This window comes from Pinus tabuliformis, chromosome X (genome assembly GCF_031772625.1).
Source record: "Pinus tabuliformis cultivar Carrire ecotype Pingquan chromosome X, CPIR1, whole genome shotgun sequence".
Classification (NCBI taxonomy): Eukaryota; Viridiplantae; Streptophyta; class Pinopsida; order Pinales; family Pinaceae; genus Pinus; species Pinus tabuliformis.
The window spans coordinates 1,090,419,495-1,090,491,583 of record NC_142308.1 but is presented as its reverse complement, the minus strand read 5'-3'; the positions used below and the strand labels follow the sequence as shown (position 1 = coordinate 1,090,491,583).

Sequence of the window (72,089 nt, the reverse complement as noted above, 5' to 3'; positions counted from 1 at the left end):
AAAAAAATCACATGATACAACTTGTAGCACGTCCACTGCAACCTCCTCTTCTCTCTCCCACAATCTCCTCCCTCTCAATTACAATGTTTTCTCAATAATGCAGAGCCACAATACATTTCCCTCATAAAAGAGGGTTTCATTCTAGAGAGAAAAAAAAAAAACCCTAACATAAATTCTATGGTCATATCTATGACCTAGTGATGAATGGTCCATATTTACTATGAAATTACAATATTTTACAGGGAAATTTTTTCAAAAATTTCTCTTTGGGGGTGCTGCCCTTGAACTTCAAGGGGGGGTGGATTCAAATAATTATTGTCACTCCCTTGGAGCCCTTGGAAACAATAGCATGGGGGATTCCCCCCTACACCCCCATAAAATACCACAGTCCAAACATGGCTAAAAACAATACCTTTGAATCAAGAAGCTAATCAGGCTCCACAACCAACATTGTGAAAAATTGTTTTGGTGGTATATCCATGGTAGCTTATATATAATATTAGTATTATAGTAGGCTTATTTGGGGAATTCATATGGGATAAAAGAATTAGTTTAAGAATAAATTCACAAAATCTTATCCATGACCAACAAGTCTATTTAGAATACTCCTCAAGACCTAGTAGAAGAATATTTGCAAGGTTGGAAGCACAAGTCACTAACATCAATCGTAATATGAACCTCCTCATGATAGCTCTAGAAATAAATATTCGACCAATAAGAGAGAATGGAGGCTCTAAATCATAGGTCATATTAGAAGGGAAATTGATAGGGCATGGAAACCCATAAAATGAGTCAAGGAAATAGACCAAGAAAGAGCAATTGATTTTGAGTGTTGTTAATAATTCAAAGTCCATAATCAAGATAGAAGTAAAAGTGGAAATAAATGCATACCAAGATGAGATCGATGCATTAAAACTAAATCATTGGTTGTAGGAATTACAATTTTTCTCAAAATTCACCATATAGATGACAAACAAAATATATAATTTGCTAGAATGAAGTTAGAGGGCCATGTTTTGACTTGGTGAGAAATCCATACAAACCAATTATGATGGAAGGTGATACACTAGTAATTAGGTCAGAGTAATTCAAAACCCTCATTTCATATCAATTTCACCGTATTGGGTATGCATAGGACCAATGGATTTGGTGGCACTACTTTAGGAAATGGTTGGGGTAGGGTGTACAAGAGCACACCACTAAGTTTATAAACATGGTTATTATGTTAGGTATCTCTCCCAAGAAACCAAATGTATTCTTCAAATATTTGGGGGCTTACATATCCTCTAAAATAGTAAGTGATGCTTTTCAAGCCAAGAATATCAGATGAGGTATGTGTATAGACATAGCATTTGGAAAGCATAGGTAAAAAAAAAGGGCATCCAACTAGTTCATATTATAAATAACATTAGGAAGCTTCCAAGGAGGAGAAGAATTACTGGAAACACGTAAATGATAAGAATATAAAAACTCTACACATCATTGCAAGGATCCTATCAATTGTTGTAAACATTGTAACATTGATGGTCACATTGAAGAAAAGTTCTCAAAACTACATCTATATCTAAACCCAAAGAAATGAAAGAAGGATGCAAAGAAAAATAAACTTCTAGTCACAAATTCAAGTAATCAAGTTGAAAATAGCTATGATGTGGATTAGAATATTTTGCAGCACATCAACACATAAGGAGATGAATTTGAGTATTCTTCATTACTAGGAACAAAAGGAGATGATCAAACTCTTCCACATTAAGATCCAAATCAAGAAGACTATGATAAATGTTCTATTGAACTTCACATGATAATATCATAACAATGGATTTGGTTAGTAAGATTGGATAGGAGGTATGTGGTCATCCTAGTCCATATCCATTAGTATGAGTAAACAATAATGTAGAAATCAAGGTAAAAAAATAGTGCAAAATATTTTTTTCTATAAGTTATAATTATATTAATTAAGTGGAATTAGACATCATACTACTTGTTTTATGCGTAGTTGGGTTTGAAATTCCCTACATGTATGTGAGGGATGCAATATTCATGTAGAGAACTAATTAGTGCCACCTCATCAAGGATAGGAAATCCTTCATCATCAATGTGCAAAAAAGAAAGTCAAATATTGTATTAGTAAGTGCCAATCAAACCAAGAAGTTGAATGGTTCGAGTAAGAAATGTGTTTTACTTTGATAAAATTAGTTTAATGATGATTCAATAAGAGTCCCTAGACAAGTGTATTGAAGAGAATAAACATCATCTATAAGAGTTTCTAAAGGCACACAAAGGAGTTGTCCAAGAGCCTAAAGGGATGCCACCTAAGTGGGAAGTGAAGCATGAAATTAAATTATTTCCAAACCCTCCATTGCAAAATATTGGCCTATATGGATAGTCTATCTTGGAATAAAATGAAGTGAAGAAGAAATTGTGGAAGTTTCTAGAGTATAGTATGATTCAACCAATAACCTCACCTTGTGGGTTGCCCATCACAATTGTACCAAATAAGGATGGTACTAGGTGAATTTCCATCGATTACAAAGAATTGAACAAGATTACACTTAATAACTAGTACTCTTTGATTGGGATCGATGATCTAGTAGATCAATTGTAGCACACAAATTACATCACCAATGTATATTTAAAATATTCCTACCCCAAGGTTTGAGTCAAAGAAGAATACACCGTGAATATTGCCTTCAAAACCAATAAGCGTTTATATGAATGGTTGATCATGCCATTTGGTTTATGCAATTCACTTGTTATATTGATGAGATTGTTGAATGATATATTATGTGTATATCTATATTCATTTGTTACAATTTATTTGGATGATATATTTGTTTTAGTGCTACATGGGAAGAGAGTATATATCATTTAATGTGGGTGATAGATACTTTGAAGAAGAACCAACTACCAAGAAACCTCATGAAATGTGAGTCTTCCTAGAAATATTTGGTTATTTTGGACATGGGATTGGTAGTGGTAAGCTTAATATAGATTCCTCGAAATTGGAGGCCATCATGAAGTGGCCAATTCCAAAAAATGTCTCTAAATATAGGAGTTTTGTTGGGGAAACATAGTACCTACAAAATTTCATAGCTTCGTTTTCAACAATAGTTGCACCGCTTCACGCCATGATAGTGAGAAAAAAAGAGTTTTTAGTGGGGGAGGAATCCACCAAAATATTTTTATGAGTTGAAAATAAAAAGTACTCAAGCACTAGTTTTTGTGTTACCCAACTTGTAAAATCCCTTCAAAGTGGGGATAGATGTAAGCGTGTATGGCATGGGAGTAGTCTTGATGTAAGGAGGAAGGTATGTATGCTACGATTATGAAGTATTTCATGGGGAAGTTCTCAACTACCCTACTTTTGAAAATGAGCTCTATGCCCTGGTATAAGATGTCAAAAAGTGGAAACACAATTTGATAGGAAAAGGGGGCATCATCCACATAGATCACTATTTTCTATAGTATATAGAGGCCCAATGTAAGATACATCAAACCATAAACTATAAGTGGATTGGGTTCTTATTAAAATTCATCTAATCATCAAATAAAACATGGGTAGCACAAATAGGTTAGAAAACATGTTTTCAAGGCCATCCACATGCAAAATTACATCATTTGGAACTTTGATCTACATGGATCTTTTCACCCATGATGCATATAGAGAGGTATTCGTAGAAGATGATGACTTCAAGGAGGTGTTTCAACAATGATAGGGCCAGATTCATGTATAATATGATGAAGAAACAATTCAATATCATCTCTACAAGCTTTGTGTTCCTAAAGGTGAGTGATAATAGTTTATTAGAAAGGCTCACACCTCTAAGGTTGTAGGACATTTTGGTGCTAAGAAGATAGTTTCCAATTTGCATAAGTATGTGTATTATCCTAGAGTGTAAGAATATATAGCGTGATATAATAAGGGATGTATATTTTGTTGTACTCACGAACCTAGTAATAGGAAACAGGGTCTATAACATCCCTTATCTATACCCAATCATATTTGTGAAAAAAATTGCAAACATTTTATGGGGGTTTTAACAACAATAAGGAAGGGACATGACTACATATATGTGGTTTTTTACAGGTTCAAAAAATTGTGAATTCTTGTGCCTTATAAAAATATCATAAATGGGAAAGAAGCAACAAACTTGTTCTTTTAGCAGGTCTGGGTGCACCTTGGGATACTAGGAAGCATCATTTTAGAAAGGGACACGAATTTTTTCAATGAATTTTATATTATGTTGTAGGATAATATGGGCATGAAGTTGAAAAAGTCTACAAAATTCCACCAATAGATAGATGTAAATACATAAGTATTCAACAAGACTTTGGTATAACATTTGAGGGACTATACAAAAAATATTTGAAGACCTGGGATGAAAAATATAATCAATATACAACACTCTTATAAAAGAGTAGTCCACACTTCTATTAGTAAGTTACCTTTTCAAACTTGCTTTATATATTTGACACCTTCACCCTTGGATACAATTGTATATGTACATCAAGGAGGAATGAGAGGGGCCACCATAACAAATGTATTAAGAGAAAAAAAAAATGTTGTTGAGAAGATTAGGTAGATCCATTTGTAAGTACAAGAGAAGCTTAAGAAGCCAAAGGAAAAAAATGATACCATGGATGATTAACATAGAACATCGAAGTCATGCAAAGTGGGAGGTGTAGTATGGTTACAATTGAACAAGGAATGGCTACAATGTCTTACTAAGAAGATCAAAGATCTATATGGTCCTTTTAATACATTGGAAAATGTAGGAGATAATTCCCATATACTTATTCTACACCATACATGCACATTTACTTAGTAGTGAAAGGGGAGAATCTCAAACTCTATGAGCCTTCCATGTTGGATCGAGAAGAGGGGAAAGTCCTACCTTCCATAGAGGACTTAACACCATATGCACAAGAAGTGTTGGTAAAGGATGTCCTTTTTTTGAAGAGGTATAAAAAAACAAGATAAGGGAAACATGACATTTGGTAGATTGGGTTGATATGATTCATATTGGATCAGTATCATTTTTCACCAATCTCAACTCTTTTTAGAGTGAAAAAAATGGAGAAATCAACTCGCAAGGTCGTTTTAACAGTGGGTCTTAATTTGCATGAATTTGGGTCTTAAACAATTTATAGCCATTTTGAGGCACTAAATGAAATTTTTTGGTTTCAAAAGCTATTTCTTAAACTAGAACATTTGATATTTTACACTTAGATACCTTTCCAATAGTGCAAGAATCACATATATCATACTTTCCATTCAAATGTTATTCCTCCCAAAAGTTGACATACCATGTTGAGTGCCATGTTATGAGAGGATACCACATTAACCCCCATTACCAATGAAAATTGGGATAGCAATGCATGGAATTTCAAGAAGACTCTATAAGGTCCATAACCATAACTCTAGATAAGGGTTGAGAAAGTCAAATCTTACCCCTAGATGGCCATTGGTCTATGCTAAATAATGTTTTGATAGGAGAATGAGTAAAAAAATTGGGAATGGAAAGTTAGAGAGAAAAATAGAGGGGGATAAGGATTTGTATTATTCTTATAGGTTACAAGTTTTAGGTAAATCCATAGAAAGTAAATCTTCCTTTTAATTTGCATATTTTCGTGCTAGAGAAAAGAGGGTAGAGAAATCTCACATTTTAGCTAGTCTTCTCCCATAAGGGTTTCCTATGACAAAATTTATATCTATCCTACGATAAAATTAGTCTAATGATGAGTCAATAGGAGTCCCTGGATGGGTGTACTAAAGAGCATAAACATCATCTAGAATAATTTCTAAATTCATAGAAAGGATTGTTCCGAGAGGCTAAAGGGATACCACCTATGAGGGAATTGGAGCATGAAATCAAATTGTTTCTAGATTCTCCATTGTAAAATATTGGATTTTACTGAAGAATAAATTATAGGAGATGATAGAGAAGGGTGTAGTTCAACCAAGAACCTCACCTTATGGGTTTTCCATCACAATTGTACCAAATAAGGATTAGATTTGGTGAATGTGTATCGATTACAAAACATTAAAAAAGATTATACTTAAGAACTAGTACCCTTTGATTGGGATTGTTGATTTGTTAGATAAAATAAAACACACAAAGTAATTCACCAAGGTAAATTTAAACTTAGGCTACCAAAAGGTTTGAGTCAAATAAAAAGATACTAGGAAGACTGCCTTCAAAACCAAGAAAGTTTTGTATGAATGGATGGTTGTGCCATTTGATTTATGTAATGCATCCATTGCACTGATAAGACTGATGAATGATATAATATGATCATATCTAGATTCATGTGTTATTGTTCATTTGGATGATATATTGGTTTATAGTGCTACATGGGAGGAGAATATCTCTAATTTAATGCAATTGATTGATACTTTGAAGAATCACCAACTACTAGAAAACGTCAAGAAATGTGAGTTTTACTAGAAATATTTGGTATATTTGAGGTATGGTATTGGTGAAGGGGAGCTTGTTGGGTCCCTATAATACTAGTGATTACCCCATTACTATTGTAGTTATACCCCCTATTTATATTTTTGTGCCCCTATTACCCCCATATTGTTATTTCTGTGCCCCATAGAATCCCTCTATTGTTATTTTTGTGGCTTTATATTATTATTGTTAGGTCGGCTGGATTATATTGTGACTCCTTAGACTCCTATATATAGAAAGGAGGTTTTGTCATTTGTATCATCGAAGAATTGTTAATTTATGTAATTTAAAGGAGGTTTCCCCCTCGAAGAGGCTGAATTCTAAGGCGTTGATCTATCTTTTCTATCTTTTCTTGAGCTGGTTTCATAACATTTGGTATCAGAGCTTTGGATTCTAGGGTTTTGCTGCTCCAAACAGGTCATCGTGGAATTTTCGCTATAACCTTTTTTCTGTGACGTTTAAGAAGTCGCAAAAAAAACCCATTTGAGAATAATGGGCGTTGAACCGTGGGTCTGAATTTCAGAGCTTTTCGAGCAATATTTTCGGAGATATGATCTGAGGAAGTTGGTATTTTTGTAGACTCCTGAATTACATTCAAAACAGGTGACCTGGGAAAAATCATCATAACTTTCTCTTTGAGGATCGGATTGAAATTTCGTAAGAAGGTACAGAAAGAGGACGGACTGCAGTTTCTTGTATATGTGTTTCAGATTCAAAGGTTGAAACAGGGACTCGTGGCACGTCGTACAAGTTCGCTCTACTGAACCAGTCTAAAAGAAAGTCACTGTGGGAGATTTCACATAACTCTTCCTTGGAGAATTCAATTTGGCTCAGACTTGTGGCATTCGAAAGAAGACGTAGAAGGCTACTGCAGGTAGAAATTTCAGAATTGGATGATTTGAAATTACAGAGATATATCAGATTCAATATCAGGCTTCTATAAAGTGAAAAAAGGTGTGTAATTTTTTTTTTAAATTTTTGTGTAAGCTTGGTTTAACGGAATTCAAAGGGCATAGTAGAGCATTATTATCGGTAACTGATGCCCCGAGGAAAGAAAATGCAAACACCTAGTAAGGAACCTGAAATCTCTAGCATGACTCATGAAGAAGAGGAAGAAATGCTACATGATATATCAAAATTACAAGAACAAGTGCAACAAATGTCACGCTAACAAAAGTTAACAAATGATAAGATAAATGGCGTGGAAGCTAAGATGAATGGCATGGAAGCTAAGATGGACAATTTGAAGATAGATTTGAGGACAGACATGGAAGAATTGAAGAATTTGCTACAAGAAAGGGTCACTAATGGTGAAAAGGTAGTAAAGGAAACTCATGATGAGAACAAAAGAAATGTTAATCATGATTCCATAGACTCTAATGTTGGATCGAAGACTCACCATGTTCCAAAAATCGATATGAGGAAGTTTGATGGCAAGGATCCCGCCACATGGATATTACAGATGGAGCAATTCTTCGATCTCAATAATGTGCAAAACACACAAAAGGTACGTATGGCAACTTTATATTTGGAACCAAATCAGTTTGTATGGTATCAATGGCTTTGTTCTCGTAAACAATTTATCACTTGGGCAATTTTTACGGAAGAATTGATAGCACATTATGAGGATACAAAAAGCAACACTTTTTTTAGCCAATTGATAAGTCTCAAACAAAAGGGTTCAATAATGGAGCACATTGAGGAGTTCCAAAAATTGAACATAAGGGTAAAAGATATTCCAGAGGAGCATAGGATTGATGTGTTCATAGGGTCTTTAAAGGATAATATCCAACATGATGTGCGCCTTTGGGAACCTGATTCATTAGAGAAGGCATTCAGGTTAGCAAGAAAAATGGAAAGCAAAATTATGGCAACTAGGAAGCATACCATTCACAACTATAAAGACAGAAGTGTTGTTGCCCATAGTCTTCCACAACCTACAAGGTTGACACCACAACAATTGGAAGAAAAAAGAGCAAAAGGGCTTTGTTACAATTGTGATAGCAAATACACAAAAGGTCATAAGTGTGCTGAGAAGAAATTATTCTACATAGATTGTGAAGAGGAAGAAGAAAAGGAGCAAGAAAGGTCAAAAGAAGAGGATATATTCCAGGAACAAAGCCTAGATGAAGAACAAATAAATCCGACCATATCTTGTAATGCATTGGCGGGAATTACCACTCCTCAAACCATCAAGATAGAAGGACAAATCAAGAAGAAAAAGGTAATAGTGTTGATTGATTCAGGAAGCACCCACAATTTTATTCATTGTAGGGTAGCAAAAGAATTGAATTGCTTCCTATATCCAGCACCAGAGTGTCAAGTGATGATTGCAAATGGAGGAACAATAAATTGTTCTGGAAAGTGCCATAATATCAAGCTATCCATGGGAGAATATGTATTGACTAGCCCAATGCTTTCCATTCCAATGGGAGGTGTTGATGTTGTACTAGGAGTCCAATGGCTACAATCCTTGGGTACAATAGCTTTTAATTTTCAAGAACTTTTCATGAAATTTTCTGTGGAAGGAAAGGAAGTTGAATTAAGGGGTATTGCAGGGAAACCAGGAAAGATAATCAGCTCTAATGGCATGACAAAGCTTCTAAAAAAGGAGCAAAGAGGTGTAATTGCACAATTATGTTCGCTAGATGTTTCCACATTGGAATCATCTATTTCTCCAGATCTCCAAAAAGTCTTGGACAATCATTCCAAGGTATTTGAGACTCCCAAAGGTCTCCCACCTATGCGTGATCATGATCATGCTATTCATCTGATTCCAGGAAGTGTTCCTCCAAACATCAGGCCGTACAGATATCCATATGTCCAAAAAAGTGAAATTGAACGTATGGTTGCAGAAATGCTAGAGGCTGGTATAATTCAACCGAGTCAAAGTTCTTTCTCAGCTCCAGTAGTATTGGTGCACAAGAAGGATGGATCATGGCGCATGTGTCCAGATTATAGGGAGCTCAACAAGCTCACTATTAAAGATAAGTTCCCCATTCCTGTTATTGATGAATTACTGGATGAATTGCATGGATCAATTTACTTCACCAAGTTGGATCTTCGTTCGGGATATCATCAAATCAGAATGAAGATTGAAGACATTCCGAAAACGGCATTTAGAACTCATGAGGGTCATTATGAATTTTTGGTCATGCCTTTTGGCCTTACCAATGCACCTTCAACATTTCAAGGTTTGATGAATTCAATTTTCAAACCATTCCTTAGAAAATTTGTGTTAGTATTTTTTGATGATATACTAATCTACAGCAAGTCTTGGAAGGATCATGTTGAACATGTTGACAGGGTGCTACAACTATTGGAGGAGAAACAATTATATGCAAAAAGATCCAAATGTTTCTTTGGAGTCCAGGAGGTGGAATATTTGGGTCATATTGTATCTCATGAAGGAGTTAAGGTAGACCCTAGCAAAATTAAAGCCATTAAGGAATGGAAAATCCCCACATCCATAAAGCATCTGCGAGGATTTCTTGGGTTGACAGGGTATTATCGCAAGTTTGTTAAGAATTATGGGAGAATAGCAGCACCTCTAACAACATTATTGAAGAAAGATTCATTTTCATGGACTTCGGAAGCAACAAAGGCCTTTGAACATCTTAAAGAGGCAATGTGCCAAGCACCGGTCTTAGCTACACCGGACTTCACAAAAACCTTTATTGTGGAATGTGATGCTTCAGGAAATGGAATTGGTGTTGTTCTAATGCAAGATGAAAGACCCATTGCTTTTGAAAGTCGTCCAATCAAGGGAAAGTTTTTAAGCAAAGCTATTTATGAGAAGGAAATGTTGGCAATACTCCATGCACTTAAGAAATGGCGACCCTACCTAATGGGAAGACACTTCAAGGTAAAAACGGATCATGATAGCCTTAAATACTTTTTAGAACAAAGATTATCCTCTGAAGAGCAACAAAAGTGGGTCACAAAGATGTTGGGTTATGACTTTGAAATCATCTACAAAAAAGGGAAGCAAAATGTGGTGGCAGATGCACTCTCAAGAAAGGATGAGGATGTGGAAGCATTGTTGTGTGCCATTTCTATTATCCAACCAGATTGGATAAACGAAGCAAGGAGGAATGGAAGAATGACGAAGAAGTGTGGGCACTTATTCAAAAGCTACAACAAGATTCCAGTACTTCTGATACATTTAGCTGGAAAAATGATTCGTTATGGTACAAAGATCGCTTATACCTCTGTAAGAATTCCCAGCTAAAACAAAAGATTCTTATGGAATTGCACACTTCTCCCTTAGGAGGGCACTCAGGATTTTTAAAAACTTACCACAGGGTTAAGAAGGAATTTTTTTGGGATGGCCTTAAATCAGATATTCAAAAGTTTGTGGCGGAATGTTTGGTTTGCCAGCAAAATAAAGTTGAAACAATTAAGACACCAGGTCTATTACAACCTTTATCCATTCCAAGCCAACGTTGGGAGGAGGTTTCAATGGATTTTATCACAGGTTTACCCAAGTCTGAGGGAAAGAGTGTCATCATGGTGGTAGTTGACAGACTTACCAAGTATGCACACTTTTGTGCATTATCACATCCATTTAAAGCCAGTACAGTTTCTACTGCATTTATGGAAACAGTTCAAAAGCTACATGGAAACCCAAAGATTATTGTAAGTGACAGAGATCCCATTTTCACTGGAAATTTTTGGACAGAATTATTTTCTTGTCTTGGTACTCAGTTAGCTCATAGCTCATCTTATCATCCTCAATCTGATGGGCAAACTGAGATAGTAAACAAATGTTTGGAAGGATATCTTCGTTGCTTTGTATCTGATAAACAGACACAATGGGTCAAATGGTTGCCTCTGGCTGAATGGTGGTATAACACTTCCTTCCATACAGCAACAAAAATGACCCCATTTATGGCACTTTATGGGTATCAACCACCATCCATCACATCATATTTAAGAGAAAATTCTAAGGTTCAGGCAGTGGAACATCACATCGAACATCAACAACAAGTCCTCCAACTCTTAAAGGATAACCTCGTGTTGGCACAAAATAGAATGAAACAACAGGCAGATCAACATCGCAGTGAAAGAAGTTTTGATGTAGGTGATTGGGTATTCCTACGGCTACAACCATATAAGCAAATGTCCCTAAAGCAAGCTAAGAAGGATAATAAATTATCACCAAAGTATTATGGTCCGTACAAGGTGTTGGAAAAGATTGGTACTATGGCATACAAATTGGAGCTTCCTGCAGCTTCTCGATTGCACCCAGTTTTCCATGTTTCATGTTTAAAGAAGGTTATAGGTGACAAGCTCCCAATTCAAACAATATTGCCAGAACTTGACGAGGAAGGAAAAATTATATTGGAACCGGAAGCAATCACAGAAACAAGAACTCGACAGCTACGAAATCGATCAATTTCAGAGTATCTTATCAAGTGGAAGAACTTATCCGCTGAAGATTCCACATGGGAGGATGAGAATTTTATGCAGAAGTATCCAGAACTGCTCAAGCGTTGAGGACAACACTTTTTTGAAGGAGAGGGGCATGTTGGGTCCCTATAATACTAGTGATTACCCCATTACTATTGTAGTTATACCCCCTATTTATATTGTTGTGCCCCTATTACCCCCATATTGTTATTTATGTGCCCCATAGAATCCCTCTATTGTTATTTTTGTGGCTTTATATTATTATTGTTAGGTCAGCTGGATTATATTATGACTCCTTAGACTCCTATATATAGAAAGGAGGTTTTGTCATTTGTATCATCGAAGAATTGTTCATTTATGTAATGTAAAGGAGGTTTCCCCCTCGAAGAGGCTGAATTCTAAGGCGTTGATCTATCTTTTCTATCTTTTCTTGAGCTGGTTTCATAACAGAGCTTAACATATATTCCTTGAAGATAGAGGCCATCATGAAGTGGTTGGTTCCAACAAATGACTCTAAAGGTAGGATTTTTGTTGGGGAAACATAATACTCACTAAAGTTCATAGCTTCATTTTCAACAACAATTGCACCACTTCACTTCATCATATTGAGAAAAAATAGCTTCTATGGGGGGTAGAATCAACAAAAGGATTTTGATGAGTTGAAAAGAAAAATTATTCAAGCACTAGTTATTTTGTTACCAAACTTGTAGAATCCCTTCACGGTGTAGATATATGCAAGTGGATATGGCATGGGAGGAGTCTTGATGCAAGGAAGAAGAAATTTATGTTATTATTAGGAAGTATTTCATGGGGAAGTTCTCAACTTCCATACATATGACAAGGATCTCTATTACCTAATACAAGATGTCAAAAATTGGAAACACTATCTGATTGGAAAGGGGGCCATTATCTACATAGATCACTATTCATTATAATTTGGAGGTCAAATATAACCAAAAACACGCTAAAAACTATAAATGGATGGGGTTCTTACAACATATCCATCTAATCATCAAGTACAAGACAGGCAACTCATACAGGTTGGAAGACATGCTTTCAAGGTCACCCACATCCGAAATTACAATTTTTGTAACTCTAATCCACATGGACCCTTTCACCCGTGATGCATATAGAGAGGCATATATAGAAGATGCAGAATTCAAGTAGGTGTTTCAATAACTATAAGGCCATATTCATGTAGAATATTGTGAAAACACATGTAAATATCATCTCTACAAGCTTTGTGTTCTTAAAGGTGAGTAACTATAGTTTATTAGAAAGGCTCACACCTCCAAGGTTGTAGGACATTTTGGTGTTAAGAATACAGTTTCTAACTTGCATAGGTATGTGTATTGACCTAAAGTATAAGAAGATATAGCATGATACAATAAAATATATATATGTTGTTGTACTCACAAGCCTAGTAACAAGAAATAAGGTCTATGCCATCCCTGATCTATACCCACTCATCTTTGGGAAATAATTTCAACATATTTAATGGTAGGTTTACCAAAAACAGGGAAGGGAAATGACTACATATTTGGGGTTATTAACAGGTTCAACAAGATGTGTATTCTTGTGCCCTATAAAAATACCATAAAAGGAAAATAATCAATGAAATTTTCCTTTGAATTAGTCTACTTACCCTTTTGGATACCAAGGAACACCATTTCAGAATGGGACACAAAATTTCTCAATGCATTTTAGATTATGTTGTGGGATAATATGGACATGAAAATGAAAATATCTACAAAATTCCACCCATAAATAGATGGAAATATATAAGTATTCAATAGGAATTTAGTTGATCCGAACTTAAACAGGAACGCAACAAATAACATATATAACCATAAATACAGAGATGCAGCAAAAATAACACTTCATTTCATTAATATCAGAATATTGAAATATGTTTACAAAGATAATGGAAATAAACTAGCTCGGGTGATGGTAGCTTATCTATAAGAAGAGATGTGGTGGCTACATGCCTCTGAACTATGTTACAATGAGGCTTAAGGGCCTATTTATTATTGAACAATAAGGGGAAACCCTAAACAACAAAAACCCTAACCCCAAGTGATGGAATGCCAAGAGTTTATGGACCCCGTTGGGGTTAGTTAGGTAGCCAACTTCCCGGGGTCGTAAATTGGTCATATTATCTCCGTTTGGCCCATACGATACCTTGTTGGAAAGGTCTCTCTGAGTACTGCGATATTTTCCACAAGCACTTATCTATTGCTATGGGCCTACTACGAACCTCAAAAAGATGTCGTTTAGAGAGTCAAACCTACTTCGGAAGTTCACAACCCGAAAAACTACTAAAAGTAGTAAACGCTGAAATAAACAAGAAAGAAGATGAAACTGACTAAAGGTCTAGGTGGAATAGGCAGGTGGCCACCAACATCCACCTGGATCATTCCTCCCTCCTCAAGAAGAAATGGTCCCCATTGCGTGCAAAGCCTCCATGAGGTGAGGAAATTTCTGTTGAATGTGGTCCTTGGTGAACCACTTGCCCTGGTGAAGGAATTGGCTTGCTTTGACAACTCGATATAGATGGATCCTCTATTGGCGAGTGTTCTTGATCTGTGTATATATGATCTGATCAGTTGTGGCATGTTCCATGCAGTTTAGGTTCAACTCTGTTGGTGTGAGTTATTCTGCAATGTCGGATGTGTCCAACAATGGTGGAAAGTATCGCCGAAGGCGGTCTACATTGAATATTGGGTGAAGACCAAGGAATGGTGGAATATTGAGCTCTAAGGCATTGTCCCCCACAACCTTGGTTATGGTTTATGTCCCATATCGAAGCGGGCAAAGCTTGCGGCGAGGTCCAACGAGGCGCTCCTTCTACAAATGTAGCCAAACTTTGTCGCCCACCTGGAACTTGTGTGAAACCTGATGTTCATCCGGGTGCTTCTTGTACATAGAATTAGCTTTGTCCAATATATCATGGACCTGCTAGTAGATGTGTTGAATTTACTCGATGAAGTTGTTAGCCATGTTGGCTTTGGACTGGACGTGAGATGAATCTTCTTGAGTCGCTGCAAATGGTATGGCCACATCAATGGGACATAATGGTTGAAATCCCAGCCCTACCTGAAAGGGGCTATGGCACGTTGATTTGTGGAGAGCTCTGTTATAGTTGTTTCAGGAATAGCGAAGGCTTTCATCCCATGTGCGTGGATGCTTCGATTTGTACATGCACAAAATGTGTATGATCATCATGTTGATGACCTCTATTTGGCCATCAATTTTGGGATGGAAAGTCGTGGAATTAGTAAGTTTGGTATCCAATATTTGTTAGGATATCCTGACACATTGGAAATAGTTAAGAATAACTTGGTCTAGTATAGAGTTAGGTAAAGTGTGTTTCTTTACTTTGTACTTTTGTAACTTACAATCTAACAGTCATGATATGTTCTAGACATGAAGTGATCTGACGGTTCATTCTCTCCTAGGTATTACCAACACTTGATATGTGGCTTAACACCCGATTGGTCCATGATCTCTATTTAAATAGCATGGAGGGTCATTTGTAAGGTGACCATTCATGAGAGAAGTTTATGTAAATTTTCTTTCTTTTACTAATAAATTGCCTGAAGTGGCCGCATTGGCTTAGGGCGTGGATTGTTTCCCTCTTTGAGGTTTTAACCACATCAAGAATACTGGTGTATTGATCTGTGATTTGTTTGTGAGAGGTATCCTCTAGTGTTCTATCTAAAGAACTTACCCTGTAAATTCCTACATGGTATCAAAGCTATTTGAGGGCTGCATTTGTTGGTGATCCAGATCCAAATACGGTAGAACTACATTTGACTATCGTATCCTAGATATATTGTTTCTAACTGCTTTCGGGCCGAGAGGACTGCTCTATTGTGTTAGGAGCATCTGTTCCAGTGATGAACCCCTTTCATTTCACACGAAAAGGTTTCTGGTAGCCCTAGCTACGTCATTTTTAAGATCTTGAGGTATATAGTCTTTATTTGCAGTTTCAGTTATTCATCTCTCTATTTATTTCAGTTTATTTAGCTCTTTGTTTTTTTATTACGAGATCGATACCTTTTATTTATGTGTATTCTCTTTACCTTGCGACTCCGTGCAATCTGGGCAAATCAGAAATAGAAAGGAAGGATTTTTCTCATGCATATGATCTTTTCCGCAACGCCTTAGTGTGATCTCGGAAAATCAAAAACATTGAGGAAAATATATAGGTTCTGCCAAAAGCTAACTTCAAGCCATAAGGATTGGTTTTTTTTGTATGTTCGTGTTGGGTTGTGTGGTGTTTTGTTTTATAGACAAAAAGAGATTTTTCAAGTAAGCACGCACCCCAAAGCTTCAGTGTCTAAAAAAAAAAAAACTTCCTCTTTTCCAAAAATTACTTACCTTTTAAACTAGCTCACATGGTCCAAAGTTACTTTATGAGAATATAGGTCTTGAGTTCAAGTCTTTCTTTTTGTTCAGCTACTTTTTCAAAAAACACATGTAACTTATGTTTTAAAGCTACTTTATGTAAAAGTGTTCTCACCCATTATAAAAGTGAGTCACTTATAATTCTAAAGTCTCTTTATATTTTATTTAAGTTACAATTTAGTGAGTAGCTCATAAAGTACCATTGTAAAAGTGACTTTCACTTATTTATAAAAATGGATCACATTAATTTTTTTTTTAAATTAGCTAATTAGATTAAGTTTGAAAAGGGGGGATTTAAAAAAAAAAAAAATTATATATATATATATATATATATATATATAACATTATCATTCACGCACTTTGTCAGCGTTTTAAACAAATTTTCTTCAAAAAGCCATAACTTCTTCATTCGGAAGCCGTTTTCAGAGCCCTTTTTTTTTTAATCAGCCTAATTTTTTGAGATCTTTCCATTGGAACACTTAGTTTTAGCATATACAACTTCAGTTTCTATTAAAATGGAAATTCCATGCCAAGTTACTCTTGATAGCACCAACTACTTCCAATGGTGGTCCTACATTGTGAATTTACTTAGAAGTAAAGGTCTTAACTAAACCTAAAGATGAAGATAAGGCAGCTAAATGGGAAAATAAGCAAGATAAAGCATGTGGGTTGATAGGGATGTCTATTTCTCCAGACCTTAGATTCCATATCGCAGAACTTTATACCCCTAATGAAGCAATGAAACAACTCACTAAAGTTTGTGGAATTAAAAATGAAATTAGAGCCCATCAACTCAAAAATGAGTTGCTTACGTTGGACCCCAATAATTTTTCTTTCATTGAATATCTTTTGTCCAAGTTCAAGACCCTTAAACTTCTCTTGGAAGGTTTTAAGGTTAAGAAAGAAGATGGTAGCCTTATCTATTCCATTCTTACTAAGTTGGGACCAACATACTCTGTGTTTGTTTCCACCTTCCATTATACTAGAGAAGCCTTTATTTCTCAAGGACAAGACTACAATTCCACCTCTTTTGATGTCTTTTGTGATCCTTTAATAAGAGAACAAGAAAAACTCTTACATCTTGGTCTTCTTAATCTTGGAAACTCCTTTAAGAAAGCCTTAGCAGCCTAGCAACAACCAAATTCAAAGAATCCTAAGAAGAAGTATCCTAAAAAGAATGGTCCCAAACCACACAAGGCTCCTAAGCAATTTCAGTATCAAAATGAAAAACCATTTCAACAAAATGAAAAGGAAAACAAAAACAAATGGAAGAAGACTGTAGGCATTGCCACTTTTGTAATCGAGATGGCCACTTAGAATCCAAATGTTTTAAGAAGATGGAGGCCTTGGAAGCAGCAATGAAGAAGCATAACATCCATTTGGAGCACTCTTCAACTTCAACTTCATCTTCAGGAATAACACTTTCTGCATGTAGTTGTCAAGCATCTCGGTTTTGTTATGCACTAAATGTATCTTCTTCTTCTCATTCTCATGAGTGGTTCATTGATTATGGAGCTTCTTATCACATGGCCAAAAAAAAGCCATGTTTTCTTCTTTAAATGATTGTAACACCAAAAAAATATATGTTGGTGATGATATATCTCTTAGTGTTGTAGGGATTGGAACTGCTCATCTAGAGAATGGCCAATTTAATGATTTATTATGTGTTCCAACCTTATCCTGCAACCTTGTATCTGTATATCAGATAACTCATTCAGGTGAAGGTAAAATCATTGAATTTTCACCTCACGATGTTGTAATTAAGGACCTAAGAGATCCTAAACAGATTTTAGCTACTAGAATTGTTGATGATTCTACAAGGTTGTATAAGTTTAACAGCTTTGGGTCATCAACTCTTCCCTTGGTATTTGTTTCTCATAATGATGAAGTAAGAAAACTTTGGCATGAGCGATTTGGTCACTTAAACTATCGCTCCCTTCAAAATCTATGTAAAGAAAATATGGTGACAAGTATTTCTATGGTATCTTGCAGAGATGGTGTTTATTTCAGATGTGTACTCGAAAAACATAATCGAGATAATTTTGAAAAATGTGCCTCTTGGCATGCCTCATCCCCTTTATAGCTTGTGCATAGTGATTTATGTGGTCCACTTCCAGTTGTTTCATTCTCTGGCTACAAGTATTTCTTAACTTTCATTGATGATTTCTCCAGATGCACTTGGGTATACTTCTTAAAACACAAGAGTGAAGTATTTAACATGTTCTTGGCCTTTAAGGCCTTTGTTGAAAAACAATCTCGATATCAAAATCTTAAGTTAGGATCTATTAATGGTGGAGAACATGTTAACAACAAATTCATCAAATTTTGCACTAAGCATGGAATTCAAATGAAACATAGTGTTCCATATAATCCACAACAAAATGGTGTAGCTGAAAGGAAGAATCACACCTTAAAGGAAATAGCTAATTGCATGCTTCAATCTAAAGGACTTAGTCTTAGTTTTTGGGCAGAAGCAACTAACTGTGAAAATTACACACTAAATCGTACTCCTACTAAGGTTTTAAAGAATATCACTCTAGAAAAAGCATGGAGCTCAATTAAACCAGATGTAAGTCACTTTCATGTTTTTGGAAGTGAAGCATGGGCCCATATTCCACATGAGAAACGTAAAGCTTTAGAACCTAAGAGTGAAAAATGTATTTTTATTGGATATTCTGAAGATGTCAAAGGATATATACTTATTCCACTTAAGTCCAAAAATGTTATCATTAGAAGAGATGTAAAGTTTGCTGAAAATATATTGGCCTATGATGCTAGTTCGGCGGATGTGCCGCCTCTCTCTATCCCTTCTACTTTTGAAAATATTTCTTCTTAAGATGATGGAAACGAGGATGACAATCCTCCCCCACCTTCTTAGGATCCTTCTTCATCTCCTCAGCTTCCAAAATTGGTCCATGCTACTCAGGATGCAACAGGTGCTATTGCAAGTGATCCTACAGATTAGCGTTGTACATGTTCTCAATTTGATAGAGCCTCTTCTTTACTAGCTCAAGCTTCAGTGAATTATGATCCTGACATCTTTGCAGAAGCTTCAGGCTATCTAGATTGGGACGCAACTATGAATGAAGAATATCATTCATTATTAGCAAATTATACATGGGATCTCGTTCCTCTTCCAAAGGGACGAAGACTTGTTAGATGAAAATGGGTTTACAGAACCAAGTTTGGACCGGATGAAAAAGTTGATAAACATAAATCTCGTCTTGTTGCTAAGGTTTTTTCACAAGTTGAAGGCATTTACTACACTAAAACCTTCTCCCCTATTGCCAAAATGAACTCTATCTACCTTGTTCTTCTCTTGTTGCCTCTTTCAAATGGGAATTCCATCAGACGGATGTTAAATTTTCCTTCTTGCATGAAGAAATCTATATGGAACAACCTCCTGGCTTTATACAAATAGACTCCAGCCTTGTATGTCAGCTTAAGAAATCCCTTTATGGTCTCAAGCAAGCACCTCAGGCTTTGCATGCCAAAATGGATAGCTTTCTTTTAGATATTGGATTTTCTAGGTGTCATTCTGACAATACTATCTACACCAAGAAAGTGGGTAAGTCTCTTATCATTCTTGTTCTTTATGTTGATGATCTTATCCTTACTGGTAGTGATCCCAACCTTATAAACCATGTGAATTCTAGCCTTAAAAAGTAGTTTGAAATGACAAAATTAGGATATTTGTATTATTTTCTTGGTCTTCAAGTCTTGCAATCCAAGGAAGGTATTTCCCTTTCCCAGTCCAATTATGCTTTTGATCTTCTACGCCACTTTCACATGGAAGACTATAAGCCAGCCCCTTCTCCCTTTCAGTTTGGAGCCAAACTTTCATTCACTTGTACTTCCCTTGAAGTTGATGCTACCTTATACCATCAGCTTGTAGGAAAACTTTTGTATCTGACCCATACTCGTCCTGACCTTTCCTTTGGTGTTGGATTTATTTCTCGGTTTATGCAAAACCCACATGAAAGTCATTAGAAAGTAGCTAAAATAATACTTTGTTATGTTTGAGGTACAGTTCAGTTTGGGATTCATTACAGTGTAGAAGCATCTCCTCTATTGGTTGGTTTCATTGATTCTGATTGGGTTGGTGACCCTGATGATTGGAAGTCTACTGCAGGTTATGTCTTCACTCTTGGTTCTGGACCCATTAAATGGGCTTGCAATAACAAAGCACCATTTCTATTTCTTTAGCAGAAGCAGAGTATTGTGGCGTTGTAGAAGCTAGTAAGGAAGCCCTATGGCTTCATCAGATCCTGTCAGAGTTTGGCTTTCAGCAGCAGCATCTGACTACACTTTGTTGTCATAAACAAAGTGACATTAAATTATGCAAAGTTCCAGTCCAACATCGGCGCAGCAAACACATTTAACTACACATGCACTTCATAAGAAAGCTCATTCATGACCATGTTCTTGAAGTGCAGTATTGTTCAACCGATGATCAAGTTGAAGACATCTTTACAAAGGCTCTCACAAAGGTGAAGTTTACTAAACTTCGATTTATGGTTGGATTGCAAGAAGTTGTCACTAAGGGGGGATAGGCTCTAATGCCTCCTTCCTTCTCCTATTGTGTCATATTTGTACATCCTTCAATCCTATCCCAAGTTGTTCTTACGGGGCGATGTTAGGATATTCCGACACATAGGAAATAGTTAAGAATAACTTGGTCTAGTATAGAGTTAGGTAAAGTGTGTTTCTTTACTATGTAATTTTGTAACTTACAACCCGATGGTCACGATATGTTCTAGAAATGAAGTGATATAATGGTTCATTTGCTCCTCGGTATTACCGACACTTGAGCTGTGGCTTAACACCCAATTGGTCCATGATCTCTATTTAAAGAGCATGGAGGGTCATTTGTAGGGTGACCATTCATGAGAGAAGCTTACATAAATTTTCTTTATTTTATTAAGAAATTGCCTGAAATGGCCACATTGGCTTAGGCCATGGATTGTTTCCCTCTTTAAGGGTTTTAACCACGTCAAGAATACTGGTGTATTGATCTGTGATCTGTTTGTGAGCAGTGTCCTCTGGTGTTCTATCTGAGGAACTTACCCTGTAAATTCCTACAATATTGACCAGAGACTTAACCAAAATGTACTCAGGAATATGCTATCTCAATCTAAGACAATGGATAGTGGGATCTTGAAGTGTACCCACACTCGCTCAATGAATATTTTAGCAGTGGCCTCTCTATGATACTCTTCTTGCAAGGCACCATAATGGCCATCTTAGAGAATCTGTTGATGACCATGAAAACACAATCATTTTCGTGCTTATAAGAAGGAAGGCCCAACATGTAATCCATGGAGATGTATTCCCAAGGTCGAATTGGAGTAGGAAGAGTAGTATATAGGCCTTTCTTCTTAATGGATGGTTTATCAATGGCGCAGGTAGTGCAGAATTTAATGTACCTCCCAACATCTTAATGAAGGTTTGGCCAATAAAAATACTTCTGCAGTATTGCCACTATTTTCTCTACCCTGAAATGTCCAACGACCTGACTATAGTGCACCTCCCAAATCATCCTAGCACACTCACTTGAAGGAACACATATGTGTCCCAGGTGGCATAAAAGTGCATCCTGGAGGTGAAAATTTTGAACTTTCTTACCTTCCAGGAGTGTCTGGTATGTGCTGCTAAATTCTGGATCGCTCTTGTAAAGATGCGGCCACCACGAAGTCTCGTGCCCACAAGAGTTGAGCACAGTGATCAGTGTCATGATTTGTGGTCGACTGAGGTAGTTTGCAACATTATTGGTGATGCCCTTCTTATACTTAATGTTCAAATGGAATTGTTGTAGGTATGTGGACCATTTCTGATGGAGATCATTCTGAAACTTCCCTTGTGTCTGTATGAACTACAGGGGTCGGTGGTCTATGTGGATAAGCATTTCATTCCCCATAATGTAATGCTTCCATTGAAAGTAGGCTTGGACAATGGAATACATTTCTTTGTTTGAAGTGGGATACTTTTGGACTGTGTCTGAAAGTGTCTCACTTTGGTAAGTCACTAGATGCCCCTGTTGAATAATAACTGCACCAATAGAATAATTGGAGGCATCTATCTCAATCTCAAATGGTTGTTGCAATTTTGGTAATGTGAGAACTGGTGCAGAGTAGAGGCAATGCTTCAACTCAAGAAACGACTTATGTTGTGATTCAGACCAAAAAATCTTTTCTTTCACTCCAGCTGTGGTGACTTGACTTAAAGGCCAAGTGATATGAAAGAACCCCAACACGAACCTACGGTAGAAATTGGCAAGACCCAAAAAGTTGCAGAGCTCTATTAGAGTGGTTGGGGCTAGCCAATCCTGAATTACTTGTATCTTGGTTGGGTCCACATGCACACCCTTCTCATCAATGATGTACCCCAAATATTGAACTTGGGTCATGCCAAAAGTGCATTTCTCCAAATTATCACACAACTTGTGTTTTCACAACGTTTGAAGGACCTGTCGAATATGGTGGAGGTGCTCTTCCAAACTCTGGCTGAAGATGAAGATATCATCTAAATACACCACCACGAATGCATTGGTGAAGGTTAGAAAGATATCGTCCATCAATATCATGAAGGTTGTGGGGGAATTCCTCAACCTAAAAGGCATGACCAACCATTTGAAAAGGCCCTCCTCGGATTTGAAGACAGTCGTCCACACATTGGAGGATTTGTTAGGCACCTGGTTATAACTAGACTTCAAGTCAATCTTGCTAAAATATTTGGGCCCCTTGAGCTGGTCCAGAAGGTCGCCAATCTATGGGATTGGGTACTTATTCCAGATAGTGATCTTTTTCAGTGCCCGATAGTCGATACAGAGTCTCTAGGTCCCATCCTTCTTCTACACCAATATAATCGGGATCCCACAACGATGCACTTGGCCTGATGTGCCCTTTCTACAACAACTCCTGAATCTGCCTCTTTATCTCATCGTTCTCTAGAATAAAGTGTCGATAGAACAGTCCACTGGGTAGCAGTGCACGCGGGGTCAGATCGATGGAGTGTTTGACCTGACAATGCACAAGTACCCCTATAGGTGAGGATAAAATGTCCCTATACTTCTCCATGACCTTGTCCATCTGGTATTGTTGTGCGGAGGAGCCTCGTCTGGAAGCCATGGCCACAATCTTCTTCTTGCCCTAAGGTCAAATCATAAAGAATACAAATTTCATTGTCTAGGAAATGATCTTCCTGCATTGCTTTGTAGTGAGTAAAGCAATGGCAGTAGTCGGGGCTACCTCTGGTATCTTGTATAGTGTATTTCCCAAAGTAATAATTACAGAGCAATGTCTAGAATCATATACAACATGTCACTTCTACAAGTATGGTTTTCCTAATAATACATCACAAACTTCAAGAGGAGCAACATCACACAGTACCTCATCTATGAAGGGCTTGATGTTGTAGGGAAGGAAACACTGTTGGCTGATGCAGAGATCTTGTCGTTGATGAAGCCACTCAATGGTGTATGGTTGCGGATGTGTTGTCATCGGTAGGCTCAGCCGCTTCATGACCTCTGTTGAAATGAGGTTCTTTTGGCTCTCATTGTCAGCAATGAACTATAGTGGAGAACCCTTCACCCACATTTGTGAGTGGAAGAGGCATTCCCCCTCCTCTGGATCTTCAAGCTCATTGTTTTGGATCTTTATGGTGGCCACAATGGCACTAGGCTCCATGCGAATGATCTTCTTCCCTTTTTCATTCCCCTTGTCAGGTTATGACTCAGAGTCAGAACATGCGTCCAATTCGAAAGCCTTCATCTTGGCCACCAGTTACTGCTTGGTATGGCGCTCACTTGTGTTGTAAGTGAAGCTCTTATGCAACTCACATCATTTTCCCGTATCCTTTTTTTTATTCGAGGTGTTGTTCTTTGCATGAGTCTTCATCGGGTTGTCCTAGGTCACCTCGCCTTGGCTTTGGCCTTTTCTCTGTGGTTTGGGGTGCCTTTTCCTTGCTTCAGATTCGCAAATCCAAAGTCTTTTTTTGTTTAAAATTCTGCTAAATCTTGATAGTGTATCAGTATTCTGTGTCGAGTGAGGAGATGTCCAGGAACTCCATCTCGTCTTGGATGTAATTGTGCAGGAAGCTACGGTACTTGAGTACCAAATGCCGCTCAGAATCCTTAATACCCAATTTTGTGTAGAGGGTATGGAAAACATTTGTGAACTTTGGCACATCTTGGTCCCTTCCTTGCCATAGCATGGTCTACTTTATGTATTTATCTACATAGCTCCTGACAAGGTAATATTGTTCCTTGATGGTGTCTCGAAAAGAATCCCAAGTGGGTGCGGCTGAAAACAGTGAGGATTCCCTCTCGTCTTTTTGTTCACAGTAAGTTTCCCACTAGTCCTTAACTTGTGGGGTGGCTTTGAGAAGTGTAAAAGTAATATTTTCCCGATTGGAAAAGTCATGAACTAAAAAATATCCTTCCAACAGATTCAACCATCCATCTACAACATCTACATCTATTTGGCCCTCAAATATGGGACTGTCACAATTAACTTGTACCTTAAAAGGAGTGGTGCCTCCAGAGTGGTTGCTAGATGAAGATGTGTCGTCTGTGGGTAGCCATCGAAGGATCTGGGAAAAGTTATCCATCATTGCATTCCTCTGTCGCTCGAGGGCTTCCTCGAGAAATATTTTGATAGGATCTCCTGCCCCTTCATATTTATTTTCTTCTGCCATAGGAGGTCGTCGGGGTTTGCGAGGTTGGTCTTGCAAAGGTTCAATCAGATCAATCCCTAACTCCTTATACCTTGACCTCGTTTGAGAATATGCAAAGAAAAACAGAGAAAGAGAAGATCGCTCTAATAGCATTGATCTGAACTTAAACAGGAATGCAACAAATTACAGATATAACCATAAATACAGAGATGCAGTAGAAATAACACTCCATTTCATTAATATCAGAATACTGAAATATGCTTACAAACAAAATGGAAATAAACTATATCGGGTGATGGTAGCTTATCTTTGAGAAGAGATGTGGCGGCTACATGCCTTTGAACTATGTTACAATGAGGCTCAAGGGTCTATTTATTATTGAACAACAAGGGGAAACACTAAACAACCAAAACCCTAACCCCAAGAGATGGAACGCCAAGAGTTTGTGGGCTTGTTGGGGTTAGTTGGGCAACTAACTTCCCAGGGTCATAACTTGGTCATATTATCTATGTTTGGCACGTACGATACCTTGTTGGAAAGGTATCTCTTAGTACTACAAGATTTGCATCAGACAACTTTAGGCCTGCTGCGGACCTCAAAAAAAATGTCGTTTAGGGGGTCAAAACTTCTTCGGAAGTTCAGGACCCAAAAAACTACTAAAAATAATAAATGTTGAAATAAAAAAGGAAATAGATGAAACTGAATGGAGGTCTATGTGGAATATGTGGGTGGCCACCAATATCCACCTGGATCATTGGTATAGATTGTGAGGAGTTATACAAAAATCATCTAAGAGGATGCCACATTAGCCCCCATTACTCATGAAAGGTTGGCTAGCCATGTGTGGAATTTCAAGAAGACTCTAGAAGGTCCAAACCCATAACTCTATTTAAGGGTTGAGGGATTCAAATCTTACCCCTAGATGGCTATTGGTATATGCTAAATGTAGTGTTGCTAGGAGGAGTAAATAAATTGGGAATGGAAAGTCGGAGAGAAGATTAGAGGGGGTTAACCTTTTCTAATAGTTGTATAGACCATAGGTTTCAGGTAACTCCATAGAGAGTAACTCTTCCTTTGTATTTGCATATTTCCATCCTAGAGAAAAGAGAGTACAATAATCTCACCTTTTAACTAGCCTTCTCCCATAAGGGTTTCCTAGGACAAAACTTATGTCTATCATGGATGGTGTGTGTAGTTTTTTTATTCTATATTTCTCATATTTAAGTTAATTTAGTATTTTAAGCATACAAATAGTAAATAGAGAATACAAGATCTAGAGGGAATTAACCTTCACAATAAAGATTTCAATATTTTATAAAAAAAATTAGACAAATTGTCATAGTGGAATAGTATGACAATTTACAGAAAAGTATTGGATTTATTGTTAATATAGGTTTCCAACTCAAATTGTATTGTATTCATTGTTTTTTACCATTTTAAATGCACATGGATCATTACAAAGACATGCAGAATAATTCCTTAGGTTGTGATCACCTCAAAATCCATAAAGAAAATAAATTGTAGGACAGTTGAAGCATGCGGATTCACCATAGGATGTTTCACATGTGCATTGTGAGCACAAGAAGGACTAAGCACCACCCTAAAGGCTACCATGGTGTAACAATAGAGTTAAGAGGACCATTGTCGGTGGGGTAGATAAGCACTTGAGAGTCAATTACTCTAGAGGAACCTATCATATTGAAGATGGAGGATAAAAAGTAATAGGACACACACACACGCACACACCTGGCAGATGTTTTGACTAATTACCTATGTAAGCCAATATGGATGGTTTATGAAAAACAAGGATGGCTCTATATGAGTAGAGAACAATGATGTTGCTATGCATATGCTTTAGAATGAGGCAAGGCTTTAAATGTGGGGGAGATATTGAGAGGCATGTTAGGCCATTGTAAATTTCATCATATATTATATTAAGATATTGTCCTTAGTAAGTATAACAATGTAAATGCATATGTAAAGGATAACTATACAAAGAGAATATAATGAACGGATAATTAAAGTGGTACAACTACTCCAACCATCTCTACAATATATAAATACTCGAAAATGGAATATGAACTTGGTTGGTTAACCTTCTGGAATACCTCTCTTAAGTATCATATGTGTGTGTGTTGTTGATGTTATTGCTCAAATGTAGGTCTCTTCTTGAATGCATGTGTGTAATCTAGAAGACTATAATAGGTAAAATGAACATATATAGTAACATGCCCAAGTTGGTGGGATCTAAGATGGTAAGCACTCTATCTTTGATTCTTTTGTTATCCCTTGAAATCACCTAATAGAAAATTGGCCATTAGGTTACTTGTTCACATATCATGGAATAAGGATTTTTATCCTTAAGAAATGAAGAGATGACATGTAGGTTGAATGAGTTGGGGGACTCTATCAAACTACTAATCTTAACCAAAGCATTAAATTCCAAAAGAGTTTGTACCCATTAAGATGGTGAAGTGTATATGATAAAAAGGATTTTAAGTTCTCTAGGAAGATGCTTATGTTTCAAATAACAATTTTGGAATATTGTTTGGATGCTTAACTACATGATCCTAACTGGGACTATAAATTATTTTTGGTCCTCTTAAGAGAGTTAAATTGGTTAGATTAATCAATCCAAAAATTTATGAAAACAACATTTTGAAAAGGAATTTGGGCAAATTGAGTCTAAAGAAAGGGAAAGAAATTTGAGGGAAAGAACTCAGCTACCAAGTTTTGAAGCGACCTCTAGTTATAATGGGTATTAGAATTTGCTCAAATGATGTTGCTACAATGATCACATGGTAGTGAGAGAAATCTTCCACCAATGTCATGATGAATAAAAGGAAACAAGTTTGGATGACTTTCAAAGTAGTTAAAATATCCATAAAGTTCTTATAAATTCCCTATTATTTGATCCATTTTCAAGGAAACATTTTGAAGCTTCTATTAATGTTTCATCTCTAGATCAAGATATTGTCAAGAATTATAATGCACTTCTCTATTCTAAATTTATTTATTTATTATGATATTGACCATCTTTAATATATTTAAAAAAAAATTACATCATAAATTCCATAAAAAAAAAGCATTATAATCATCATAAAACTTTGATAAACCATTATAATCCTCATAGATTCCATAAAAAACCCATTATAATCATCATAAAACTTTGATAAACCATTATAATCCTCAATGACACTTTGATAGGGAAGATAACCCAAAAATTGAGGATTGTTTACCAGCACTAGGACTCATGTTTTATTGGTTCTAAGTCCATCATAATTAAGGATGTTCAGATTTTCCATGCTTACCTACTCCTTTTATCTGAATACTTACTTATTTTACCGAAGATCTTGGTTTGTTGGTTTCTTCTATTTTAATGTTACGTTTAGTTTTTCATGACTATTCATCGTCTTCGATTGATTGAGTTTTGTTAAAATAATGATGGGATTATGTATATTTTTCCAGTAAAATGATTTCACTCCATATATCCTCTCCATATTATGCATTTTAATGACGTGCTTAATTTTTCATGACTATTAAACTCAAATTGACTCTTAAGTTTTGTTATAAATAATAATGAGATTATGCTCTTTAAATCCTACTTGGATAAACCTCCTTATCTCATCAAAATAAGTATTCCAATACAAGGATTCTTATCTCATCAAAATAAGTATTCCAATACAAGGATTCTAATAGACAAAAGTATATTCGATATTTGACCTATTTCAACTTATTCATACAATTATTTGAAAGGGAATACATTCTTTTATCTTTTTCAAGAGGTTGGAAACTTTGTTAGATATCATCCATTTGTATGTAAGGAACAAATTACAAACACTCTTATCAATGTTCCAATAGATTTCTCGGTTATTTTGTCGTAAATACCTCCTTGTTTTTCGTAAAGCTTTATTCCTAGGCACCCTTCATAAATTATCCATTCCATACTCTACGTAACTGTTATTGAAAATTTATACGGTTTAGGTTAAAGTGTTAAAAATCTTCATCTTTTGATTTGGATGGTGATGTAACTTTGTATAAAAACTTTAATTTATAACACGTATTCTTCCCATCCTAATGAGTGGGAAATTCCCTAAACCTTATAATAATCAACCTAGAATTTGAAACTACTACCAATTTCATCTTTTGATTTGGATGGTGATGTAACTTCGTAAAAAAACCTTTAATTTATACACGTATTCTTCCCATCCTAATGAGTGGGAAATTCCCTAAACCTTATAATAATCAACCTAGAATTTGAAAATACTACCAATTTCATATTTTTATTATAGTAATAAGTGCATTTGATAATGATTTGCATAGTGTACCACTAAACACACTTAAAGACTACTACCAGTTTCATATTTTTATTATAGTAATAAGTGCATTTGATAATGATTTGCATAGTCTACCACTAAACACACTTAGATGTCATAGGTCGGTGTTTAACCAAAAGACAATTATTAATTTTGGACCTCTCTTTTGAAAAGACTAAACCACAAGCCATTACCATATGAATGGAGACTCATTACTTCCCACAAAAACGACATGAAAACGATATTTTCCATACTTTATGTGCTTGGTTTTGACCGTAGAATAAGTAGTTGGCACAGATATTAGCGGACAGATTCCTCTTATTATATAATTAAGAGCAATGACAGTGTATAGGGATTTAGCATTTAGTATAGTAGGGGTTTAGTATAGTAGGGGTTTAATGTAGTTTATTCTCTGAAAAAATATAATTATCAAGTGGATCATACAAGTTGAGTGGGTTTAATGGTTAAAAGTATGTGTTTTTTAAGAGGCTATGGGTTTAAAATCAGAGGGGTAGAGTATGTATGTTTTTGCAGACTTAGAAGTCAAATCACTACGCGGAGGTGGATCTCTTGTCTCACAAACAAGGGGTTCTCATACACCTTCCTTGTCCCACAAACAAAGGGGTCTCATACACCTCTCTTGTCCCACAAACAAAGGAATCTTATACACCAATGTGGTGTTTAGCTTGACCGTGACCTTAAAATTAGATGATAATAATAATAATAATAAGTAAAGTCTATTTATTAAATCTCGTCCCACAAACAAGGGGTTCTCATACACCTCTCTTATCCCATAGACAAAAGGATCTCGTACACCAATATAGTGTTTGGCTTGACCATAACCTTAAAATTAAATAATAATAATACTAATAAGTAAAATCTAGTTATTAAATGTAGATATGCATTGAGCTTTATTATATTTTGCATAATATAAATAAAAATTTATATTATAAATCTTATTTAAATTTTATATTATAAATAAAGTTGATTTTAAATTTTAATTAATATTTATAATAATTTTATTAAATAATTATAATAAGAGATTGTAACAATTTATTTATGTATAAGATAATTTTCCGGAATTTTGATAATGTTAAAAGATAAAAGGAAATTAATGTTAATAATATTATAGAATTTAAATTTTATATTATAAATAAAGTTGATTTTAAATTTTAATTAATATTTATAATAATTTTATTAAATAATAACAATAACAATAAAGCACTGAGTCCTCGATGGGGGTGTTGAACCGAGTGGACGTGGTTCTGCGAAGAAACACGTGGGTTATGATGCAGGATGCATGGCTGTAGGTGCGAGGACCTACCTACCAGTCCTTTCCAAGCACCTTGAGTACAGGGGAGTTTAAAGAACTTTGTGTGAAACATTTGTTTGCTTGGTATTCTGTAGGTGTTGGCGTTAGCGGTGATTTAATAAACAGCAGTGCAACCCATTATCACCTGAGCGATGCCTGGCTATGGTGTGCAATTAGCATTGAGAGTTGTGGAATCTAGTTATGCCAAGAAACTTGGTATGTTTGTTTAGAGTGGGTATATGGTTGTTTCCGTCGACACTTGGTTTGGGAGAGGTATCGTCTGAGCCACCGCAGTTCCTTCCTACATTCATGGGGGTCTACCTTTGACAATTGTTGGTTTGGTCTGCGAGTTAAATATGTCGAACAGAGGAGTTGGCGGGGAAAATTGGTTTTACTAGAGCAATGCTGGTTTAGTAGAGGTCTAGGGATTCTCCTATTGTGCAATTGGGATCTGGTGGTTTTTTCACTAAATTGGAGGGATAAGGTCTTAGTCGCCCCCACTAGTGCTTTCGCTTGGGCCATTCGAGGTTCATGGCGTCTGTGGGGTGGGTGCATTATTCTCTGGGTGGTTGTTTGGCTTGCGGGTGACCTTCTCAGGGTGGGCATCAGAGATTTTTTTGTGGTTGTGGTGAGTCTGAGATCCTTGGAGTCCGTCTTGGAGAGACTGGAGGTGGTCTTGCTGGTAGGAGGGGTGAATTTTCCCTTGGTGCAATTATTTTGTGGTTTTAGGTGGATCAGCATGTGCCCTGCTCCTCGCATCTCTCCCTCTTTGTCACGTGTGAAGCCCAATTTGGGCAATCCATAGGGAGGTGTGAGCCTCTCCCAGATGGAGCTCGCTCCCATCCCCAATCGTTCAGGTCGTGGTGGCTCCAGAGGGAGTTGCTCGAGCTTGGCAGCCTCAACGAACTGCGGAGGTGGCAGAACGGGAGGAGAACGTCGGGGGCGCTTGGAGGCAAGGGGCAGTTACGCCCATGGAGGTTCGATTGGAGGTCAAGGGGGCCACTCCAAGTGAAGTCAACATTGCGATGGGTTGGTTCGTCATGGAGGAGTGAGGAGTCAGGGGGTGGCAAGTCATGTGGGATGTGGACAACAACAAGTAGGTTGCATGGAGCACTGTAGGGACCTCATTCAATCAATTCTGGATCGAATGGAAACTGTAGAGCGAGTGAGGCAGCATGAGCAATTGCAACCTTGAACAAGATGCACTACCTTCAATGCCATACTTCAGAACGTGTGGTGGCTGTCGGGCGATGCCAGAACATGTTATCTGAAAAAGTTGAAAAGTTGGAGGCTTGGATGGCCCATTTTGAAGAGCACATTCAATGCTCTTTCCGCCCTCCTCTGCTTCCAAGAACAGCCCCAGATAACCCAACTTCCATCACTTCTTGCCACCAACATGATTACATGTGTTTTATGTATCTTGTTTGTTTATTGGTGCTTATGGCCCTTCAGGTTGTGGACTCTGTCACTTAATGTTTCTCTATTTCACTATCATTTGTTGTCAGTGGTAGTCAACAAACTTGCTCAGGGTGAGACTACCTACGTTTTACTTTTCATGTACTCTTTTTTGGTAGAATGAATATAAACTCGATTAAAAAAAAACAATAACACACTGAGCAACATTGTCATCCTTACATTTCAACAAACCCAATTCTCATAAAATCCCTTACCAATTCCAACTTTGATTCCATTCCATATACACATAACTCCTATATTGAAACCAATCTAAAATGAAATCTTATTACATAAGGAATACAACAATACTTAATCCCAAAGCTAAATGATGGTTTTCTTTGTATAGCAAACAACTCTATTGGGAATATATTCAAAAGTGGTGATGCTGTCACGGGAATTCGAGCACGGGGCAGCGTGACCAGTCATGGATTTTTTTTTTTTTTGGCACCCACTTTCATTTCCATTTCCTGCAAGTAAGGACAACACAAAACTGGGATTGATCTAAATTTAAACAGGAACGCAACAAATTATAGATATAACCATAAATACAAAGATGCAGCAAAAATAACGCTTCATTTCATTAATATCAAATATTGAAATATGATTACAAAAAGAATGGAAATAAGACTAGCTTGAAAAATGATAGCTTATCTCTGAGAAGAGATGTGGCGCCTACATGCCTCTGAACTGTGTTACAATGAGGCTCAAAGGCCTATTTATTATTGATAAATAACGGAAAACCCTAAACATCCAAAAATCTAACCCTAGGAGATGAAGTGCCAAACTATGGGCCTCGTTTGGGTAAATTGGTACATCAATTTCCTAGGGTCATAACTTTGGCATACGATCTTCATTTAACACACACAATACCTCGTTAGAAATATCTATCTGAGGACTACAACTTTTGAATGGCCAACATTAATCTACTTCCCATGTTGGCCCCAATTTTCCCAAAAAACGTCGTTTAGGGCCTCAAAACGACTTTGAAAGTCCAGGACCCGAAAAAACTGCCAAAAATAGTAAATTTTGCTAGAGTTAACGAAACTAAAAAACTGAAAGAAACAATGGTGGGGTCCAAGTGGCATAATTGAGTGACTACCAATATCCACCTGGATCAGGGACGTGGGTTTTTGGGCACAAGGTGGAGCAGAGCTTTGGAGCAACACATAGTGTTGCACTCTGAGGACCTGAGTCTTTGGAGCCCTGGAGTGTAGGACAACACAGAACTGAGATGTGGATTATTAGGCTCATGGTGGAGTGAAGCTTTGGAGCTTCATTGTAAAACACAAGTTGTGCACTCTGAGGACTTGAGTTTTTGGAGCAACTGGAACATTAGACATCGAGTGCACGAAGGAATTAGGGTGGGCGCAGGACAAAAAAACACTAGGACGTGGATTATCGGGCTCACGGTAGAGTAGAGCTTTGGAGCAACACAGAGTGTTGCCCTCTAAGGACCTGAGTCTTTGGAGCACTGGAACGCTAGACTTTGGGTGCAAACAAGGATCAATTAATTTTGTGCATATGGTTTTAGCTATCGGGTTCATGATGGGTGGAGCTTTGGAGAAACATAGAGTGGTGCACTCTTAGGAACTGAGTTTTTGGAGCACTGGAACGTTGGAAATCAGGCATGCATTGGAATTAGGGTGAGTGCATGACAACACATAACTGCGACGTGGGCTATCGGGCTCATGGTGGAGCAAAGATTTGGAGCAACACAGAGTGTTGCACTCTGAGGACCTGAGTTTTTTGAACATCTGGAAAGCTGGACTTTGGCCATGGACAAGGATACTGTTAAAGTGAGCACTAGACTGTTTTGGCTCGTAAGCACAACGTTTTCTTTCATCTCATTACCAAACAGGGGACTGTGATTTGGATCGAGTTGTACCTAGTGGGAAGTTTCATTAACACTCTCTAGAGGTCATTCAAATTGTATTACTTCTGGTCATTGCCTTGTTCATTTTATATCTCATCATCTTGGATAAAATTGCACTTCGTCGTTGAAAACCATATGTTAGGGTGGAAGTGCCTCCTAAAAATTATTCACCCAACAAAAGCCAGTGAACTTGAGGTCCCTCCGAACCAGTCCAAGATATATTTTTTATGGAGAAAATGGTTGGGTTCTTTTTACATATCTCGTCCATGCAAAGAGCTGGGTTTTAGATGCTGTCACAAGTGGTGGAAGTGTTGGGGGTGTTGGTGATGTTGTTGTTGCGAATAGTTTCTTTCTACAAGCTTTCTCTTTTCATATTCTTCAATTGTTGATGCAAATAGTTGATCACCTCAATTTGGCAGCTTCAATGTATTGGTGGGGGGCAGTGGTATTGGTTTTTCCGGCGACTATTAGAATCTGTTTCTGACGATCGGGATTTTCTTGGACTGGGCATTGTGTTTATGCTGACTACAAATCTATTTCTGCTACTGGAATCAATATGGGGTGGATAGGCCTATCATAAACTCCTCAGGGTTGTAGATAACTGTCACTTGGTATTTTCGAGGGTGGTGGCTTACTATGACACAAAATTTAATATATTTGATGGGGTTTGATCCTTGCGATGTGAATTTCATATTTAAATCATATCCTGCCTTGTATTTGGTAGCTCATGCTAATATCCATCTCGGGAGACGTGTATGAACATTCCCATTTACTTCCGAGGGATCTATACCTGCATTTGGTAGTCCATTTTTGGAACGGCGATGCTCCTTTATTAGGTTCCATTATGGGATGATCGGGAATATGTATCCAGTTGTCTGAATATCCTTTTTGGGATTTGCATGGGCACTTATGTACCTCACTTTCCATTCCTGTCTTTTAACTTGACTTATTTTATTCTCCATCCTCGTCAAGATCCTTACCTTTCTCCTAATGTCTAGTCTTTCTCATTTTTCCCTTCGCGCATGGCACACTTGGTGGGCTTTATTGCCTCCCTGGATGCTGACGTGTTGACACAAGAGGCATTCATACATGCAATAGTTGCTACGGAAAGATCACACTCCCCCTGGTTCTCTTCGATTCCTCACCGGGCAACCGTTAGCATCTTGAACTCCTCCCATCTTGGTGCACGTAACATGGGTGGCAATCTAATCCCTTATGGTCACACTAATATTTCTCATCTGCGGGATGTTTCTTGACCTCGTGTTTGTTCTCTTGGAAAAAACATCAAACCTTCCCCTAACACAAAATTACTCAGCTTTGGATATGATGTAATGTGGGATCAGGTTGCTAGTCTACAGAAACGTGCCTTAGTAGGCAGATGGTATTTCCTAGACATGAAGGAGCTCGATATGCATCAGTGGGTTAACAGTTCTTGGTCTTCCATACTTGGATATCCACCAAAATTTAGTAGACTAATGAATGGCTAGTACAACTTCCATTTAATGCACCAAGAAGACCTTGAACACATCAGAATCATCCCATGGGTTTGTGGTCGTAGTTTCCTCCATCTACACTACTCGTATGCGGGCTTCAACCCTATCCGTGATACACCTAGGAATAATTTCATGTGGGTCAAGCTACTGGGCCTCCCACTAGAATTCTGGACGTGCAGGTTTCTTATGGAAATCAGAAAATCTATAGGATGGTTTGTATATGTCGACCCAAAATTCATGGGCACCAGTGAAAAGCGAGTTGCGTGGATTCTTGTTTAAATGGGCTTCTATGGCGAACTGCCTGGTCATATAGACTTGGCATGGAATGATGACATCCACCATCACTGATTGGACTATTGGTGTATTCCTTTCATATGTATATTGTGCCATCAAACGGGCCATCTATTGGAACATTTCCCAAGGAGGTTTTCTCAAAAGGGTCACCATGGACGCAGAGGAAATGGCCTGAGGACTACTCTTTGAAGGTGGTGTGGGAGAACTCGTACACAAAGGTGATTTCAATGTTGTATTGTTTGGAGATGAATGTTGGGGTGTCAAGTGCAGAGCAGACCCTGTCACTGACCATCTCTGCCAATTATTTGAGGCCAATCATATCTGGGACATTAGATCCCTAACTTTGTCATAACGGTCGTGCGGGAGATGACCATATTGCTAAAATATTGGACCGATTCTTTGTACAAGAAAACCTATTGGAGAGGCTGAGTTGTGTTAGAACTTGGGTGGAAAAATACATGATCTCGGATCATATGCCAATTATATTGCAATGGATATTGGAGTGGTTGCGTCTAGGCATGCCCTTTAAATTCAACAGTATTTGGTTGGAGGATGAGGAGTTTAATTCACTAGTTGAACATTTTTGGAGGGCATTCCCTCGAGTGGATGGAAAATCACCAATGTTGCGCCTATCTAGTCTACTTCAAGCATTGAAAAGTCAGGTTAGGGTCTGGGAAAGGGAAAAGGAAAGTACCTTGGCCAGAGAACTAAAGCTTATTATGAGTGAAATTAAACACCTATACAAATTGGTAGAGGCCCACCACATTTGGAAATATTTGGGAATCTCTCAAACCATTGGAACTAAGAAAATGGAAAATCCTCTCCCAACAAGAGGCGTCTTGGCAGCTCAAGAGTCGAGCCCTTTGGCTGTAGGAAGGTGATAATAACACCAAATTTTTCCATCGATATAAAAACCAAAGGAAAAATCAAAACACTATTTGGAACATCAACAGACTAGATGGTATTGTTGCCTACTCTCCATTGAAGATCCAAAATGAAGCCATTCTACATTTTCGGTCCTTATTTTAGAAGCGGCATAGAAGCCACATTGAGGATTAGTTATGGGGTGCTAGTGAGTATCCTCTTATGTTTAATGACAAATCAATTGAGGAGGTTTATTGAATAGTCACACTTGAAGAAATCTTATAGGCATTGAAAACTTTTGCAAAGGATAAGAGATCAGGCCCGGATGGATGGACTATGGAATTTTTCTTAATTTGTTTTGACCTAGCTGGAAGGGACCTAGTTAACATGGTGGAGGAATATCAGACTTTGGGACGTGTTTCGAGAGCTATTAATTCCACTTTCATCGCTTTGATTCCCAAATCTTTTGATATGTCCACCTTCTTCGACTACCGCCCCATATCGCTCTGCAACATAATATATAAACTCATCTCCAAAGTCATTTTCGAGCGCGTCAAAGGTACTCTCTCCTGCCACATCTCCATGGAGCAGTCGGGAGCAGTCGGGTTTCCTCCACAATAGATTGATCCATGATGTTGTAGCTACTGCTTAGGAGGTCATACATTCAATACACACCAGAAATATTGTAATGAAGGTGGATCTCTGGAAAGCGTATGACTGTGTGGATTGGTCATTTCTCAGACTTATTCTTACAAAGATAGGTCTATCCACTAATATAATAGAATGGATTATGGCATGTGTCACATCGGCTCACTTTGCGGTTTTGATAAATGGCTATCCATCCAATTTTTTCTCTGTTGGCAAGGGACTTCGACAAGGATGTTCACTTTCTCCACTATTGTTTATTTTAATGATGGATTGCCTAAGTCTTAAAATTAGAAAGGCGGTTTTGGAGGGTCATTTCGAAGGCATTACACTGGTGGCAGGCATCATAATTTCCCATAATTTGTTTGTGGATGACTTTCTGGCTTTTGGTATGGCCTCCCGCCAACAATGGAGGTATTTACATGACATATTGCAATGATTCGGGGATGCATATGGTATGAAGGAAAACATTGGTAAATTTTTCATATTGTATTTTGTTGGAGACCTGGGAGTAATCAAGTAAATCAATGATTTATTCAATTTCTGGATTATGCCTTTAGGAGAAGGTCTCACATATATGGGTTTTCAAATTAAACCTAATAAGTATAATTCCTTGGATTGGCAGTGGCTATTAGATAAGTATAGGAGGCAGATCAATGGGTGGGCACACAGGAGCTTAACTTTGGGTGGTAGATTTATCTTGGTACAAGTTGTTTTGCAACAAATAGTTGTACATTGGGCACACCTATACACCCTGCCTACATCTGTCATCAACAAGATCAAGTAGATCATGGCAGAGTTTATCTGGTCTAACAGGGAGGGTCATTGTAAATTCCATATGTGTAAATGGGATATTGTCTCTACTCCCAAGGAGCTAGGGGGTTGGGGTCTCATCGATACCTGCCTATTTGGACACGCACTCATTCTCAAATCTATGTGGTAGGATTTTTTCACTAATGGTATCTGGAGGGACATTATTGCCACAAAGTATCTTCATAACAGGGGGATCAAATAGTTGGAAAATCTCAGGGTTTGTACATACGGAGATGTTTTCAAAAAATGGTTGGCTATTTCTTGCAGCGACTCTACTGGGCCTTTGGCAGAGGAAACCATATCATGATAGGCATGGATAACATCAAAGGGTTGGAGGTAGCACATACCTTGTCAGAAAACTTGATAATTTGTCTCCAACAATGAGGCTTATTTTTTTAGAATAGGTTACCAAAGGTTGGAATGGACCTACACTAGTGTGGAAAAGTGCGAAGTCGATGGGTTTGTCAAACTCATAAGTAGTCGAATGGAAGGAATACATTACTCGATTGAGATAGACGAGCCTCTATAAACATGATGAGGGTGACTCTGTTACCTAGGTGGGGAAGCTTTGTGCAAATAGTATTAAGGTGGCAGATACCTATAGGTACCTATTTCATTTACATCACTTTGATCCATATCCATGTTGGTTTTTATTTGTTTGGAAAATTGGCATCCCCACCAAGGTCATACTCTTTAATTGGCTTATTTGGTAAAACAAAAATCTTACTTGGGATAATCTTTGTAAGCGGGGTTGGATGGGGCCAGGGAGGTGTCCCCTGGGCAGGAATGCTAAAGAGGATAATGGTCATCTCCTTTTAGAGTATCAGTTCATTGCCCGCTTATGGTCTGGCATATGGCTGCTCTAAACATTTCCTTCAGGAACTCTGATTGCTTGGAACACTGTTTTTTGTGGTGGATGCATCGGGGTAAAAAGAAAAAGGCCATTCCTTTCCTTACCACTTGGGAAATATGGTGTGCAAGAAATCGACTCATTTTTTAAGGGACCCCGACGATCCCTTCCGTCATCATTCACAAGGTACTACTCACATTTCAAGATGTAAGGATCTCGTCCGGTGTGATTAAGGATAGATCCCTCAAATCTGCTCCATATGAATTACATTTCCCAGCTGGATATTTTGACGGTGCTGCTCAGAATTTTGTTTGTGGTTGTGGCGCTTGGCTGAGAGTAGATCACTTCTGCCATTATAGACTCCACTGGAATGGGGGACATGGTACAAACATGAGGGCGAAAACTCTGGCCCTATGGGGAATGTTGTGGATTGCTAGACAACTTTGTATAGATACACTATTTGTGTATGGGGACTCACAAGTCCTCATCAATGGTATCACGACAAACCCAGATTTCTCTCCCTCGCATCTCTCTGGGTGGATTACACAAATCAAGCATCTCATGGGTACATTCAATGAGGTTACATTTAAGCATATATACCGTGAGAAACTTGGTTGCAGTTGTCTAAACAGGGGATGGTTGATTCATTTGGTAACTTCCATTACACATACATGGAAGGTGGGACAGAGCTAGCTCAGGGACCTTTTCCATTACCTTAAACTTTTTCTATTGGCGCTATTACCTTATTGCGTATATGTTTTTTGTCTGCTTTCATATGCCATTGTTTACAATATTTCTTGTATGACTATATGGTGATTCTCATCTGACTATTTTCCAGTTATCTTTAGTAGTTAATTAATACTAATTTTTCGTTGACTCTTTGCTTGGGATGGTCACACTGAATATGGAAGGTTTTGGTTTCCATCAATTTATTTTGAGAAATACATTTCTGAATATGTTAGCTCATATGTATTCTTGCTTCTTATTCTGAGCCTATTCACTAATACATTATATAAACCCTTTTTTATGTGAGAAAAATAAAATAAAATAAAAATTCAATTTAAAAATTGCAATGGAAAAGTCAATTTGAAAGATGGTTCACGTGACTTGGGTAAATGGAAAGCATTAATAATACGTGAACTACTCCCACCAGCGAATAGGTTAAAATTATTTATAAATTAATGACATCTATCAACCATTCAGAAATCACAATCTTATGTGATCACAAACTTCCATAAAAGAATATGATTTCAAAAATCTTAAATTTTAGTAATACACGTCAATTTTTGCTATTAAAAATTATAATTTATGATAACCAGAAAGGTATATCGACGTAATATTTCTTGTATTAGCATATAAAGATATTTTTCCCCATTTTTTCCTAAGTGGGAATAAACATAAACTCACGCATAAATCATCCTGTCTTTTAATTATAAAATTAGTATAGTAAATTGTGATGAACACTCAACGTGATTGGACATTCAGCAAAAAATTCATACTAAAAAGTGTCGGGTTGTTTTCCTGAGTTGCTTAATGGTCAAGTACACCAAAGGAATAGTATCCATTCATTAAAATTTTACATGGGATCACAAGAAATGAGTGCATTAGACTTACGCAGCCGAATAATGTGCACAGGAATTTTGACTACGAGCCGATTATAAAGGGCAAGGAACTGTATCAGTCAAAAGCGTTTGAATGAATTACGCCCGAATCCTTCGCCATCGGGTCAGCACGTCCCCACGACACCATTTTCAAAGTTATCCAGTTTCCACATGATTTATTAGTCAATCTTTGCATCTCCTTATCTTTCCTCTGTTCTTTCTCCGTAATTTCTAACGTCCGAGGGGGTCCATGTACTGCTCTGAGCCGTTGCAGGTTGTGGTCATATTTAAAGTTGGATGAATTCCTCCACAAGAACATGCTACCTGGAACCACATGTGGAGCCACGTGGTCCAAGGTTTCTAGATCACACAAAAAATTCGGCTCTGACAATAACAGAAGTGGGCTAACAAAATCAGGGAAGCTTCCACCGCATGCCATTATTGGCCTTATTCTAGATTTCAAGGCTTCCATGAAGTTACTGTAAGCGTTCTTCCAGCGCATTTTTCGCACCGACCAAAAGTTGTGTGGTCACAAAATTGTCCCCCTGTTCTATATAAATCAAGTTTCCCTATGCTATTGTATAACCAAATCCAGAGTCTCTGATTCATTCATTCATTCATGCCCTTATCTTATTGTGTCTGCGCATTCTAGCAACTAGATTTATCAAGTTTCCCTATGCTATTGTATAACCAAATCCAGAGTCTCTGATTCATTCATTCATTCATGTCCTTATCTTATTGTGTCTGCGCATTCTAGCAACTAGATTTACTAGATTTATCCCTCTTGCTTAGATAGCTCGCTCGGGCCCAAGTGGTGAATCTGTGAGAGAAGTAGTTAGTGATTTGCAATGGAGGCTCTGGGAAAGTGCGGGGCGAATTATGTGCCTCTCTCGCCTGTGACATTTCTCGACAGAGCGGCGGTGGTGTATGCAAAGCGGACGTCCATAATCTATGATCAAGGAGGTGTTCGCTTTACATGGGCCGAGACCGCGGAGCGTTGCAGACGTCTGGCGTCGTCGCTTGTCAATCGTCTCAAAATACGGAAAGGGGACGTGGTCTCAGTTTTGGCTCCCAATGTTCCTGCGCTTTATGAGGCGCATTTCGCCGTTCCAATGGCGGGGGCTGTTCTCAACACCATCAATTCTCGTCTCGACGCTCGCAATGTCGCCACCATTCTTTCCCACTCCCGAGCTAAGCTTTTGCTGGTTGACTACCAATTGCTGTCCCTCGCCAAAGACGCCCTCGCCCTTCTCGAATCGCCTCTCCTCATTCCTCGTCTGATCCTCATACATGATCTTGATGATGGCGTTCCAGCTGCTCACATTGCTCGACTAGTTAAGCAAGTTGGGGTCGTAATCAGCGGCACTTACGAGGAGCTGGTTCGAGGCAGCGATCCACGTTTCGAGCCCGTAAAGCTCGCAGACGAGTGGGAGGCAATTGCCCTGAATTACACGTCTGGAACGACTTCGGCACCGAAAGGAGTGGTGTACAGCCACAGAGGAGCATACCTGAGCAGCATGTCTATGCTGCTTCTGTGGGAAATGAGAAGAGAGCCGGTTTATCTGTGGACGCTTCCCATGTTCCACTGCAATGGCTGGACATTCACTTGGGCCATCGCAGCCAGAGGCGGAACCAACGTCTGCATCCGCAACACGACTGCGGAAGAGATATATGGAGCCATGAAGCAGCATCATGTCACTCATTTCTGCTGCGCGCCTATTGTCTTCAACATCCTCCTCGACTACCCAAATCCACAGCCTTTGCCCGGAAGAGTTGAGGTTCTCACCGGAGGGGCGCCTCCAGCTCCCGCAATTCTGTCTAAGGTTGAAGACATGGGCTTCGTCGTAACACATGCTTACGGTCTCACTGAAGCCACCGGCCCCGCTCTCGCCTGCGAGTGGAAGAGCGAATGGGACGATGCTCAACTCTCCCCAGCCCAACGAGCTGCCCTCAAAGGACGGCAAGGAGTGGGCGTGTTGAGTCTGGAGGAAGTGGACGTGAAGGATCCAGTGACCATGTCCAGCGTGGCAAGAGATGGGCAAAGCATGGGCGAAATCATGTTGAGAGGCAGCGGCATAATGAAGGGCTATCTCCACGATCCGGAGAACACCGCCAAAGCCTTTGAAGGCGGTTGGTTCCACACTGGTGACGTTGGCGTCGTCCATCCCGACGGGTACGTTGAGATAAAGGATCGTTCAAAGGACGTCATAATCTCAGGCGGAGAAAACATCAGCAGTGTGGAGGTGGAGTCCGTTCTGTACACTCACCCTCTCGTTTCCGAGGCGGCTGTGGTTGCCATGCCCCATCCCCGGTGGGGCGAGACGCCCTGCGCCTTCATCAAGAGAAAGCACAACGATGACACCATCATCACAGAAGAAGAGATTGTGTCTTTCTGCAGAGAGAAGCTCCCGCACTACATGGTTCCCAAGGCTGTCGTCTTCTTGACAGAGCTGCCGAAGAATCCCACAAACAAAATACTGAAAAACCTGTTGAGAGATCAGGCCAAACATCTTTCCACAGCTTCAACAGCTAAAGCTTCTGCCCGAGGTGTCGGCCGGGCCAAGCCAGCGGCGTCGAGACAGAAAAATCGGCCACAGTTTGACAATGATGGCGAGCACTACGTTGTCGCTAAATCCCGCCTTTAAATAAACAGTTCTCTCCATGGCTTTAAGGAGAAACGTAGATAGTATAGAATAATTTATGATTCAATCTTGTCACATAGCAAGAAAATCCGTTGAGCACAGCAAGCTCAGCTCAGTGGAGATTCCATGTAGCAATTGTAATTTCAATAACTTTTCATGTTTCAGGTTTTACACTTCCCATCACAGATGTACGTTTCAATAAAAATATCTAAATTTATTCAAAAGCATTTTGTTTTGTAAAAATATAGAACAGGACATTTTGTTTTACGGTTTTCGTGTCTCTTGCTTGATGAAGACAAGGGTTTGGATTGCAATTTAGTAATAATAATTAGTTTACTAAATTGGTTTAGTTATATTAGTTAAATTATTGGTAAATATTAATGCTCATCGAGTTTCAAAATTGATCTATTTTATATTTTTAAATTAATAAAAAAATATTAAAAAAATGGTTGTATTTACTTATAAAGAATTTGATGGTTTATATAATACTTCCTAACATAACCATCACCAATAAAACTATTTCATGTGTATTAAAAAATTTATAAATTATAATTTAAAAAAAATATTATTAAAATTAAGATGATTTAAATGTAAAATTTAAAATAAAATATAAAACAAAAAAATTAACAAGATTTTTAATCATGGAGATTTTGTCCCACTTTACCTCACTTCACTTTTTCGTATATATTTTTAATTTGTAAATAGGTTTGGTTACAATACCATGACTTAACTATACCACTTCCTTACATCACATTTTCTTCTAACTAGTCAATTTAATCAAAAGGAAAAATTAGACGTAAGTACTTTGGAGATAAATCTCAACTTTTGATTTGTGACTACTACTAAAAAATATTCTAGAATAATTCCTAGAGGTTAAATAGCTATAATAGAGGTAATAATTTTTAATAATTGATAGTTTAAATTAAAATTCTAAGCCCTTTTCTAAAATAGACACACCTATAGGCATAATTACATTTAAACAAAGCAAAGGAAATAAGGAATTTATATTCAAAATTTTTGGTATCATTTTGTCTAGAGTATAACTTATTATTATAGAAGATTGGGCTATTTTGAGAAAGATTGAGAATGTGTTAATTATGTCAATTATCTCAAAGTTTACATAGAGTCTAAATTTAGGAACACTTACTCATGCATGTTTGAGGTAAGATTAACATATCTATTATTAGTGTTTTTGAGTATATTTGATCATGTGTCCTCAAGCAATTAAATTAATCAATTCAAGTTACAAAGCCACAAATCTATTATGTTCTATTGTGTTATTGTATTATTGTATGGTTTCCTCCTCTCCCATGTTTTGTTGTGCTATTGTATTATTGTGTGGTTTCCTCCTCTCTCCTTTCAGATTGGTATTAGAGAGATAGATTGGATTAAGGGTTTGTAAACCCACTGATATTAAAAACCCCTCATTATAATGTTTACACAACCATTGTGTAACAACCCCATCATCGTCCTCTTGTGAATAATGTTGTAAACATTACCATGTAATTTTCTGTGTATCAATGTAAATAATAAAATATGATAAGTAGGCTGAGAGGGACATCGATTCAGAGTCTGTGGATGTGAAGGGGGAGATGGCTTGTGGAGCCAACCCTGCATTTAACTGTTACTCGTTCTTATAATTGAAGGAACAACATTGTTGGCCATATTTATTAATACAAGATAGACATCAGATACCTTTTGGAGTAGTGCCTTCATGTACGCCCCTAAATTGAACAGAAAAAAGCAACTCATTTAAGTTGTGTATGCACCATTGATAGAAGGGGAGAGAGAATTGTACATGATAATTAAAGGATGCATATGGACGGGAGGAAAAAGGATGAGCCAACCCTTTTTCATGGCAGAGGAGACTCTGGTCCCTACAAAACCATACAATGTGTTGGGAAAAATAGACGAGATGGAATTGGGGGTGGAGGTTGAAGGAGACAAAGTCGAGTGGAACATAGGCAAGAGGAGAACAAGATAACAAGAGGGAAACAACATTGCCAAGGAAGATATTAGGTGGAGCAAGTGCTCTGGATTCTTGTGGTTGCATGTCTAGTGGAGCTTGAAAAAGCTTTGGATTCTTGAGTTTGACTAACAAGTGGAGACTCTTCTCTATGAATTCCCATGGAGGCCATTAGGTGGAATATCTAGTGTGCTTTGGATTCCTATAAGAGACAGATTGAGGAACTCGGTTCTAGATTCCTAATGTGCACAGTGGGTGGAGAGACTCACTCTCTGGACTCCTGTGGTATTATTGGGGAGGAGAATAGAGCTATAGATTCCTTGAACTGGTTGTGGGGTGGAGCTTGAGAAATTATAGATTCCCTGAACTAGTTATGGGGTTGAACCTTAGAGGCTCTAGATTCCCTAGATTTTGATTTTATTAGGTGGAGACATTGTTCACTCTAGATTCTTGGGGACCAAGTGGAAGTGTTCAGGACTATGGATTCCCATGTGAATGTGCATATGACGAGTGTGAATATCCATTGAGCACTTCCCTTCACAATCTCTAAATCAGGCTCAGGGGTGGTTGACTATAGTTAAGAGTAGCAGCGTCATTAGCCTAAGGTTGGGTGGAGAATTGAAGTCCTAATCTCATATGTCAATCATCTATATCCTAAGATAAATTGCTTAATTATGCTACTATGTATGTGAATATAATGTGAATTCTTATTTCCATTATGAAAATGTGTGTGTCAATGATGGGAATGCCTATTTCTGTGTATGGATGCAATTTATCCGCTTAGTATCGTGGTTGAAATGCTTATGCTATCAATAAGGAATGGACATTCCCTATGTGTGGTTAATTAGTATTACGCTCACTTACGACTCTGTTGACCTAGGTTGTCATTGATGTCAATATGGCAATATTCTAGATACTAATATGGAAATATTCTAGACACTAGAAGCCAAGGGGAAGTCAAGCAGATCCATGCAGAGACAGGAGCAAGGCCATCAGGATAGCCAAGCCATAAGTAAGAGGAGTTACCAAAGGAGGCAAATCAAAGCATATCACAGGATATCAGAGCAAGAGAGGTGTTCATATATGCAAGGAGGTCTTTGAAAGACACTTCCAAGCCAGAGGAGCCAAAACTGAGTTCTCAGAGCTATAGGAGCAAATAGAGCGAGCAGAATAGAGCATATATATATGCCATATATATGCCAAAGAAGAGGAGCAAACAGAGCAAACAGAGGAGACATATATATATATATATATATATATATATATATATATGCCAAAATAGAGCCATCAGAGGAAGCACATTACACAATCGGGAGTTAGGTTAGAGTTAGGTAAAGTGTGTTTCTTTACCGTTGTACATTTTGTAACTTACAATCTGACGGTCACGATATGTAGTGATCCGACGGTTCACTCTCACCTCGGTATTACCGACACTTCATCCGTGGCTTGACACCCGATTGGTCCATGAGTTATATTTAAAGTGCATGGAGGGTCATTGTTCGGGTAATCCGTGCATGAGAGAAGCTTATGTAAATTTTCATTCTTTGATTAATAAATTGCCTGTAGTACCCACGTTGGGACAGGCCGTGGACTGTTTCCCTCCTTGCACTTTGAGGGTTTTAACCACGTCAAAAATACTGGTGTATTGATTTGAGATCCGGTTGTGAGTGGTGTCCTTTTGGTATTCTTTCTGAGGAACTTACCCTGTAAATTCCTACATGGTATCAGAGCTATTTGAGGGCCGCGTCCGTTGGTGATCCAAATCTGAAGCCGGTAGAACTGCATGCGGCTGTCGTTTCCTAGATCTGTTGTTTCTGACTGCTTTCGGGCCGAGAGGACTGCTCTGTTGCGTTCGGAGCATTTGTTCCAGTGAGGAACCCCTTTCGTTTCACGCGAAAAGGTTTCCGGTAGCCCTAGCTGCGTCATTTTTCAGATCGGGAGGTATACAGTGTTTTTTGCAGTTTACTGTTATTTTCTCTCTGCTTATTTCGGTCTCAGTTTATTTAGCCTTTTTTTTTAACTGGATCTATACCTTTCATTTCTGCATATGCTCTTTGCACTGCGACTCTGTGCGATCTGGGCAAATCAGAAACAGAAAGGAAGGATTTTTCTCATGCGTATGCTCTTTTCCCTGCACCTTAGTGTGATCTCGGAAAATCAGAAACATTGAGAAAAATATTTAGTTTTTCGGCTAAAGCTAACTTTGAGATTTTTTTTTAAATTTCTAGTTTTTTGGCTAAAGCTAACTTCGAGCCGCAAGGTTCGTTTTTCTTTGCATATTCGTGTTGGGTTTTGTGTTTTGTGTTTTGTAGGGAAAAAGAGGGAAAAAGAGCTTTCTCAAGGCAAGCACGCAAACCAAGGCCCCCCCCCCCGCTCTCTCTCTCTCTCTCTCTCTCTCTCTCTCTCTCTCTCAAATTTTTTGTATAGATCAATTGGTTCAAAGCTATTTTAAGAGAGTAGAGGTCTTGGGTTCAAGTCTCCATTTTGTGGGGGCGGATTTTTTTCATTCCCGCACATTCGCGCACTTTGCCGGCAACGTCAACAATTTTTTTTCAAAAAGCCATAACTTCTTCATCCGGAAGCCTTTTTCAGAGCCGTTTTTTTTAAAACCGCCTATTTTTTCGAGATCTATCCATTGGAACACTTACTTTCAGCATCTTCAGCTTCAGTTTTTTTTAAATGGAAAGTCCATGCCAAGTCATTCTTGACAGCACTAACTACTTCTAATGGGTAGCCTACATGGAAGATTTACTTAGAAGTAAAGGTCTCTTCAGAATAGCCACAGACCAAGAGAAGAAACCAAAAGATGAAGACAAGGCGGCAAAATGGGAAAATAAACAAGATCAAGCACGTGGTTTGATAGGGATGTCTATTTCTCCTGATCTTAGATTCCACATTGCAGAACTTGAGACTCCTCATGAAGCATTAGGAAAACTTGCTAAAGTTTTTGGGATTAAAAATGAAATTAGAGCCCATCAACTTGAAAATGAGTTGCTTACTTTGGATCCTAACAATTTTTCTTGCATTGAAGATTTCTTGTCCAAATTCAAGACCCTTAGATATCTCTTGGAAGGTGTTAAAGTTAAGAAAGAAGATGGTAACCTTATTTATTCCATCCTTACTAAGTTGGGACCAACCTACTCTGTATTTGTTTCCACTTTCCATTCTACAAGGGAAGCTTTCATTTGTCAAGGACAAGACTACAAGGCCCCTTCCTTTGACTCCTTTTGTGATTCCTTAATAAGAGAACAAGAAAAACTCTTACACCTTGGTCTTCTTAATCCTGGAAACTCTTCCACGAAAGCGTTAGCCGCCCAGCAGCAACCAAATTCAAAGAATCCTAAGAAGTCATATCCTCAAAAGAATGGTCCTAAACCATCTCAGCCTCAAAATGAAAGATCATTTCAGCAAAATGATAAGACCAATAAAAACAAATGGAAGAAGACTGATAGACATTGTAACTTTTGTAATCGAGATGGCCACTTAGAATCTAAATGCTTTAAGAAGATGGAAGCCTTGGAAGCCGCAATGAAGAAACATAACATCCATGTGGAGCCTACTTCAACTTCAACTTCCGGAATGGCACTTTCTGCATGTCATTGTCAATCATCTAAGTCTGGTTATGCATTAAATGTATCTTCTTCTTCTTCTCATTCTCATGAGTGGCTCATTGATTCTGGAGCCTCTTGTCACATGGCCAAAAACCAAGCCATGTTTTCTTCTTTAAATGATTGTAACACCAAAAATATATATATTGGTGATGATAGATCTCTTAATGTTGTAGGGACTGGAACTGTTCATCTAGACAATGGTCAGTTTAATGATGTATTATGTGTTCCAACCTTATCCTGCAACCTTCTATCTGTCTATCAGATAACTCATTCAGGTGAAGGTAAAATTGTTGAATTTTCACCTCATGATGTTGTAATCAAGGATCTAAAAGATCCTAAACAGACTCTAGCTACTGGTCTTGCTGATGATTCCAAAAGGTTGTATAAGTTTCACAACTTTGGGTCATCAAATCTTCCCTCAGTATTTGTTGCTCATAATGATGAAGTGAGCAAACTTTGGCATGAGCGATTTGGTCACCTAAACTATCGCTCCCTTCAGCATCTATGTAAAGAAAATATGGTGACAGGTCTTCCTATGGTATCTTGCAGAGATGGTGTTTGTTCCGGATGTGTACTCGGAAAACATCATCGGGACAGTTTTGACAAACGTGCCTCTTGGCACGCCTCAGCCCCTTTACAGCTTGTGCACAGTGATTTATGTGGTCCTCTTCCTGTTGCTTCATTCTCTGGCTGCAAGTACTTCTTAACTTTCATTGATGATTTCTCCAGACGCACTTGGGTATACTTCTTAAAACTCAAGAGCGAAGTATTTAACACTTTTTTGGCCTTCAAAGCCTTTGTTGAAAAACAATCTGGACATCAAATTCTTAAGCTAAGAACTGATAATGGTGGAGAATATGTTAAAAACACATTCATCAACTTTTGCACCGAAAATGGAATTCAAATGCAACATACTGTTCCATACACTCCACAACAAAATGGTGTAGCTGAAAGGAAAAATCGCACCTTAAAGGAAATGGCTAATTGTATGCTGCAATCTAAAGGACTCAGTCTTAGTTTTTGGGCCGAAGCAATTAATTGTGCAAATTATATAATCAATCGCACTCCTACTAAGGTTCTAGAGAATATCACTCCAGAAGAAGCTTGGAGTTCCATTAAACCAGATGTAAGTCACTTTCGTGTGTTTGGAAGTGAAGCATGGGCCCATATTCCAGATGAAAAGCATAAAGCTTTAGAACCTAAGAGTGAGAAATGTACTTTTGTTGGATATTCTGAAGATGTAAAAGGTTATAGACTTATTCCATTTAAGTCCAAAAATGTTATCATTAGAAGAGATGTAAAATTTGATGAAAATAAATCGGCCTGCGAGCCTAGTCCGGCGGATGTGCCACCTCTTCCTATCTCTTCTACTTTTGAAAACATTTCTTCTTCAGATGATGAAAGCGAGGATGATAATCCTCCCCCACCTTCTCAGGATCCTCAACTTCCAAGATGGGTCCGTGCTACTCGGGATGCAGCAGGTGATCTTGCCGGTGATCCTACAGATCAGCGTCGTACACGTTCTCAGTTTGAAAGAGCCTCTTCTTTACTGGCTCAAGCTCCAGTAAATCATGATCCTGACACTTTTGCAGAAGCTTCAGGCCATCCACATTGGGAAGCAGCTATGAATGAAGAATATCATTCATTGATGACAAATGATACATGGGATCTTGTTCCTCTACCAAAGGGACGCAAACTTGTTAGATGTAAATGGGTTTACAGAACCAAGTATGGACCAGATGGGAAAGTTGATAAACATAAAGCTCGTCTCGTTGCTAAGGGCTTTTCACAGGTTGAAGGCATTGACTACACTGAAACCTTCTCCCCTGTTGCCAAAATGAACTCTATCCGCCTTGTTCTTTCCCTTACTGCCTCTTTAAAATGGGAAGTCCATCAGATGGATGTTAAATCTGCCTTCTTGCATGGGGACTTGCAGGAAGAAATCTATATGGAACAACCCATTGGCTTCATACAAACAGACTCCAGCCTTGTTTGTCGACTTAAGAAATCCCTTTATGGCCTCAAGCAAGCTCCTCGGGCTTGGTATGCCAAAATGGATAGCTTTCTTTTAGAATCTGGCTTTTCTAGGTGTCATTCTGACAAAACTGTCTACACCAAGAAAGTGGGCAACTCTCTTATCATCCTTGTTCTTTACGTTGATGATCTTATTCTTACTGGTAGTGATCCCAACCTTATAAACCATGTGAAGTCCAGCCTTAAAAAGAAATTTGAAATGACAGACTTAGGACACTTACACTATTTTCTCGGTCTTCAAGTCTTGCAATCCCAAGAGGGTATTTTCCTTTCCCAGCCCAAGTATGCTTGTGATATTCTTCGTCATTTTCACATGGAAGACTGTAAGACAGCCCCTTCTCCCTTTCAGTCTGGAGTCAAACTTTCAGTCTCTTGTACTTCTCCTGAAGTTGATGCTACCTTATACCGTCAACTTGTCGGAAAACTCTTGTATTTAACCCATACTCGTCCTGATCTTTCCTTTGTTGTTGGCCTTGTTGCTCGTTTTATGCAAAACCCCCGTGAAAGTCATTGGAAAACAGCTAAAAGAATACTTCGTTATGTTCGAGGTACAGTACAGTTTGGGATTCATTACAGTGCCAAAGCAGCTCCTCTGTTAGTTGGTTTCACTGATTCTGATTGGGCTGGTGACCCTGATGATCGGAAGTCTACTGCCGGTTATGTCTTCACTCTTGGTTCAGGACCTATTACATGGGCTTGTAAGAAACAGGCTGCCATTTCTCTTTCGTCAGCAGAAGCAGAGTATCGTGGTGCCGTGGAAGCTAGTAAGGAAGCCTTGTGGCTTCGTCAGATCCTATCAGAGTTTGGCTTTGAGCAGCAGCATCCAACCACACTTTGGTGTGACAATCAAAGTGCCATTCAGCTATGCAAAGATCCAGTCCAGCATCAGCGCAGCAAACACATTGAACTACACATGCACTTCATCAGAAAGCTCATTCATGACCATGTTCTTGAAGTGCAATATTGTCCAACAGATGATCAGGTTGCAGACATCTTCACAAAGGCTCTCACAGAGGCGAAGTTCACTAAACTTCGATATATGCTTGGAGTTCAGGAAGTTGTCACTAAGGGGGGATAGGCTCTAGTGCCTCCTTCCTTCTCCTATTGTGTCATATTTGTAAATCCTTCAATCCTATCCCAAGTTGTTCTTAAGGGAGGATGTTAGGATATTCCGACACATAGGATATAGTTAAGTTCAACTTGGTCTAGTATAGAGTTAGGTTAGAGTTAGGTAAAGTGTGTTTCTTTACCGTTGTACATTTTGTAACTTACAATCCGACGGTCACGATATGTAGTGATCCGACGGTTCACTCTCACCTCGGTATTACCGACACTTGATCCGTGGCTTGACACCCGATTGGTCCATGAGTTCTATTTAAAGCACATGGAGGGTCATTGTTCGGGTAATCCGTGCATGAGAGAAGCTTATGTAAATTTTCATTCTTTGATTAATAAATTGCCTGTAGTACCCACGTTGGGACAGGTTGTGGACTGTTTCCCTCCTTGCACTTTGAGGGTTTTAACCACGTCAAAAATACTGGTGTATTGATTTGAGATCCGGTTGTGAGCGGTGTCCTTTTGGTATTCTTTCTGAGGAACTTACCCTGTAAATTCCTACACTATCGAAGGCCAAAACTCATCTATATATGCACTTAACACAACGGAAGAGCAGTTAACGAAGCAGTGTATAGTATTGGAGGAGCAATATATATATATACAGGGTTAAAGGAAACAACGGAGCAATATATATATATATATATATATATATATATATATATATATATATATATATATATATATATATATCTATATATATATATATATATAGGGTTAAAGGAGTGGAGAATATATATATAAATAGGTGAATGCATTGTTGGAGGAGAGAACCATATATAAATGCGTTTAACACAAACGGAGGCCAAAAAACCCATATATATATGCTTAACACTATTGGCGGCCAAAACTATGCATCCCCGGCAAATACACTATCGGAGGCTAAAACTCACGTATATATGCCTTTAGACTATCGGAGGCAGAGGTGGACTTGAAACCTTATACATGGGAGCATTGAGTCGTATCAAGTCCGGCACACAATATTGCATTGGGACTTCGGGAGCAGAAGTCATACAGTGTTAAGTGCCCCTTTGCAATTGCCGATAGCGATACATATATATGTGGACCTGCTGCAACATTGCAATATAAGTTAATCTATTATCACATCCATCACAATTGCATATATTATGAAGCCTTGCCACACCCAAGCATTGATTGCGATGAACGTTGCGGGCCCGATGCGACATCACAACTTAGCTTAATATAGTATTGCGTCCAGTGGTGGATCACCCGTCGGCCATCAGCGGTGTCATGGGCCCGACATATAAAGGACCGTCGGGAGTCGTGAATCGCCAATTGTGATTTAAGCTGCAGACCCAATACAGTTTAGATGCGAGTGTAATATTGCTTGAAGTCCACCCCTTAGTCTTTTGGACTTTTTTTCTCATATTCTCTATGTAATTAAATATTTGGCTTGCGGGGGGTGTTTTAGGCCGAAAGGCTTATGATAACTGTTTTGATGGTTCAGGAGGCTGAACCTCAGTTAAATGGGTTGATTCAAGCCAATTGCGATTGCGATAGGACATGGCACGTCGATTAAATGTAAAGCTCTATGTATGCCGGCTATCATTATCAAAAGGAGCGTTGTTAGAGTTTCAACCTGGAATACGTGTTCTCCTTGGATTATTTGACACTCTTTGATGAATTAATGTGTCTTAGAGCACGAAGAGAGAGAGGAAGCTACAACGACATACAAGTTAGCGTTGAGGAAGCAGAAGAGCCGGGAAAGAAAGGAAACCTAAGACAGAGGATGAGGAACGAAAAAAATATATAGAAAAAAGCAAAGAACAGAACGGTAAGTTGTTGAATGTTGTTAAAGGGGTTAAACGTTGTTGAACAGTTTTTTATGGAAATAAACTGGAGGAGACAGAGGCAGTGGGAGGATCCAGCAGAACAGAAAGAGGGTTGAAGGGGCAACAGGACAACAGATAGTCGAAGGGGAGAAGTAGCCAGCAGAGAACATAAGCTTGAACAGGAAGTTGTTCTTTATGCATAGGTTAGTGCAGCTAATAGTAGACTAACTAAAGTTGTGTTAAGACATTATCAGAGAGCATGAAGGCTATTGAAGACTATGTGTGGGCAGTGTGCAAAGTTGTAAAGACTTCTTCATAAGAAGACTGGTTGTTGTTGATATTGTAGCTTGGAGACTACAGTGAAGTTGTAAACAGACATAACTCAACAGAGAAGATTTCTGAGAGCAGAAGATTACTATCAAACATGCCTTGAAAATATTGGGTTGGAACCCTTAGGGTTGGTGCCTTAAAAGTGAGAAGGATTGGAGTCCTTGGGGCTGATGCCTCAGAAGTAAGAAGGATAGGAGTCCTTGGGGTTGATGCCTCAGAAGTAAGAGGGATTGGAGTCTTTGGGACTAGTGTCTCAAGAACTGGAAGGATTGAAGTCCTTGGGAGTTGGTTCTCCTAAGTCCAAGACTGGTGCCTTGGCAAAATAGAGTTGGAGCTTTGGAGGTTGGAGCCTCACAAAAGTCCAAGTTGGTGCTTGGCAACTGATTGCAACCATCTATATATTGTATCTATTTTACTACACAGTTTATATCAATAAAAGCATTTATTCTTGTTCTTCATCTTGTGTTCTGAATATATATGTTTTAACTGGTAAAACAATAGTTGGAAAAAGTAATATTGATTCACCCCCCCTCTCAGTATTTCCAATAATTGGTATTAGAGCCAGTACCTTCATTCAAAGCTTAACAGCTTGAAGGTTGACCTTTAGAACACAAATGGCGAGGTCAAGGAAGAAAATCTCCAATCCTCCTAAGGATATGTCTCCCTCTACTACGAAAATAGAAGAAAATCAATTTGAGGAGGCTCCAAGGCTCAAGGGAAGCAAGAATGAGGAATTTCCTATAGATTCAAGGCACTGAAATCTGGAAATCAGTGATTGTTGATAGTAGGATGGATGAGGAATCCAAGGAGTATAATGCAAAAGCAATGAAGGCAATCTTGAATGGGCTAATTGATTCTGTAAAGAAAAATCTAGGAAAATGTTCATCAGCAAAGGGTATATGGGACAAACTTCATGATATTCACTCAAAATGGGCATTGACCATGACCATCAGTCATGAAGATGATGGAGATCAAGAAGGAAATCCAGAACCCATTATAGAAGATGAAGAGAATGAAAAAGATTTTGTAGAAGAACTCCTCGCTCAACTTATGACTGCCATGGAAGAGATTAAAAATTTGAAAAAATAAAATGAGGAACTTAAGAAGATAGCACTAGTTGGTGACCAAGATCAAGAAAGGAAGAAAGTTGACCTCATCAAGTTTCAAGTACAAGAAATGGATGAAGAGCTTGCCAAGCTTAAGAAGGAATTTCATTAAATCAAAAGAAAGCGTCATGAAGAAGTCATATCCGTGACAAATCAATTGAATAAAGCAAAGAAGCAGGAAGATACCTTGTCAAGTCAACTTGAACAAAGGCACAAGAGCTTGAACAAACTTGAAGAAGAGATTGGTCAGCACAAGGTAGAGGTCTCCTCTCTCAAGTCTCAACTACAAGAAGCAAGGAAACAAGCACAAGGAGTTGAAAAGACCATGGAAGCATTGGAAGTCATAGAAGGACAGGTTAATGAAGCAGGAAAGGTAAGAAACACCATGATCTGTCAATTCAAAGAAAAGGATGAAGAAATCTTCAAAATGAAGTCAGATATCATCTCCCTTAAAATAGAAGCAGATGAAGCTACTCATAGCAAGGAAGAAACTGAGAAACAACTTGCCAAGAAGAATAATGAGTGTGAAAGATTGAAAGAAGAGATTGTCTTCCTTAGAACAAAGGTTGAAGGGATGAACAAAATATTGAAGAGCTCTCAAGCCTTGGATGACATGCTCAGCTATCACAGATGTCCATCTGATAAATCAGGCCTCGGGTATGCAGGTGAATCCTCAAACAAGAATGAAAATGCTTCAAACAAGAGAGATGTGAAGAAGCTAGAAAGAAATGGTGGTGCTCCTAGCTCCAGCAAAGGCAAGGAGAAAAATCAAGGCTATAATAGAAGAAATCCTACTCCAAGAAGAAAACCAGCTCCAAGAAGAAATGTAGATGATGTCAAAGAGGTGAGAAGCAATGGTTATCATCAAAGGATCTCAAGGCAGAAAGGCTTCAAAAATACGTCAAGGAAACCTCCATCTCCTAGGTACAAAATTTATTTTTTGGTTAATGTTATTCCTGTACAAACTTTGGTCACATGGAAAAAGACTGTAAAGCTTAACATAGAGATAGATATTATAGTCCCCAACAATCTCCAAGAAACAATTTTGCAGGAAGAAATCATGAATTCTTATTCATGAACAATGTAGAATGCTTCAAGTGTCACAACATTAGTCATATGGCACGTGATTGTAACTTAACTTGGGCTCTTACACAAGCTAGAACCATGCAAAAGAAGAAAGTTACACAAGTATGGAGAAGGAAGGAAATACAATCCGAAAGTCCCTTGAGCTCTCCAGCCAACAACATATGTCATTGGCCTGAATTTTGACAATCTAAGCATTTTATGAGAAGACTCTGCCAAAAGGAGATGATGCATACAGTTAGGGGGAGCCTGTAATTCTTGATCATTATTGTTGAAGCTATTAGTGAAAGGGTCCTTATGAAATCCTTGTTGAACTATATTAACAGTCATTCTTTGATAAAGATCATTTCTCAGGGGTACTCCATTGAAGAATATGATCCTGTAACCATTCTTTGGACTGTTGTTAAAGATGCTTTCCACTTAATCACTAAGTAGTATTTGAAGCAACAGAGAAAGTCATCTAATGCTAGAGAAAATAGGGCAAACAACTATGGTGTTGTTATCACAGAAGTTTATGTCTTAACTCAGGGATTTAATGAGAGAACAGATAAATTTTGAACACTAATAGAGGCAATCTTCAAACAAACAGATACATCTGGAATGAAGATTGAAATAAGAGAAGCTGGCAGCATATAACAAAACTGAAGCATTGCATGAAGATGTAAATCAGTAATTGGATTTAAAAGACAGGCATAGACTAGATATCTGAATCTGTTAGGGAAATAACATGGCAAAAGGCACAACCTCACTGAGAAAATATAGCAACAGTAAGGCACAACCTCTCACCATTTCACCCAAATGAAATGATGTTGAACATTGGATGGCAGTGATCTAAAGAGAAGCATGGAGACACAAAGAAACTCAGATCTGAAGAAAGATGGCAAGAAAGACAATCTCAGTGGCATTTTTCTCTAGATTCGGACTATGAAGGTCTCTCAATTTTGCCTATGGAGACAACAATATGGATTGAAGCATAAAAGCCTGGACTTGGACACTTGGTGTATGGCCATTTGCAATCTGAATGAAAGCATTAAAGTAGAGCATCTTTAAGCATTGTTGAAGCCATGATAGAGTAGTTCTGAGACATGAAGAGGGAATAATGTGCTAATTGATGATAAAGCATCAATCCTTCTATCTTGAGTAAAAAGAAGAAGAGCACTATGACAGGGGGAGTCACAAACCGATGAAGATATACCATTCATGAAGAATAGACGCAGTATGATAGGGGGAGTCCCAAAGAACTCCTTTGCCATTGATGTCAAAGGGGGAGAGAAGAAGAATATTGCCATCAATAACAAAGGGGGAGATTGTTTACCTAGGTTGTCATTGATGTCAATATGGCAATATTCTAGATACTAATATGGCAATATTTTAGATATTAGAAGCCAAGGGGAAGTCAAGCAGATCCATGGAGAGACAGGAGAAAGGCCACCAGGATAGCCAAGCCATAAGCAAGAGGAGTTACCAAAGGAGGCATATCAAATCATATCACAGAACATCAGAGCAAGAGAGGCATTCATATATGCAAGGAGGTCTTTGAAAGACACTGCCAAGCTAGAGGAGCCAAAACTGACTTCTCAAAGCTACAGGAGCAAATAGAGTGAGTAGAACATAGCATATATATATATATATATATATATATATATATATATATATATATATATTCCAAAGAAGAGGAGTAAACGGAGCAAATAGAGCAAACGAAGGAGCCATGTATATATATATATATATATATATGCCAAAACAGAGCCATCAGAGTGATCCGGATTTAAACAGGAACGCAACAAATTATAGAGATAACCATATACACAAAGATGCAGCGGAAATAATACTTCATTTCATTAATGGAAAATACTGAAATATGCTTACAACCAGAAATGGAAATAAACCAGCTAGGGCGATGGTAGCTTATCTCTGAGAAGAGATGTGGTGGCTACATGCCTCTGAACTGTGTTACAATGAGGCTCGAAGGCCTATTTATTGTTGAGAAACAATGGAAAACCCTTAAAATTCCAAAACCTAACCCTAGGAGATGAAACGCCAAACTGTGGGCCCCGTTTGGGGTAAATTGGTACATCAACTTCCCGGGGTCGTAACTTTGGCATCCGATCTCCGTTTGACGCGTACAATATCTCGTTAGAAAGATCTATCCGAGCACTACCATTGTTGGAACGGGCCCCGGATTCCCCAAAAAACGTCGTTTAGGGCCTCAAAACGGCTCCGGAAGTTCAGGACCCGAAAAACTGCTAAAAATAGTAAGTTGTGCTATAATTAAGGAAACTGAAAATGCTAAGAAAGACAATGGTGGGGGTCCAGGTGGACTTGGCAGGTGGCCACCAATATCCACCTGGATCATTCCTCCCCCCTTAGGAAGCAGTGGTCCCCATTGCGTTGAGCTCCCCCATGAGATGAGGAAACTTTTGCTGAACTTGTTCCCTGGTGAGCCACTTGCCCTGCTGAAGGAGTTGGCCTGCTTTGACAACTCGATACAGTTGGATATTCTGTTGGCGAGTGTTCTTGATCTGGGTGTCCATGATCCGATCAGTTGCAGCTTGTTCCATGCAATCTGGATTTAATTCTGTGGGTTTGGGCTGTTCTGCAATGTCGGATGTGTCTAGCAATGGTGGAAAGTATGGCCGAAGGCGGTCCACATTGAACATTGGGTGCAGGCCAAGGAATGGAGGAATGCTGAGCTCAAATGCAATGTCTCCCATAGCCTTAGTAATGGTGTAAGGACCATATCGGAGTGGTCTCAATTTCCGATAGGCTCCAGTAAGGCGTTCCTTTTGCAAATGCAACCAGACTTTGTCGCCCACCTGAAACTTGTGTGGCACCCGATGTTGATCATGTCCCTGCTTGTACTTGGCATTTGATTTCTCAAGAATGTCATGGACCTGCTGGCGAATATGTTGGATGCGCTCAATGAAGCTGGTGGCCTTATCTGTTTCGGACTGGACATGAGCTGAATTTATGTGAGTAGCTGCAAGTGGCATGGCCACATCAATGGGACATAGTGGCTGGAATCCCAAACCCACCTGAAAAGGACTATGGCCAGTGGAGCTGTGAAGAGCTCGGTTGTAGCTGTGCTGAACATAGGGGAGGCTCTCGTCCCATGTGCGTGGATGCTTTGAGTTATACATGCGCAGAATGTGCACAATCATCCTATTGACAACCTCTTTCTGGCCATCAGTTTGAGGATGGAAGGCTGTGGACTTCGTGAGTTTGGTGTCCAGCATTGACCAGAGACTGGACCAAAATGTGCTGAGAAACCGACTGTCCCGATCTGAGATGATAGACTGTGGGATCCCAAAGTGCACCCACACTCGTTCAAAGAAGAGTTTAGCAGTGGCTTCTGCTATGATATTCTTCTTGCAGGCCACCATAATGGCCATCTTCGAGAACCTGTCGACGACCACAAAAACACAGTCATTTCCATGCTTATTAGAAGGAAGGCCTGACATGTAATCCATGGAGATGGATTCCCAAGGTCGACTAGGGGTAGGCAACGGGGTATAGAGGCCGTGCTTCTTAATGGTCGGTTTGGCAATGGCACAGGCAGTACATGATCTGATGTACTTCCCAACATCCTGTCGAAGATTCGGCCAATAGAAATAATTTTGCAGTACTGCCACTGTTTTCTCAACCCCGAAATGCCCAGCAGCCCGACTGTAGTGTGCTTCCCAAATCATCTTGGCACGCTCGCTTGAAGGAACACAAAGGTGACCGAGGTGGCATAATAGGGCATCCTGGAGGTGAAAATCTGGAACATGCCGACCCTCCAAGAGTGTCTGGTATGTGTGGCCGAATTCTGGGTCGCTTTTGTAGAGAAGTGGCCAATCAGAAGTCTCGTGCCCACAAGAGTTGAGCACAGTGGTTAACGCCATGATCGGTGGTCGACTGAGGCAATCTGCAACATTATTGGTGCTGCCCTTCTTATACTTGATATTCAAGTGGAACTGTTGCAGGTATGTAGACCACTTCTGATGGCGATCATTCTGCAATTTCCCTTGGGTCTGTATGAACTGCAGGGGTCGGTGGTCTGTGTGGATGACCGTTTCCTTCCCCAAAATGTAATGCTTCCATTGTCGGCAGGCCTGTACAATGGAATACATCTCTGTATCATAAGTGGGGTACTTCCGGACTGTGTCTGAAAGTGTTTCACTGTGATATGCCACTGGATGTCCATGTTGAGTAAGGACTGCCCCAATAGCATAGTCAGAGGCATCTGTCTCGACCTCAAATGGTTGTTGTAAATTTGGTAACGCGAGCACTGGTGCAGTGCAGAGGTGATCCTTCAACTCCATGAATGCCTTCTGTTGAGATTCAGACCAAAAGAATTTTGCTTTCACCTCGCCCTTGGTGACTTGACTCAAGGGCCAAGAAATATGAGAAAACCCCAACACAAACCTGCGGTAGAAGTTGGCAAGACCTAGAAAGCTGCGGAGCTCTGTTAGAGTGGTTGGAGAGGGCCAATCCTGAATGACTTGGATCTTGGCTGGATCGACATACACCCCCTGTTCATCAATGATGTATCCCAGATACTGAACCTGGGTCATGCCAAAAGTGCATTTCTCCAAATTGGCACATATCTTGTGTTGCCGCAGTGTTTGGAGAACCTGTCGGATGTGGTGGAGGTGCTCTTCCCAACTCTGGCTGAAGATCAGAATGTCATCCAAGTATACTACTACAAAGGAGTTGGTGAATGGCCACAAGATGTCATCCATTAGCCTCATGAAGGTTGCAGGAGCATTCGTCAATCCGAAAGGCATAACCAACCATTCGTAAAGGCCCTCCTTGGGTTTGAAGGCAGTCTTCCACACATCAGAGGGTTCGATTGGTACCTGGTGATATCCTGACTTCAGATCGATCTTGCTGAAATATTTCGCCGCCTTTAGTTGGTCTAGGAGGTCATCAATCCGCAGGATCGGGTACCTATTACGGACAGTGATCTTGTTCAGCGCCCGATAGTCAATACAGAGTCTCCACGTCCCATCCTTCTTCTGTACCAACATGATCGGGCTCCCACAAGGCGATGAACTCGGACGGATGTGACCTTTCTGCAGGAGCTCCTGAATCTGCCTCTTGATTTCATTGTTCTCCAGAACGGAGCGCCAATAAATTGTTCCATTGGGTAGCGGCGCACCTGGGGTTAGATCGATGGAGTGCTTGACTTGACAGCGCAGAGGAACCCCTGCAGGGGAGGTGAAGATGTCCTCGTACTCCTCCACAACCTTGTCCATCTGTAGTTGTCGTGCAGAGGGACCCTGTCTGGATGCCGCGGCCACTGTCTTCTTCTTTCCTTGAGGGCGTATCATCAGGAAAACAAATTCCTTGGTTTTGGAAATGATCTTACTGCATTGTTTTGCAGTAATCAAAGAGATGGCGGTAGGTGGTGCTACCTCTGGTATCCTGTACAACTTATTTCCCAATGTAATAATAACAGCACGGGGCCTTGATTCATACACAGCATGTCGCTTCCACAAGTATGGTTGTCCTAGTAATACATCACAAACTTCAAGGGGAGCAATGTCACACAATACCTCATCCGTGAAGGGCTTGATGTTGTATGGAAGGCGACACTGCTGGCTCACGCGAAGATCTCGTCCTTGGTGAAGCCACCCAATGGTGTATGGTTGTGGATGTGCTGTGGTCGGTAAGCCCAACCGCTTCACGACCTCTGCCGAAATGAGGTTCTTTTGACTCCCGCTATCAACAATGAATTGTATCGGGGAGCCCTTTACCCACATCTGGGAGTGGAAGAGACGCTCCTCCTCCTCTGGATCTTCGGGTTCATTTTTCTGGATCTTGGCGGTAGCAACAGTGGCGTTGGGATTCGCATCAATGATCTGCTTCCCTTTTTCATTCCCCTTATCGGGTTTTGACTCAGAGTCGGAACATGCATATGATTCTGAAACCTTTAGCTCAGCCACTAGTGACTGTTTGGCCCGACACTCACTTGTGTTGTGAGTGGAGCTCTTATGGAACTCACACCATTTTCCAGTGTCCTTTCTCGGCTTCGCGGTGCTGTTCTTTGCTTGCAGCTTCGGCTGGTTGTCTTGGGTTGTCCCACCTTGGCTTTGTCCTTTGTTCTGTGGTTTAGGGGCACCTTTCCCCTGCTTTGGATTCGCAGATCCAAAGTCTCGCTTCTTTTGTTTAAACTTCTGCTCGACCTTGACGGCATATCGGTATGCTGCGCCGAGCGAGGAGATGTTCAGGAATTGTATTTCTTCCTGGATGTACTTGTGCAGGCAGCCACGGTATTTGAGTATCAAATGTTGCTCTGAATCCTTGATACCCAACTTTGTGCGAAGGGTATGGAAAAGATTGGTGAACTCCGACACGTCTTGGTCCCTTCCCTGCCGCAGCGTGGTCCACTTTATGTATTCATCCTCATAGCTTCCAACAGGGTAGTACTGCTCCTTGATGGCATCCCAGAATGAATTCCAGGTGGGTGCGGCTGAAAATAGTGAGCCAGTACTTTCATCCTTCTGCTCGCAGTAGGTTTCCCACCAGTCCTTGACGTGGGGGGCTGCTTTGAGAAGAGCAAAAACAATCTTTTCCCGACTCGAAAATTCATGAACAGAAAAATAACCCTCTAGCAGATTTAACCATTTATCTACGGCTTCTGCGTCTATCTGACCCTCGAATATGGGGATTTCAAAATTAACTTGTACCTTAAAGGGTGTGGCGTTTCCAGAGTAGCTGCTGGAAGCCGATGCGTCGCTTCTGGGTAGCCGCTGAAGGATCTGGGCAAAGCTGTCCATCATCGCGTTCCATTGTCACTCGAGGGCTTCTTCGAGCAAGATTTTGATGGTATCTCCTGCCCCCTCGTCTTTCTTCTCATTCGCCATGGGAGGCCGTCGGGATTTGCGAGGTTGGTCTTGCAAAGGTTCAACCAGTTCAAGCCCTAACTCCTTCTATCCCGACCTTGTTGGGGACATGCAAAGAAAAACAGAGAAAAAGTAGACCGCTCTGATACCACTGATCCGGATTTAAACAGGAATGCAACAAATTACAGAGATAACCATATACACAAAGATGCAGCGGAAATAATACTTCATTTCATTAATGGAAAATACTGAAATATGCTTACAACAAGAAATGGAAATAAACCAGCTAGGGCGATGGTAGCTTATCTCTGAGAAGAGATGTGGTGGCTACATGCCTCTGAACTGTGTTACAATGAGGCTCGAAGGCCTATTTATTGTTGAGAAACAATGGAAAACCCTTAACATTCCAAAACCTAACCCTAGGAGATGAAACGCCAAACTGTGGGCCCCGTTTGGGGTAAATTGGTACATCAACTTCCGGGGGTCGTAACTTTGGCATCCGATCTCCGTTTGACGCGTACAATATCTCGTTAGAAAGATCTATCCGAGCACTACCATTGTTGGAATGGGCAACACCCATGTTACCCCCGGATTCCCCAAAAAACGTCGTTTAGGGCCTCAAAATGGCTCCGGAAGTTTAGGACCCGAAAAACTGCTAAAAATAGTAAGTTGTGCTATAATTAAGGAAACTGAAAATGCTGAGAAAGACAATGGTGGGGGTCTAGGTGGACTTGGCAGGTGGCCACCAATATCCACCTGGATCACAGAGGAAGCAAATTACACAATCGGGAGCAATCGAAGGCCAAAACCCATCTATATATGCACTTAACACAGTGGAAGAGTAGTTAACGGAGCAGTGTATAGTATTGGAGGAGAAATATATATATACAAGGTTAAAGGAAACAGTGGAGCAATATATATATGCAGGGTTAAAGGAGTGGAGAATATATATATAAATAGGAGAATGCATTATCAAAGGAGAAAACAATATATAAATGTGTTTAACACAAACAGAGGCCAAAAAACCCATATATATATATGCTTAACACTATCGGCGGCCAAAACTATGCATCCCCGGAAAATACACCAACGGAGGCCAAAAATCACGTATATATGCCTTTACACTATCAGAGGCAGAAAATGGACTTGAAACCTTATACACATGAGCATTAAGTCGTATCGGGTCCAGCACACAATATCGCATTGGGACTCTAGGAGTGGAAGTCATACAGTGTTAAGCTGCCCCTTTGCGATCACCAATAGCAATACATATATATGCGGACCCGCTGCAACATTGCAATATAATTTAATCTATTATCGCATCCGTCACATATTATGAAGCCTTGCCACACCCAATCATCGATTGCGATGAACATTGTGGACCCGATGCGACATCACAACTTGGCTTAATATAATATCGCGTCCAGTGGTGGATCGGCTGTCGACCATCGGCGGTGTCATGGGCCTGACATATAAAGGACTGCCGGGAGTCACGAATCACCGATCGCGATTTAAGCTGCGGACCTGATACAGTTTAGATGCGGGTGTAATATTGCTTGAAGTCCGCCCCTTAGTCTTTTGGACTGTTTTTTCTCATATTCTCTGTGTAATTAAATATTTGGCTTGTGCAGGGTGTTTTAGGCCGAAAGGCTTATGATAATTGTTCCAATGGTTCAGGAGGTTGAATGTCAGTTAAATGGGCTGATTCAAGCCGATTGTGATTGTGATAGGACGTGGCAGGTCCGTTAAACGTAAAGCTCTATGTATGTCGGCTATCATTATCAAAAGGAGAGCTGTTACAGTTTCAACCAAGAATACGTGTTCTCCGTGGATTATTTGACACTCTCTGATGAATTAACATGTCTTAGAGCATGAAGATATAGAGGAAGCTACAATGACAGATAAGCAAGCGTTGAGGAAGCAGAAGAGCCGGGGAAGAAAGGAAACCTGAGACAGAGGATGAGGAATGAAAAAAATATATAGAAAAAAAGCAAAGAACAGAAGGGTAATTTGTTGAATGTTGTTAAAGGGGTTAAACATTGTTGAACATTTTTTATGGAAATAAGTTGGAGGAGACAGAGGCAGTGAGAGGACCCAGCAGAACAAAAAGAGGGCCAAAGGGGCAACAGGACAGCAAACAGTGGAAGGGGAGAAGTAGCCAACAAAGAACATAAGCTTGAACAAGAACTTGTTCTTTATGCAGAGCTTAGTGCAACTAACAATAGACTGACTAAAGTTGTGTGAAGACATTATCAGAGAGCATGAAGGCTATTGAAGACTATGTGTGGGCAGTGTGCAGAGTTGTAAAGACTTCTTCATAAGAAGACTGGTTGTCATTGATATGTAGCTTGGAGACTACAGTGAAGCTGTAAACAGACATAACTTAGCAGAGAAGAGTTCTGAGAGTAGAAGATTACTATCAAACATGCCTTGACAAGATTGGGTTGGTGCCTTATGAGTGAGAAGGATTTGAGTCCTTGGGGTTGATGCCTCAGAAGTAAGAGGGATTGGAGTCTTTGGGATTGGTGTCTCAAGAACTGGAAGGATTGAAGTCCTTGGGAGTTGGTGCTCCTAAGTCCAAGACTGGTGCCTTGGCGAAATAGAGTTGGAGCTTTGGAGGTTGGAGCCTCACAAAAGTCCAAGTTGGTGCTTGGCAACTGATTGCAACCATCTATATATTGTATCTATTTTACTGCACAGTTTATATTAATAAAAGCATTTATTCTTGTTGTTCATCTTGTGTTCTGAATATATATGTTTTAACTGGTAAAACAATAGTCGGAAAAAGAAATACTGATTCACCCCCCCTCTCAGTATTTCCAACGGACTCTTGATTTATAAATGGTTTGGGCTGAACATGGCCCTATACCATTGGTTTAAATTATAAGAAATTGTTCCTTTACACATTTGCATATCCTAATGTGTGTGTGTGTGTAACTATAGCTATCATGGGCGTGGTTGTAGTTCATGTATTGTAGAAGGTGGCTATGCATGTGCAAGGAGACCTTGTATCAAGAGTACAAAGGCATAAAACCTCAATACTGAGAGATGGGTTGAGTACTTTATTAATGGTATTAAGACTCAGGAAGGATAGGAATGACAATGTCTAAGTGTCGAGAAGTGTGATTAAAGAGAACCGTGATGATATACATACACATAATTATATATGGGTGAAGTCTCGATCTCACCCAAAGAGAGTCAAACTTTAGTATTGCACGTCTGAGGGAAGGGAGTGGGATGGGGCAAGAGACATCAACCTGACATCACCTCAAAGCCTCAAGCTCTCAGACTTCGGAAAGGTTTTTGGTGTACACACTCATCAAGGGGTGAGGAGAGAACCATGAAATAGTTGATGGAGGGACATTATCGTCCCCAGAAAAAGGTTTACGTCGTGATCATAGGCTTAAGCAGACATTGTGCCTTTTTTGGTAACATAGGGGGAGACCAAGGCAAGCTGATGTGGAGGCCCGAAGTTGAGCTCCATGGTAGAAGTGCCTCAACCTTGAAACCCCGAAGGAAAATGGGGTCGAGAAAATTATAATGGGAATGTCACACTTTACAAATGGATCATGAACCCAGTGGGACCCAGGGCAAGGCTGAGGTGACAGTGACATGGGATTAAGGGCCACGTGGCACACTCATGGGGTGCCACGTGGTAGTCACCATTGACCACAAATATATCTAAGTGATTTAATATTGGGTGACGCGTGGTGGCTTAGGGAGGGCCATGTGGACATTATGACATCAACATTATGTCATCTAGGGACCATGGACCTCATGAATTCAGGAGGCATTGGAGTGAGCGCTGAGGATTTAAGGTCGAGGTCGAGAACTTTCTACAGTGTGTTTGGGTCACGATGCACATTAGAGTCTGGTTGGGTGGGATCGAGAGGGGTTGATGTGACTTGAGCACGTGGCAAGGATCGATGGTGGGGACCTTCCATGAGGGGTGGAAGGTTACCATATGGAAACACTCTGCTAATGTAGCAAGTACACCATTGGCCTATCCTTAAATGGCCATAATTTTTTATCTGTAAGTTAGATTGAGGAAAATCGTTTATCATTGGAAATATCTCAATCAGCCAGATGCAATGGTGATATTGATTTCTATTTTTAATGAAGTTGAAATTTGAGGAAATTTTGTGACCGTGTTTCCATAATGAGACCTTGGAATTTGGGTTAGGATAAGTATCAACTCTTATTCATCTTGGGACATCCAATGTGGTGGGAGGGAGTGTTACAAGGTGGTATCAGAGCTTCGAGGTTCAACACTAGACCTCAGGAGATCATTTGGGCTCTAACATACTGTGACAGTATTAGGACTTGTTACTATAATGGTAGTCATATATAATGATGACGTGTGATGCTCGTAATTTATATTTAGTATGTGTATTAATTTTGATATGATCGTTGTCTCTGATGAACATGAAAACTTGAGGTGTGATGTTTCAGACAACTTGTACCAACACCCTTACAAAACAAACAAAGGAGATGATTGAAATTGTGCATTATATTTTTCAATTGTCCAATAGTTGGGTGTGCGTAATAACACATAAGGGACAATAAGGGATGAGCAACTGATTGGTGTAGTATAGCACTAATAGATCTCAACATGGCATGAAGAAGAGTCATTAGAAAAGAGAGGAGAAGAAGACTCTCCTGAATGGATGGAAACATTGAGAAGCTTAAGGGATAAAATAAGGAGCTACAAGGTTGACAATGAAAATATTGCTAGGGCACAAGAAAGACATGCATTAATGAATTCATATATACTATAGATCATGTCAAATCCGCAAATACAAAAGAAATATGAGCCAAGAGCTGGCCACAAATTAAAACAGAGCTCATTAGGATGTGGAAGACAATATTTGAAGACTAATGGTGTCGAAGGAAATAGATCTAGGAAAAGGCATAGGCAAGGAATTGAAGACACAGTAAGGGGAGGAACTCCCTTAATGACTTTGAAAAAGAGGACAAACAACCATGAGTAGTTATATAGTGTAGGAATGAGGAAGAAAAACCAACAAAGGAGGAAGGGAAAGGAATATTTAGCATAAGAGTTCAAGAAGGAAAAGCCCCCAACATTTAATGGAGGGGTGAAGAAGGACGAAGAAGCAAAGGAATGACTACTAGGAATGAAAAAGTATTTTAGAGGCCATAAGTACTATGGAAATATGAAAGTTAGAGTATCCATCTTCAACATAAATGGAAAAGTAGAAATTTGGTGGGAAAATTTAAGGAATTTGAAGAGTATTAGAGATAAGTAGTTAATTTGGGAAAGGTTTGAAGGATGCTTCAGAAGGAATTACCCATTTGAGGAATATTATGATAATAAGGCCAAAGATTTCAACGAGCTCAAGCTCATGCAAATGACCGATGAAGAGTAATTTCCAAATTTTTGGAATTACTGAGATATGTGCCTTACATCAAATAAGAGAAGGAAAATATTCAATGTTATATCAACAATCTACCACAAGAATTTCAGGACTAAATAGAGTGCATTAAGCCAACAACATTGGAGGAGATCATCAAGAAACTGAAGCATTGTTATGAGCAAGAAAAGCATAAATTCAAATTTAGGTTAAACTTGAAAGAAAGGGGCAAGCCTAGTTTTAAACGGAAACGACCAAAGCATGAGGGAAGAACCAATATATTAGTTACTCATTCTAAAGGACAACAGCAACAAAAGAATATCTTTGCAAGAAAGGATCAATTTACAAAGTTCACGAGGGCTAACACTAAAAGTTTCAAAGCTGGACCTATGCAATGTTGGATGTGTGGGGCGAACCACCAATAGAGGGTCTGCCCTTAGCAATAGCAAGGTGTTCCAAAAGCGTACAATGTATAAGGATCCGAGACTATAGATGACATGGCCTAGAGCATGTCACGCATATATGAAACAATGGACAACAAACAGGTGGATCCTTAGGCCTCAATCATTGAAATGGATGGTATGATCAATGACCAGGTTATATTTTTTTCTAAACAGACCCAAGTTCAAACTTTAGTTATATAATTCCATAAGTGGTCGAAAGGTGCACATTACCAAAAACGAAGCACAATGAGCCCTAGAAAGTTCAAACTAGCCCCAAGGACAAAAAGACAAGTGGATCATGTGGTAAAATCATGCTCATTCATACTAAATAGTATACCCACGATAGTAGATTTAAACCTGTTACTCTTAGGTGCTTATGACATTCTCATCGAGATGGACTTATTGGCCAAGCACATGGAAAATTTTGATTGTTTTAGTAAGTCGATTGAAAGCCTCAATGAGGGCGGTGAAAATATGGTGTTGTAGGGGAAGTTGAAACCAATATACATCTGGATGGTAATAAATTTACAATTAAAGCGATGTAGTAGGAAAGGATGTAAATTTTTCATCATTCAAATAAGCAATGAGCCCAGAAGCGACAACATTGTTGTGAAGGAACACCCAATCTTAAAACAATTTCTCAATTGAAATTAATGCCTGGAACAACTCTAGCATCTAAAGCCCCTTACCTAATGAGCACACTCGAGTTAATTGAGTAGAAGCTACAACTAAAAGAAATGTTGGATAACGGTTACATTAGGTCGAGTATTTCACCTTGGGAAGCACCATTGTTATTCGTAAGAAAGAAATAAAACACATTGAGGCTATGTGTAGACTATAGACAACTTAATAAAGAAACCATTAAGAACATACATATGTTTTCATGGATCGACAATCTATTTGATCAACTGAAGGGTGCAACCGTCTTCTCAAATATTGATATGATATCAGGGTATTGTCAGGTACGTATTAGGGATGAATTTATCCATAAAACAACATTTCAAACCAAATATGAGCACTATGAATTCATGGTTGTACTGTTCGAGCTTACAAATGTTCCCGCTACTTTCATGTGTTTGATGAATAATGTTTTGAGCCCTTGTTTGGATAAGTTTATACTAGTCTTTGTTGATGAGATCTTGGTGTATTATATGAACAATGAAGAGCATGAGAAACACTTAAAAGTAGTGCTATAATTGTTGAGAGAGCATAAGATCTACAAAAAACTCAATAAATGTGAGTTATTTCAGTCCCATATTTAATACTTGGGGCATATAGTCTCAAAGGAGGATGTGTAAATTGACCTAGAAAATATTAAAGCAATCATGGAATGGCATACTCAAAATGTGTCTAAATTCACTACTACATTTTGGTGGAAACTTCGATGGTCGAATCCGACTAAATGGCTAAAATCAAAAAAAGTGTTGAAAGTTAAATGACTTTTTTTTCTAATATCTCGACTACCATCGAATGTATGACAACAAATATTTACTGGTCGAATTTTCAACGGAATTCCCTATCCCATCGATTATCGAGTGTTTTCCTATAATCCCTCCTATCATTGAATAATCGCCAATAATTATTTTACCATCGCATATTCGATGTTATATCCAATATGAAAATGTGCTGTCCAATTTATTACAAATGGTAAATAACCATTGCATAACGTTCAATTCCACCATTAATGGCTTTTTGCGCTAACAACGTCTAATATGGGACCACTTTTGATCAGTTTGACTAATTAAAATATATATATATATATATATATATATATATATATATATATATATATATATATATATATATATCTATATATATAAAGTTATTAAATATACTATTATAATTATAATAGTATATAAATATAAATATATGTGTGTGTGTGTGGAGGCCCTAACATCATATAACTTTGACATAGTTTATATATATATATATATATATATATATATATATATATATATATATATTAGTTGTGATTGTTTTGAAAGGTTGTAGGCTTATTTTGAGGTTAATTTTTTAACAAAATCATCACTGAAAGTTTGGTGACAAAAAATGTCACATAACATTCCTCAAGGAGACCAAGGATATGTGGGATCAACATCGAGGGCTTCTGAGGATGGAAAATGTTATTTCCCTTGTAGAAATTGCAGGGGCTTGAGGCCAAGGAGAATTCTAATAACATCAACTAAAAAGCATTGTAGAGACTATGGACACGTTGAAGGCGGACATGAATATCATCCATTTGTAAGTTATTTATTATATGTATTTGTATTGTAGATTATTTTTGTAAATGTTTATATGTATATTGTATTTTAGATTGTATGTATTTGTATTGTAAATTATATTATCTTTATATTGTAAATGTATTTTATAATATTCTTTTGGGAGGTGTTTGAACTATGTTGTCATATTGATGTGGGTTAGAAATATTATTTGATTATTTTCGCTAGGGTTGATTTGTCAGGTTGTGTTATATTCTTTCCACGACTAGCCGATGTAGTTAACTAGGGGGTTAGAGGGGGGGCGGAGCCCCCCCTTCTTTGCGCTGATTGCGCAGTGCGGGGGTCACAGGGCGGGTGGTAGCCCCCCTTGTCTGGGGGGTTTGAGGGGGGTAAGTAGCCCCCCTCTACGAGGTCCAGGGTAGCGCCTCGGGGAAATTTTTTTTTGGACCCTATATTAGGTTGGGCAGACCTACCTATGGTTTTGTGCATGGCTTTTCGCACATGGTTTTTGGTCCATGGTATTGGATGATTCAACATGTATAAATATGTATTGTAACATTGAAACTCAAGATGGAGGATCTATTGGAGGATAAAGATCAGTGGATCGCGGTAGATCCAGGTACTAAACCAACGAGAGTGTCCGATGAATATTGGAAGAAGTTGAATTGGAAGGCAAAGAGCACAATACGATTATGTGTCTTAGATTCAGTATTGTTGAATGTATCATGGGAAGCTACGGCTAAGGCTTTGTGGGACAAGTTAGGGACTTTGTACCAATCTAAGTCTCTAGTGAATAAACTGTTCATACGAAAAAAGTTGTATAACCTGAGGATGAAAGATGGATACTCGGTGGCAGAGCATCTGAACCCATTTAATACTGTGGTAAGTCAGTTATTATCTGTTGATATTAAAATTTTAGATGAAGATAAGTGCATCAGTTTTTTGTGTTCTCTATCAGATTTGTGGGATAGTCTGGTTATTGCAATAGGTAGCAATGCAACTGCCTTGCAGTTTGATGAAATAGTCTCATCCTTGCTGACGGAGGAGATGAGACGAAAAAATATGGAGAGCCAGAATGGTG

The 72,089-nt window shown here is 39.0% G+C and overlaps 1 pseudogene; it reads left to right on the top strand.

The window, feature by feature from the left end:
• Positions 1-41,083: 41,083 nt before the first annotated feature.
• Positions 41,084-43,306, top strand: LOC149143620 (trans-cinnamate:CoA ligase, peroxisomal pseudogene; annotated as a pseudogene).
• The last annotated feature ends 28,783 nt before the right edge of the window (positions 43,307-72,089 follow it).